Below are 72,089 nucleotides of genomic sequence, written 5' to 3'. Positions count from 1 at the left end.
CAGGAGGTTGTGGACCCGTTATCTGTTTGATTATAGGTTTGTGTGGTGGTATTTGGGGGAACTCACTAAGCTTTGGCTTAAAGTTTAAGTTCACGGTTTCACGTACTACCGAGGATCGTGGGAAGATGAAGGCGTGATCATACACAACTTCCTGTTTTATGTATCTGGGTCTTGGGGAAAACTCTGATTTGAAATAACGCTTTTGAAACAATGACTATTTTGTAAACAATGTTGATGAATGGTTGATTTTTAAATTTTTAAAATTTTAAATTTATTATGATTTTTTAGTGTTACATAAAGTTTGTTAAAAATTCATAACTTTGTCATCGAACGTCTGTTTTTGAATGTCTTTGTATCATTGAGCTCCTATTAACGAGATCTTTAATTCTCGTTTAGATTGTTTCGACTAAAAATCTACTGATCTAAAATTCGATTTCTGAGTTGTTTAGTGTTATGCATAATCTTAAAAAAATCATAACTTCCTGTAATGAAGTCAGATTTAGACGTTATATATATGCACACTCTCCGTTCGACGACTAATAGGACTTTCGTTTAGATCACTATGGCTAAAAAGTATTTTACCAAAAATTTACTTTGTACATTACATAGAGTTATGCCGGTTTAAATCACGAAACTTCAATGGGTCATAACTTATTCGCTATAAGTCGGATTTCAACGTTCTTTATATGTACAGAATCCTTGTGACATTTACTATAACATTGGTTAAGGTTATTTATCCTAATAATCTTATATTAAAAAATCATTTTTAACGCTTAATATATCTAAATTTACTAGTCCGAATCTGTGGGTGTTACAATGTGATCCTTATATGAGTTAAGATTCATTAGATAAAGTTGTTGGGGTTTGTAATGTAAAATTGTATTTAATTTTGGATGCAAAATAGTGTTCAGTTTTGATGTAATAGTTTCAATATTTGTTTCGAACAAAGTGTTTGTGTTCGTACTTTTTGTACTTAGGTTCACATCTTATGTTAGTTTATTTTGATAGTTGTGTTGTGCCTAGGTGTCTTGACTTTATTCGTTAGAAGCATACCCGACTTCCTTATGTGTCATATATAAGGATTGTTAGTTAGTAGTGGTGAGTATCCTCTGAAAAAGGAGTCTTACACGATTCTAATCGCATTCATTTTTACTCTCTAATGAAAATACAAATTCTATTTACATTCTCTGAGTTCCTTTTCAAATATCTACATTCGATTCTTGTTTTTCGTGTGTTCTTTGTGTTTTCTGTTTTGTTCTCAAAATTTCTTAGATCTATTCCACATTTTGCAATAGTTTGTAATTTGATCTAAACTTTTTTCTTCAGATTACGTGTTTTGATTTGAATTTTTTTTGTTCTCAGTGAATTGATTCTTTCTCAATTTTTTCCTGAAATCATTTCTAAATTTGCCTAGTAGTATTGGTTCTAATGCGCGCATTCCGATTCTTTTTCCGGAGGATTACAAAGTCTCGGCTATGCATTTTGAAGACTATATCACTGGAATTCAAGATGTTGGACCTTACTTGTGGGAGTCAATCATTTTAAAACCACATAACTGTACTAAAACAAAAACATATGTTTCAAGTCAGAGTGATTACACACAAATTATTGACAAGAATAAACTCCAAAAGGATGAGAAAGATATGCTTCGCATTGATCTCAGATCAAAAAGAGAATTAATATTTGCTCTTACTCCAAATACTTTCAGTCTGGTCAGTTCTCTTCAAACAACAAATAAAATTTGCAATCGATTGAAAGAGTCATACTTAGGCGATGAAGATCAACTTCATTAATTCAGAAAAATTTGCATTGAATTTGGTTCGTTTAAGCAAAACGATGATGAAACACTAGATCAATTGGTTGATCGATTCAATCATCTTCTAAGAAAAATGCTAAAACATCAATTGGATATGATAGAAATTGAACATAAAGTTACATTTCTAAATGTATTGCATTCTACATGGACATCAATTGCATCTACGGTGAAGGAACACGAGCAATTCAAGAACTATAATATGATTAAAACGATTGGAATTTTAAGAAGTCATGAAGTAGAAGTTATGGAAGATGTAAAGTTAATACCAAAAGTTGGTCCTCTTGCTTTGGTTGCGAAAGGTGAAAATTTCAAACTAAAAAAGTCAAAAGTTGTTATTGAGTCAGGTTTGATGATACTTATGATGGGTTTACGAGTGAAGAAAACGCATTAATGGTGAGTAATCCAAAAAAGTATTTTTAAAAAGAACTTTGTAAAATTCAAGGGAAACAATTCATCAAGATCAAAAAATGGAGGAAGTGGATATAAAGGAAACAGTTCTTATTCGGAATTAAACAAAGGAGATGTTGCAAAGGATATAAAACGAATATTAAGAAGAAAAAGAAAAGTCTGATTGATGATTTTGGATTTAATTGCAATTATTAAAATGGTAAAAATCATTTTGCCAAAGATTGTATGCTTTGAAAATAGAATGAGAAGAAGGAAAAACAAAAGGATGAAGCGTATTATGTAGAAAAGATCAAAGAGTCGAGGTTGTCAAAAGTGCAAGGAAAAGCTTTGATATTTGAGGAAGAGAATAGTGATGATGGAAATATAGAAGTATGGCCTACTGATTATAAGGATGAAGAAGTATGAAGGCCTACTCATGGGAAGTGTTTTGTTACTAACAATTGTGATGAAGGTGTGATGGATGCGAAATCCTTGATGGTCAAAGCATAGATTCAATGGATCGTGGAAACTTTTCAAAAAATGGTGATAATTGGGATGATTCGAATTCCATCTTAATGGTGTACCCATGCCGGTAAGCCAGGAAAGTCTAGTATCGACCCGTTTCCACCAGGTCGATCCACAAAACAGGTGAACTACAATTACAATTCATCATAAAAGAATCTCGCCCTAGCTAGCCGTACACAAATTCCCAAACCAACAAAGGACACTTAAATAACAACTAAACCCACAAGACATTACTAATAGCTTAAGGATAAAAGAAGACATGTGAAACATATCCCAAGGTTCACGCAAAAGATGGATCTGCAGCAATAAATTAATAAAGAAAGGAGAAAAGCTGCAAGTCCCCATCAACCGGAAAATAAGGAAAGACCGGACACAACCTTACATCAAGATATCTGAGGAGGCCTATAAATACTCCCGAAAAGAACAGTAGCAAGGTAAAAAAATAAATGAGCTAGCATCATAAGAAGTTTGGTAATTTATCTATGTTACATTTGACTTAGGCATCAGAGAGCAATACCGGGCTCCAACCCCCCGTATGGCTTTCTAACCTAGTAATTGTCTAGTTCATGTAGCGTGATTTCTCGGATTCTCATTATACGGTGTCCCCAGACAAGAGCTATGTAACACCTGGTATACCACGTAACAAAATTGTCGCCATCTGTATATTTTAGGGTGTTTCAATTTTGTGCAACGCAGACACAAAAAAACCACTCTCTATATAAGGCAATACAATCTATGTAATATGACCATGTCCCAGTCAAGGAAAAATCAAATTTCACCATGCGAAAAAAAGGATAGCACCATGTGCCTAAACAATATGTTTAACACGCAACAAATACATGTCACCCACCAGCAAGGAGACTAACCGATACTAATATACGAATATATACGTGACATAGTGTCGGCTCCCATGGAAATGACATAGCAAAATTAAGAACATCAAACAGGAATCAAATGATAAGGAAATGAACATCAAGTGAAAATGTAACACTCATAAAAATCATAATAAATTTAAAATTTTTAAAACCAACGCATTTCACAAATTGTTTACAACCATAGTTTTCAAAACATGTTTAAGATCAGAGACTCCCAAAATCATAATTCAAAACATGAGAATGTGTACGGTCACGCCTTTACCTTCCCACGATTATCTGAAGTACCTGAAACATAACCCAAACTGTAAGCCAAGACTTAGTGTCTTTCGCCAAAGTATTAAAACATAATACACATAACAACAACAAACAAGATGCATACAGAGCCTTCAGCCTGACTGGACCGCCTCGCAGGCCTTTACCTTCCCACGATTATCTGAAGTACCTGAAACATAACCCAAACTGTAAGCCAAGACTTAGTGTCTTTCGCCAAAGTATTAAAACATAATACACATAACAACAACAAACAAGATGCATACAGAGCCTTCAGCCTGACTGGACCGCCTCGCAGGCCTACAGACTATCTGGACCGCTCATAGAACCTTCATCATGACTGGACCGCCTCACCGATCCTTCAACCTATCTGGACCGTTCTCTAGGCCTTCGGCCTGACTGGTCCACCTCACGGGCCTTTAGTCTATTCGGGCCGCCCTGGGTCTTTTAGCCTTTAGTCTCCACTGGTCCGCCTCAACCCAACCACACACAACATGTCGGCATATACATAACATATAAATATACATAACCAGTCAACAAACAATCAAACAGATCTATAGATCCCTAAGAATAGCATCATCCTATATACCAGGATACATATCTAACATATCAGTACATCATACCAACATGAAATAAACCAGGAAAACAATCCAATGGGCCGGACTTGGTGTCTTCGACCCGAAAGTACAGTGAGGAAAACTCACCTCGCAAACTGAACAGAAGTTGACGAGGTCTCGACTCCGAATCTCAACTCTCTAACTGACACCTTGTAACAACCCGTTATTTTCTATCTTATAAAAGTCATCATAATTCAAACATATCAAATTAAAGTCAAACTTATTGATTTGTTAATTTAATAAAAATTAATTAATTTTTCTTTGATACATATATACACTTAGTAAAAATGTTGTAGAAATAAGAAGTTGAAATCCTAGGAAAACCGAGGATTCTCGCATGACCGAAAACCCTCGCAACCTTCTTCTTTTTTCTTCTCTCGGACTGAAAACCGAAGGCAGCAAACCACATTTACGGCTGCAAACTCCTCAGACTGCAAACCATTTACAGCCGAGAACCTCAGACCGCAAACGTGAGAAGTAGTAGAAAACCACCCCAGAGGGTTTCCTCCTCGCATGCTTATCCTCCTCGGGTAGAGTTCCCAGTCGAGAACTCCTTCCTCGGTTTGTGTTTACAGTTAAAAACCCACACAGACACACACACACACACACACACATATATATATATATATATATATATATATATATATATATATATATATATATATATATATATATATATATTTCCTGAAAATCTACCTCATTCTTACAAATTTCAGTAGAAAACTCCCTTTTTCTCTCAAGGATCATCAATCGAAGCCTCCCCTCTCCTCTCAAGAACATGCGAAACTTCTCATTTCTTTGATTTCCATGCTAAAAACCTTTGATTCCTCTTGAAGATCTTGCAAGTATCATTCATCGATCTTGTTATCATTCCAAAAACACCTTTCAATCTTCATATTTGGGCCGAAAACACCAAAAATCACTAGTTATCACGAAGAACGCCAAGAACACGAACACACAATCCTAAAGATTATTGTATGTTTTCTTACAATAATTAAGTGTTGTTTAACACTTAAAACAATACTAAATTATCTAATTTACACTTAATTTGATGTTAATATAAATTAGGAGGCAATTTTTATCACGAGTTCTAACTTGTAGATTTAACACGACTACATCGTTTCTTCAACCGAAAACTCAAAAAAGGTGAGTTCATACCCCTACATTTTTACTCTTTTTCACTGTTTTAGGGGGGGAGGGATACAAGTATAACACAAGAATATTGTGTTTACAATCAAAAGATTTCTAAACATTTCTAAACCGACATTTATGTTACTGAAACTCTTTTAAATAATGTCAAACTCTTTTAAATGTTTTAAAAACTCTTTTAAGCTTATGTTTTGCCAAAAATTATATATATATATATATATATATATATATATATATATATATATATATATATATATATATATATATTTATATAAATAAGTTTTAAGGGCTTAGGACTAATAATTCACTTTATTTCCATTTCCTTGTTTTGGATGTGGGCTGAGGGTAGAGTTATTTGTCCAAATTTAAATTTTAATTGTATATATATATATATATATATATATATATATATATATATATATATATATATATATATATATATAAGTTATTTCAATCAGATTCATATTCCCTTTGTAACATGTCGAGCAAAGGGGATACTTTCATGAATATTAACATATCAAACAGAACACACATATAAATTACAATAGGTATAATTTATGGAACTCTCAAACTATTTTCACTAATCAGTTATACAAAGTTTAACAGATTAGTCTCGTACAAATACTTTACATTCAATTATACTAGAAAAGAATCATACTATCAGTTCATTTATTTCAAAATGACTTTTATTCATTCTTATATACATAATCGTCAATATGGTTTTTGTGATACAATGTTCAGTTGCTTATTCATTTAGGCAATACTTTTAAAGTCCTGATATTATAACCAGAATCTCCCGATAGAGAGCGAGACAAATGTGTGTAGATCTATACAGGATTGACAATCCTGCACTCAGACTGTTCGCTACAGTTAGGCGGGTATGTCTATGAGTGATAAATGTCGTTACAGTTCTGACGCCTACAAAGCGTCATATCAGGCCATCTAGTCATAGCATGGTTATAATAACTCACAAAAATATATGAACAAATACGATTAGTGTATAATTAATTAAACCACAGAGTACGAATACAAAGTATTGATTTTACAATAATACGAGTTACAGTATTACATTACAATTTACAATTACAGCTGGTGGAGCCAGGCATACTCACTTTTACAGGGTTTTCAAATAGTACAATTACAAAACTTGGAAAACATAAACAATACAGAAAACGTTCTCTTTATAGTTTTATTGTGAATTAAAATTATGTTTCACTACTTTATAGTACAACAATACTTATACAGAACGGTTTTATGGTATTAAAACTACTTTTCAATGATATTAGAAAATATTGGATTTTCTAGAACAACAAACATGATTACTATTGCAAGTAACAAACAGCAAACTTCTAAACATAAATACTTATGCACTCACCAACTTAAATGTTGATACTCTCTTTTTCAAAATACTTGTATTCTCAGGGAATCAGTAGATAGGTACATCCCCGGGATTTTGAGAAGACGGAGCAGTATAGAGTTGCGTCTTTGTCTTTTGCTATATATAACTTTTGATGTCATATATACAATGACTTGAACACTATGTAAAAATTATACATTATTAATGCAATGGTTGTTGTACTTTGATTACTATGATGCATTGTTGTGATACTTAACATGAAGTCATCCACCCCCGAACGTTTTCCGCCGCTCCGGTTTGGGGTTGTGACACACCTATTCCCACCAATTGACCAATTCCATCAAAATTCCAAAATACCAAAAATACCATCAAGGTCAAACGTGGTCAAATTCAAAGTCAACTGGTCAAACCCACTAAGTGAAATGAGTCAACCTAGACGAGTCAAACCAACGGAGTCAACTCAACTAGATTGACCCAGTACCAGTATGTGGGGGCGTACTCCGAAGGTACGATGAGCGTACTCCAAACCCTCGCAGTTGACCACTATCGGGGTGGTTTACCTCGTATGCAGGGCGTACTTCGAGTACGCGGGGCCTACCCTCGCAAGGCCAAAACTCCATTAAGAACTTAATGGCTTAAGCTCTTATGACTAAGCATAAGATCCATGGCTAAAATACACTCTAGAGTCATAAAGTTTCAATCTTTATGACTTTACATTTCCATTAAGAGCTTAACTTAAGGTCTTCATACAGTAAGACCTTCTACAAGATGCATGGAGCAAAACTAACTATTAGGACTTCATTTTTTATGACATAGGACCCCTCTTAGGGTCTGAATGGAAAACTCAAATCGTCAAGAACATGCCATGCTCAAGATAAGACATTTGGGACCAAAAAGTATCAGTAAAACACCTAGTTCTAGATCTACATGATTGAAAAACAAAGATGCAAGCTTTATACCTTAGAAGGCTTGCAAATGAAGAATAAATCCTAGATCCAAAGTACTTCACACCTCCATGATGAGCTTGGATTCCTTCCTTCTTCTTCTAATCACACAAACACACACTTTAATGCTTGAAATGGCTTCACAAGGTGAACTAGGCCTTCAAACACGAATGAGAGGGTAGAGGCTAATTAGATGAAGGGAAATGAGGCCGTAAGGATGCTCAAATACTAGCAAAACCATAAAAATTAGGGTTTCCTCATTTAGCAAGTATGCCCAACATACACTGATGTACGTCCAGCGTACTAGGGCGTGCCCTAGTACGCTCACCGTGCACCACATATGCATGGCGTACTCCGAAGGCCCTAAATTACAATAATGCCCTTAAGGCCCATTTGGCATACATTCATGCACTTTGGGACCAAATGCAATATAAATAAATTAACGGGGTTTAATTTAGAAGTACCTCATATTAGGATGTTACAATTCTCCGACAATTCTCCCCCACTTGATATAAACTTCGTCCTCAAAGTCTGTCGTGGTGAATATCTCAGGATAATGCTCTCGCATCTCAGCCTCCGGCTCCCAGGTCCACACTGACCCTCTCTGATGTTGCCATTGTACCTTTACCAAATATATCTCCTTGTTGCGCACGACCTTCATCTTCCTCTCCAAAATAGCTACTGGCTTGTCAACATAGTTCATACACTCATCAACCTAAATATTGTCCAAGGAAACCACCGCATCATCATCCAATACACACTTTCGCAGGTGCGAAACATGGAAAGTGTTGTGAATATGACTGAGCTCCTCCGGTAGATCCAACCTGTATGCAACCTTGAAAACCCTGACAATCACTCAAAAAGTCCCAATATATCGGGCACCCATATTCCCTCTCTTCCTGAAGCGTCTCACACCTTTGCAAGCTGAGACCTTCAGTAATACCATATCGCCGACCTAAAACTCCAACTCGGATCGGCGCCGGTTGGCATAGCGTTTCTGCCAAATCTGAGTTGTCTGCAGTCTCTTCCTGATATGCTAAATAAGCTCCGTGGTCTGAAGGACTACTTCGGTCCTTCCCATAATCCTATGATGAACCTTTCCCCAACAAACCGGGGTACGACATCTCCGACCATACAAGAGCACAAAAGGCGGAGCACTAATGTTGTTGTGATAACTATTGTTGTTGGATAACTACGCAAGAGGTAGGTAGGAATCACAACTCCCATTAAAATCAATAACATAGGCCCGCAACATATACTCAAGAGTATGTATCGTCCGCTCACTCTGGCCGTCGGTCTGCGGATGCGAAGTAGTGCTGAAATGTAACGTCGTGCCCAGTTCCTCATGGAATTTCTACTAGAATCGAGAAGTGAACCGAACATCACGGTCTGAAACAATACAAATCGGATCCCCATGACGAGCAAAAATATCACGAAAAAACACATCGGCCAACTTCTCGGCAAAAGAACTCTCTCGGATAGCCAAAAAGTGAGCACTCTTGGTCAATCGATCCACAATGACTCAGATATCATCAAAATCCTTTGCCTTCTTTGGCAACTTGGTGATAAAATACATCGAAATCTGCTCCCATTTCCACATGGGAACCTTCAGAGGATGCAGCTTTCCATGCGGCCTCTGATGCTCAGCCTTTACCATCCTGCAGGTCAAGCATCTCTCAACATACCAGACTATCTCCCTCTTTATACACGGATACCAGTAGTTCAATCTCAAATCCTGATACATCTTGGTGGTCCCCGGATGAATAGAAAAACAAGACTTATGAGCCTCCTCCAAGACAATCTGCCTGATCCTACTAGAAACTGGAACCCAAACCTGACAACACTGGGTCAACAACCCTCGACTATCCGTGACAAATCTGTCAATCTTTCCTCGGATCCTCTCCTGCTTCCAGTTCTCCTTTCAAACTCCCTCAGCCTGGGCCTCCGTGATCAATCCCAAAAGCGGAGAATCAACAGATATCCTTATACACATCTCCCTGACTGGAGATCCAACCAACTTGAAGCATATGACATCCACAACCACATTCGCTTTATCCTTATGGTAAAGGATCTCGTAGTCATAATCCTTGACCACGTCCAGCTACCTGTACTGCCTCATGTTCAGGTTCGGCTGGTCCATCAGATATCTCAAACTCTTGTGATCCGTGTAGACAGTACAACGTACCCCATATAGATAGTGCCTCCAAATCATGAGGGCGAACACCACTGCCCCCAACTCCAGATCATGCGTCGGATATCGCAACTCGTGCGGCTTCAGCTGCCGCAAAGCATAAGCAATCACTCGTCCTCTCTGCATTTGAGGGCGACCTCCATACCAGTGATGGGTGCATCACAGAATACCACAAAGTCCTCAACAACCTCCGGGAGGGTCAATATCGGGGCCTCCCACAATCTCTGTCGAAGAGTCTCAAATGACGACTGCTGCTCAGGACCCATCGGAAATCCACCCCCTTCCTCATCAGACGAGTGAGGGGTACCGCAATCTTGCAGAAATCCTGAATGAATCTCCGATACCAATTCCAAGAAACTTCTGATCTCTGAGGCAGATTTCCGAACCTCCCACTTCATCACAGCCTCGATCTTGGCCGGATCGACCAAAATGTCATCCTGGTTAACAAGGTGCCCAACGAACTGGACATCTCGTAACCAAAACTCGCACTTCAAGAAATTGGCATAAAGTCATTCTCGCCTCAAAACCCCCAGAAGCTCTCGAAGATGCTCCTCATGCTTCCCTCTAGTCTTGGAATACACTAAGATATCATGAATAAACATAATAACCGATCGGTCGAGTATCGGCCTGCATACCTGATTCATCAAATCCATAAACATAGCAGGCGCATTGGTGAGCCCAAATGGCATCAGCACGAACTCGTAATTCCCATAACGAGTCCGAAACGCGGTCCTCTCCACGTCATCCTCTCTCACTCTCAACTGATGATACCCAGACCTTAGATCTATCTTGGAGAACCAAGATGCACCCTGCAACTGACCAAAGAGGTCATCAATCCACGGAAGGGGATAACAGTTCTTCACCGTTAACTTGTTTAACTCCCAATAATCAATGAACATTTGGTGTGAACCATCCTTCTTCTTGACGAACAGTATCGACGCTCCCAACGGAGAACTGCTGTTAGGTTTTGATACGAAATAAAAGTTTGTTTTTCACAAAAAACGGCAACGGAAGACTTTAAAAATAACGAGTTTATTTCTAGTTCATAACAAAACCACACCATCATGGATCCATTTATAGAGGTTAGAATGAAATAAAAAAACAGGCATAGGATGTTTTAGAGATAACCTTTGAAGCATTTGAACCCACTTGGTTTTGGGGTGTTGATGAAGATAACAAAAGATCAAAGTGTATGATCTTCTCTACAACTATCCACCATCAATAGTAAGGCACTTGGAATGCTAGCTCCTTCTTGTATTCTTGAGTTTCTAAAGGCTTTAAGTGCTTAACTCAATTATGCACTAAAGGTAACAACTCAAGAGAGCTTCTAAACACCAAAGTAAAGCACCAAACTTCAAAGGTTTGGTGCTTTTTCATGCTCACGGTTTTTAGAGAGAAAAGAAATGAAGAAGAAGAAGATGAAAACTTGCACATTTCTCATACATAAGACACTTTTATATAGTCCATGAGAGGTAAGGCCTTACCATTAAAATAATATAAAGTAATGGTAGCCTTTAGAAGCATGAGAGACAAAAGGTGGAAGGTTGAAAAAGCAACCTCCCACACCATCATTATGTTTTTGCCCATGCCTTTTAAAAAGTAAGATTCTTTATTTTTTATAAACTCCAAGTTTATAAATATAAACTTTGTCTTTAGGTAAAAGACAAAAGAATCCAACTAGTCCAAAATGTTGTTCATGACTTATTAATTCATACCATATGAAATAATAACTAGTAATACTCTTTTAGAATTATTATTTTCACTAAACAATAATTATTCCTTAATTAAAATACAAGAATTAATATTATTTATTAATAATCATATTAATAATAAATATACAAAATCTGCCAACTTGATAAAGGTGTGACCCTGTAGGATCATATATTATTAGCAATATCACTCCATAATGACTCTTGGGCATATAGATCCAACAATCTCCCACTTGCACAAGATTCATTAAAGACTGACATAGACAGTAGCTAGCGTCTAGCAACGGGATACTGCCCCTAACAACATATGAAGGGTGCCATTTCATCAACAGCCAATTCTAGGAGCTCTAAGCTACAATTGTTACTAAATGTGTGGTATCTATTATTCCTTTGTCTCAGACATCATGTTGAAACGTAATATATGGATCACAATTTCAACTTTAACTAAGTCCTTAGATGTCATGCTCTCAACGAATAAGAGGGACAAATCCCATATTGACTACATACGCCCATCAATCTAGTTCATGTCATACCCAACGATGGCCTTTATGACTGCCTTTTACGAAACAACGTTGAAACATATCTAAGCACAACAATCCCTACACTTCAAGTCCCAAATATGCATCTGAAGTCTAAGAATACAAAGATCATCTTGGCTACATACGCCTATCAATGCAGTTCATGTCATACCCAACAATGGCCTTTATGAATGCCCCTTTATGAAACAGCGTTGAACCATGTCTAAGCACAACAATCCCTACACCTCAAGTCCTAAATATGTATCTCGGGTCTAAGATTAAAAGATACAACCTTGATCAAAACATCACTCTTGACTACGATCGATAAAGTGGTTTCGATGCGGGTCAAGTCCAATACTTATTCTCCCAATCAAGTACCTATGAAGTTGGCAACATCTCTTTTCCATTCTCATCTCCATGAGAATCCACCAATCCACTCATATTGGTCCTACCTCATAGATGCTCCCACAACTATGAACGACTATGGACATTTAGAATAACCTAGTTATTCAAGGATTTAAACATGCTAATATAGAACACAACAATTATTTAATGAAATACTCATATCCAATATATCATTCATTACAATATTTGTTACTTTATCGTTCCAATATCCAAATACTAAATTTCAATCAAATACATTTATTTGTATCAGCAATGCCCTACATCACCAGCTTGGCTTTCATGCTTTCGCTAATGAATCAGCTTTGTTAAGTAGATTTGACAAATTTGATTTGAATAACTTTGTGAATACAATCATTTTCAGTTTTATATATAACTTATATATAAATAAAAACTATTGATAATGAATTAGATGCTTGAATATGACTTAGATACCAATATTTGTGTAATGGGATTACTCATAGTCATAATGAACTATACATTAAGCATCTTTGTACATGGTTCTCCAAACCACGAGGTACTCTAACTCTAATGTGTAACTGTAATTAGAATCTACATGGAACCACTATCCATGTAACTATCTCTTCATTCATAATGAGGACACGCCCGATTGTGACTGAGAGTCATCTCAATCTATTTGAAAATTTAGCACATGTGTAACAACTTTAAACATAACTTTCTTTCAAATACTCCGTAGACTAGAATATTTCTCTAGTTCTCGCAAGTACTTTGGAATATTCCTATTAGTCACACAATGAATTGTTCTTGGATTATATTGGTATCATTCGACATGCTCTAAGCATACAAGTTATTTGGCCTTTATGTATATCCATGACACATATGATTAATCCAATTGCATCAGCATACGAAATAAAATCTAGTTCAAAAATATTCGCACTAGGATTTTACTCAAAATCATGTCATATGGTATTTGACAAGATGACTCTCTCAGAGTCCTTTAGCTTAAGCTCCTTAAGATCCTTGACAATTAATGCAATTTTACCTAATCCTTTAAGTTTCCATTATCAATCTATATAGATCCTCATTCCATGAATTATATGTCGACTACATATAACATTAGGAATGTTACTGCGCTCCCACTAGCTTTGTAGAAAAACACAAGAGTCATCTTGATTCATAATTAAATCACACTATGTAATTAACTTATAAGAAAGAAGATTCTTACTTTGAGATGTTAGCTTAAATCTTGGAAAGATTTTCATTCATGTATGTTTTCTCCCTTGAAAACTCACTTACTCTTTATAGTCAAACTATATCGAGGAAGATTAATCAAGTTCATACTTGATAATCATACATGAATGCATCTCTATGTGTTTTATTAGTTTCTGGTCAACCATTGAGCAGATTCAACAACAATTGAAATTTGCTAGTTCCAAACTATGATGCATTTAGTTTATGGTTCTTAAGCTCTTAAAGTTCCATATAGCTCCCACTTAGAAAAAGAACTTTCTAATCACTTGTCTTATGGAATGACAATTAGTGGGATTAGTAGAAACTTCATCCTAAACAATCATTTAGGATATTCTATATAAATGCAATTAGTAGATACCAGAGTGGTTGAGTTTATTGTCTAACATGAACTCAATGACTCCATATCTTTTAGATAAGGCTAAACCATTCCATCCTTAGTCTAATATAAGTATCTAATCCACTTGTTTTGTTGGAAATATATTTTTAATATATATTTGTTGCAGTGAGCATAATTCCAAAACTTAGATAAAGTAAATAGTTCTTTTAAAACATCATACAATAGACTGTAAGGTCTATGTTTTATCCTCTTTAAAAACTTATACTATCGACATTCAGCTAGTGGCTAGGTGACCCTATCCCACTAGAGAATACAAAGGCTACCTCAAATATCAAAAGATAGATTCAAGTGACCAGGTGATCCTGTGCCACAAGAAACATACTAATGCCAAGTGAATGTCTTTTTCGGAATGAGTTGTGAATCAATTCCACGACTTGTAAGATGTTCCAAGAGGACTCGGTTTACAAAACTCATTTTCTTTATCACAACGAAAGGTTAATGATGATCTCATTAAGTTGTATTTCAATCTTCGCTATGAAACAATTTGAGAAAATCAAAGGTTTCATGAACGACGAAGAAAAGTCGTCGGTGAAATTGATTAAGTATCTATCACCAAATCTATCCATGGATTGAAAAAATATTATACATCACTTATGTATAACTCTTTTTCAATCTTTTTGTTCTTTAACTACTATAGATAAAGGCACTTGTGAATCATCTTCCCATACAAATAGGATTCACATATATCAAATGAATCAAGCTCATTTGCCTTAAAAAATTCCATCATTTTGAAGTTGGTATATGTATTTCTTATTTATATTGTCATGATGATTATGACATAGATAAGTTCCAATCAAATATCATTTGATTATATAGGTCTTATGATCAAAACTGTTAATTTAATTAAAGATTATAAATTTACTACATAAATAACATTATGAGAAAATATTCTTTAACACATAATACATCGTTTCAGAACATGAATGTGAACATCCATTAAATGATAAGTAAATATAGATTTATTCATAAATTACAACTGTTACATGTCCCTATAAGGTTAGGCACAATACATCTATTGTTTAAATAACATACTATAACAACACTTGTTATATCTTGAACACGAAATGACATTCGTTTGTAATCAGTTGATTATTTCTTCCATTCGTCAACACATAATATCAATTATTAGTGTCACAAGAAGTATTACATATTCAAGTGAATGATGGAAAAATAAATAGCTCTGTGATATAGACATCTGAAGTCTTGTCGAAGTCAGACTACTTCAGCTTGATGAGATGAGAGGAGTAATTCCTTCTTTAGTGTCTAGTTTCTACCATAATAGAAACAACACTAATCATTCGGTCCTTTTTTTTATTTCTGGGTTTATGTTGTATTTCCCTTAACTGAACTATAAGTCTATATGAGCGCACAATCTCTTAGACTTCCTTTTATTCAATGCTTGAACAGACTTGAAACTATTTCTAGTGTCCTGATTGAATATTTGCTTTACTTGATGAGACATCTGATATGTTTCATAATTATCCAAGACTTTCTGCAAGTCATGGTTAATTTCTTCAATATGATGTGAGACACATCAACATCATCACAATAATACTTTCATCAAGGTATCATGATCAGAATAACTGGTTGCAGAGGTTATTCAGGTATAATGTGACATCCCCATTTTTCACGGCCAGAAAAGACCGATTTTGTTTATGCTTTATGAAAATCAGAGTACCTTTTTTAATAAAAATGTTGCGGAATTTGTTCCCAGAAAAACATGATAAATACGTTATCAAAGCATTTCCGAAGAAATGTATTTTTATCCATTTTAAAACATTTAGGATGTCATCGTCAATATAGAAACATAAACATAAACAGAACTTACATTCATTTACACTAGTGATCTACATCTCTTTTAAATCCCTCAATGTAAAATTGTGACAACCGTCAAAATTCGAGTCGGTTCTAGATTTGAATAAACTTAGTTGCACATATACGCACGACACATACTGGACTTAGTGACTAGAAGCTTAGTTATAACCTACTAGAAACTTGGAAGCAACTAGAAACAATGGATAATGTACTTAGATTTCACATTGATATGTGAATTCTACAACTACTTAACTGTAGAGGCTATCCATATTCGGGTCACTCTTTGACTCGAACACCTTTTCATGAATCATATACACACATCATGCACTTAACCTAGAAGTAGAAATTAGGTCAAAGTCTCATAGAAACTTAAGTCAAAGTTGAAGACTAGGACTAGTATACTTGATTCCTCAATTTCGCTTGAATCTCGGAATCACTACATAGAATGCCAATAAACCGATAAAAATAAATTACAAACATTATTTATAACTATAAAAGAGTTATAATACCATAAGATAATTTAAAGTCTCAAATATTCTATTTATTTTGATATCCAAATTTTTACAAACTCTCAAAAACCCTAAAAACCCTAAAACTTAAATTTTATAAAGTTTAACATCAAGAATTCTATAAAAATAGTTATGAAACTTATAATATTATCTTAAAACAATTAAATTCAGGGAAATATAATCAAGGAAAAATAAAAATTTAAGTCATTAACATTCATCCTTAATTTATAAGTCAAAAATCAAGGTTTCATGAATAAAAACTTGATTTTAGTGCACATTTTATATAAAATTTAGATATTTTATAAAATAACTTAAATTTTATAAAACAAAATGAATGAGAAAGGGTTATTATACTCAAAATTTCGGACCCCTCTCTTCCCATATCTCTCTCTCACTTTTATTCTCCAACACACACACATCTCTCTTCTTTCTCTCTCTAGAAAACTCTCTCTACCTTCTCTCTAATTGTTTTTCTCCAAACACCACAACCACAGCCTATTAACCACGAAATTATGGAGATTCATAAGGGTTTTTCAAGCCACAAATAAATTTAAGTTAAAGAACATACATCTCTTGAAGATCCACAACAATGATTTAAGCCATGCATGTGCATTTTACTTCAAAAATCGACTTCTGCTTCTTCATCTTCTTCAAACTTGTTTTCTTTTTGTTAAAATGGTTTTTAGAACATCGTGGATGTGTTTTAACACCATGCATGTTTGATAAACAAGGTTGCATGTTCATGATCTTAGTGCAAAAATCGATTTTAAGGATTAAAACATCAAACTCAAGTTAAGAGTTTTTGAGAAACAAAATTTTGTTCATAAATGAATGTATACATTTTGATAAGTTTTAATCTTTTGATATCTGGAAACATGACTAGAATATAAGTTTATAATGATATCTTTTAAAATATTTCAAAAGATTTACTCAAAGAAATGATGAAAACTCATTTTTCTAACCAATCACCATGCATGCAATCTGCCAGATTTCTTTACCTGACTTTAAACTCTCATATCTCACTCATTTCTTAACCAAAATTCGGGATTCTTTTTCTGAAATATAATATTTTGAGCTAGCTTTCAAACCCATCTGACCTCACTGGAAAATTCAAATATTTCGATTTTTAGCAATTTTTACAAAACTGTTGCTCAATCAGCACCTTTTTGTGAATACTAGTTTGGTATTGCATGTTCAAAGATCTTATTTATCACTAAAAATCAAGGAAAAATTAACTTAAGCACTTAACATCATGTATTAAGAGGTATAAAAATATCTTGATTCAAAAGCCTTTGGAACATGTTGCAAAAAGTCTCAAGGTAACATCAATAATTTTTACCAAAATCACAAGAATCAAGTTTTCTCTATAATTGTTTGAGCCTTTAGGCATGTTTTTCGACATCAAAAATAAGAAAACAATTTTTCATTGTTATTAAATTGTTTGAAGTTGCATTCTGGAATTTTCAGCTCAATATATATTTTCTTTATTTTTACATGAAAATAATAATAAAATAGAGTGTTAAAGCATATAAAATACTTAAACTTGTAAATAAATTCTGGAAATATTTGTGGATGACCCTTTAAGTTAATAAACATCTCTCATGAAGTTTCATCGATTTTTGTTACTGTTTAGTATGGTTTTTAATTTTCTTTTTATTTAGCTCTAATAAATCATAAAACCACTTTAGGGAATGTGAAAATATTATTTCTTATTTTTCGCAGCTTGTACCTTATATTTAAGACTCCGAAAAATATTTTGGGAATTTTTGAAAATGGATATCTATTTTTCTTGAGTTTTTGTGTTTATAATGGACTAAAAACAGGAAAAATAGTTTTACTCATCCAAAATTCATGAAAATTTACCAGAAACTCTTATAATATGTTAGGATGATACATAAAAATTTTGATGATTTTTATCATCTGTATGCTATTTTTCTTCTATTTTCCCAAGATTTAATACACTTAAATGTACAAAAATCAGAAAAATTGTGTTAAACTTTTTGAAAACACATATTAATATTTTTCCTAGATTATGTACACTGTAAAATAGTTACACAAAAATTACAAGAATTTTTCATGATAATTTACTAATTTTCCATGATTTTATGATTATTCATGGAATTAAATGGTGAAAAATAGTTAGACAAATCAAAAATTCAAGAAAATTTATCTTAAGGTGTTTGACTTCAATTAAAAATGAAATACAAAGTTTGGGAAAGTTTAGAACTAAATTGATTTAGTTTTGAATATTTAATCATTGGAACACCTCTAAAATGTTAAATATTAACATTTCAATAATGTAAATTTTCCACTTAAATTGTTATATAACAATTGATTCTTTGAAACTTAATTTCCACAGAAAAATGTTTGTAACTTATCAATATAAAATTTGGACACATTATTGGCATAATTCTATTGTAGTGGTAAGTATACTAGTGTTAGATTTCGATTAGAGACTCACTAGCGAATACCATTATTGTAGGAATCGGTAGTGGTACACGTGGAACGTAGTTCAAGGCACCATTTCCATCATCTAAATGTATTGTGAGTATTCACGCACTCCCTTATTTTCAGTTTTTATGTTTTGGGGTGGAAAAGCATGTCCTAAACTATTTATCTTCGTTATAATTAGTTGACTCGTATAAACTTGATTACTATATTTTGCATATTGTGAGTATTCACGCACTCCCCTATTTTCAGTTTTTATGTTTTGGGGTGGAAAAGCATGTCCTAAACTATTTATGTTCGTTATATTTAGTTGACTCGTATAAACTTGATTACTATATTTTGCATATTGTGAGTATTCACCACTCCCCTATTTTCAGTTTTTATGTTTTGGGGTGGAAAAGCATGTCCCGAAAAACTATTATTTGAATGTTGTATTTAAATTGATTTGTATCAAACATGATTGCTATTTTATTGCTATGTCTCTCTATGTATGTCTATGCAACACGGAACATGAGAACTTATCGTACTAAGGCCCTTCCCTTATCTCTAACCATTAACTCTTTGAGCCAATGGTCATTATGGATAGCGCTATCAGGAATTGACAACTCCTCACTCGCCCTATTGCTGGAGTGCATGATACCATATTCATCTATGGAACGATAAGCATAGATCTTGATAGGGGTTCAGTCATAGGTTTGGTTGAGACTCATTGTTTGCTCATACACATACAAACTCGTTTCTCGTTATAGCAATAAACTTGTTATTAATTATAGCAATGAACTTTGTTTCTCATTACAACAACGAACGTTTATTATTGAAAACTTATATACATGTTTTAGCAATGAAATTGTTTGCTCCTTGTAGCAACGAAATTGATTGCTCATTTTAACAATGAAACTTGTTTACTCGTTTGAGTAACGAACTTTATCTTCCATGAGAATATGAATGTTGCATCTTATTTGGGCAACATACTTTATCTCTCATGATGACAAAGAAATTTGTTTTTACAAACTTATTTACTCATTTTAACAATATACTTTTATTATTGGAAACTTTTATCAAAACTTTGATTTCAATTCATGGAACCAATATTATTTTGTTTATCTGTGAGTACTCACCAACTATCTTTATAGTTGACGCTCGTTTTACATGCTTTTTCAGGAATCATCGAGTAAGTGGCACTTAGGGACACATCACTTTTAGGAGCATTTGCATGTGTTGTATTTTAATTTACATTTTAATTTCCTTTAAAAATTGTTCAAACCCATTGTAAATTTGTAATGATTTTTAATACTATGGTTGGTGTTGTCTTTAAACTTTTGCTATGAAACCCTTTGTACTGCCACGCCTCGTGTTTCCGCTTTAGCGGGGTGTGACAGGAAATGGTATCAGAGCCGAAGGTTATAGAGGATACCGGTTTTCCTTTGGAAAACCACAACTATAGCCAAAAATTTTCTAAACGTTTTTAAAATACTAAACATACTACTGGTATAACTAATTCGAGTACGCATTATCAGACTTTAATTAAGTATAGCCTGGCCAACTATGCTTAATTAAGGAAACTTAATGTGAGGCTTGAAACGATTATAGTAGAATTATGTTCAAAACGAATTTCAACTTAAACTTTTGAAAAACAAAATTTTTCGGTGTGCGTACGGGCATTGCATATTATAGGCATTCATCTAGATACACTTAGAAACTAAGTGCACTTTTATAACAATGCCTTTATTTAGAAATATTCTTGTCCCTTATCAAGTGTTAGGTTAACCACTTAGGTTATATCACTAGCCACTCTAGGAGCAATGCACTTAGTACTAAGAATGGGTATTCCTCGGTAGCTATTGAATTTAGATGTAAGATTAGTAGCTAGATATACACTAGTAATTATCTTAAGTCGAAACATATACCAATTATTCCTCAATACCTCTTCATCGTCTTCAAGAGTTACAACTAGGAAAAAGCGTTTCGATACCGACACGAATGATAATTGGAGCATCTCGTAAGGAGGTAGATGAGTCACCACGAAGTAATCACTTGGATACCATTGGTGGGCATTCCGGATTCGACTCACAAGGAGACACGGAGGTTTAACGCATACGTGAGACCTTATTACTACGCTACGATTTAGCTCTACGTTGTTTCCACCTTGAGCTTAAAACTTAACATAAGATGTCCCTTTGACCTCTATAAAAGGTCGTAAACTGCATTGACACCATTAAACGTTTTTCAAACAATTTTCTTGTGCTTTATCTTAGGGAAAAAGACATCGGTACTCGTCTTATACTCGCCTTAGTATTTAGGTACGATAAGCTACACTAATATACTTATTCCTTACTTCTTAATCTTCCATCGAAAAATTATTTCGCTTCATCGGTTTTATTTATCATCAATAAAATATTTTATAACCACTTCAATCAACTTAGTAGACATTTCTTAACAATGTAAGCAATATTCTCGCTAAAAATCTTTTGACAACTTGCTTTAACTTAACACTTTTCTTCAAAACTCAATTTAACCATTATTGGTTTTAACCTTGCTATTTCAATTTTATTTCAAATCCATTTCAAATCCATTTCAATGGATAGATGTGTTTTTAAGGGCATATAAACCATTTTAAACCTTGCTTACCATTTTGACACGTTTTCGAAAAACTTAGAAACATTTTCTTTTATAAAAGTGTTTAAACTCTATTCTATAAAACTTAAACATATAACATTGAAGTCCTATTATATGTAAAAGCGTCCTCGGATTTTCCAAACCACTTTTGCTTTGACACATTTAACCGCTTTCTCATTTAGGAATTGTAATTTACTTTAATGTGTTTTCTCGAAAACACAACATGATATTTATGCAAATGTCTACTTCAAACATGTTTATAAGACATATCTAACGCTTGTAATTCAAAACATACCTTATTTGTGTACTTTGCTTCAATATAGTTTTATAATCTATAAAGATTCTAAAATATAAAGCATTGCAAAACTTAGTGTTCACTTTTAAATTTCCAGTGGCGCACTTTCGACAATGCACAATTATTCATCTAAATATGCTAAGTCTTTACCTTATCCGTTTTAACCATTGTTGGACCCCAGTCAAAAAGGTCAAAACTGTCAGATTTTCAATTACAAGTTTTAGTGTTTCTTCTTTTTCACAAATGGAGTTTAACTTAATAGATAACTCGTGGATTTTTAGCAAAACTTAGAAAACACTTTAGAACTTCTACATTTCTATTTAGTCATCAATATACATCAAATATTGAAGTTTGAAATATATCTCAATGTGGTTTTAAATCTACCTATAGGTATTGTCCTTATAATTTTAACAATAACAATCATTGCCGCCGCTACCTTCCTTTTTCTTTCCCCCGCACTTGATTTCTTGCTCTCCTTATGACTTTAGATCTCGCACACCCATAATAGTAACATAATACATTGTCTAACTTTGTTTCTGTCTATTTTGCTTCTCCTGGTATCATGTTTGTACACATACATACTAGAAGTCTATCCTTTCGTTTTGAGCGATTAATACATGTATAGCCGTAAGGAATAATTTTTATTTAGTCAACTTTGATATATTCAATTACGCCTTTTTATCATATACATCTTGTTTTTATTTTGAAATCTCTATAAACAAGTGATCCTTATTTACATTTGCTCTTTCGTTCTAAATTCAGAAACTTGATATAAAATGCAATTTTCATTGTATTTTTCCTTATAATTAATACACAAGATGAATACTCTTATGCTTATAATTTTTCTATATCCGAAAAATATATGTGAAGGATATGTATCCGTATGTTTCTTCTTTTCTTTAAATACATCAAGAATTTTGAATTTTACGATTATCTATTCTCTAAATGATTGTTTTTGTAGAAACACTAAACTATGAATGCCCTATTTTGAAGATTGACATTTTTACACCTTTCTTAAAATAGTGATTTACTTTGCAATTTTCAGTGAGTTCCTAAACTCTCAAGCTTGTTTTCATAAGTATTTTGACTCCTCGTAAACTTAGATTTGTCCTGACTTAGACAATTAGTCAATTTTTCAAATAGCGTAATATCAATAATTTCAATAAAAAAAAAATTCCCTTAATGACGACTTAAACCTTTAACTTGAATTAATCTTTATATTATTTTACTACTTTGTTGGATCGCCACACATGTATCTTCATTATCTTGGAATTATTACACATTTTGATAATAGTGAGATTAATTATCATTTCTAAACAGACATTTTGATAACAATGAGATTTTTAATCACTTCTAAACACTTAAAATGCTATATACACAATGTGATTTAATTTATCATAAATTTTCATCGCCTCCATTTGCACCAATGACTCTCTAAATATATTTATTCTTCGAATAAGGTTTTATTATTGTAAGAGTAACCGTAGTAGTAATTATAGCCTCGGAGATGCTCAATCATTCGTAATTTATTTTGTCGACGACACTTAATTAGCCTTTACATTTGAGATGTACCAAAACTTCGTTGCCTACCCTTAGTACGTATTTTTAGGAACTTACCCTCAATCGCTTCTCTTTCATTCGTGCTACCCCTTCTTATTTCAAAATATATCCTTTCCAGAAGTAGTAGCCAACCCGGAAGTGAACAAATTGTTCCTAATCTCTTCTTTATTAGGCGGCGAATTTACACTTAGTGCTAATTTAGAACGCGACTTAAGGATCAATGCGGATTTAACGCTTAGTGCAGTTAGTGCTTCAGCAAAACTTATAGCTCTCTTAATTCAGATAATATCTAACTAGATGATCTTTTTCGACTAGGTCGCCATGTTTGGATCATGATTTCCATGATCCTAATTTCTCTCAATCTAAATTGTAGAACTCGAATTAAGGAAACATTAATTTGACTATAGCTAAAGAATTGGGCTTTTCCCTTGAGAAAATAAACTCGAAATAATCAAAGAACATTGCAAGTCACCACCTCTCCAACTATATAATTGTATTCGACTGAGTTCTAATAGAATACATCACGAATTGAATTTCGGGGCGAAATTCTTTCAACCGGGGGAGAATGTGACAACCGTCAAAATTCGAGTCGGTTCTAGATTTGAATAAACTTAGTTGCACATATACGCACGACACATACTGGACTTAGTGACTAGAAGCTCAGTTATAACCTACTAGAAACTTGGAAGCAACTAGAAACAATGGATAATGTACTTAGATTTCACATTGATATGTGAATTCTACAACTACTTAACTGTAGAGGCTATCCATATTCGGGTCACTCTTTGACTCGAACACCTTTTCATGAATCATATACACACATCATGCACTTGACCTAGAAGTAGAAATTAGGTCAAAGTCTCATAGAAACTTAAGTCAAAGTTGAAGACTAGGACTAGTATACTTGATTCCTCAATTTCGCTTGAATCTCGGAATCACTACATAGAATGCCAATAAACCGATAAAAATAAATTACAAACATTATTTATAACTATAAAAGAGTTATAATACCATAAGATAATTTAAAGTCTCAAATATTCTATTTATTTTGATATCCAAATTTTTACAAACTCTCAAAAACCCTAAGAACCCTAAAACTTAAATTTTATAAAGTTTAACATCAAGAATTCTATAAAAATAGTTATGAAACTTATAATATTATCTTAAAACAATTAAATTCAGGGAAATATAATCAAGGAAAAATAAAAATTTAAGTCATTAACATTCATCCTTAATTTATAAGTCAAAAATCAAGGTTTCATGAATAAAAACTTGATTTTAGTGCACATTTTATATAAAATTTAGATATTTTATAAAATAACTTAAATTTTATAAAACAAAATGAATGAGAAAGGGTTATTATACTCAAAATTTCGGACCCCTCTCTTCCCATATCTCTCTCTCACTCTTATTCTCCAACACACACACATCTCTCTTCTTTCTCTCTCTAGAAAACTCTCTCTACCTTCTCTCTAATTGTTTTTCTCCAAACACCACAACCACATCCTATTAACCACGAAATTATGGAGATTCATAAGGGTTTTTCAAGCCACAAATAAATTTAAGTTAAAGAACATACATCTCTTGAAGATCCACAACAATGATTTAAGCCATGCATGTGCATTTTACTTCAAAAATCGACTTCTGCTTCTTCATCTTCTTCAAACTTGTTTTCTTTTTGTTAAAATGGTTTTTAGAACATCGTGGATGTGTTTTAACACCATGCATGTTTGATAAACAAGGTTGCATGTTCATGATCTTAGTGCAAAAATCGATTTTAAGGATTAAAACATCAAACTCAAGTTAAGAGTTTTTGAGAAACAAAATTTTGTTCATAAATGAATGTATACATTTTGATAAGTTTTAATATTTTGATCTCTGGAAACATGACTAGAATATAAGTTTATAATGATATCTTTTAAAATATTTCAAAAGATTAACTCAAAGAAATGATGAAAACTCATTTTTCTAACCAATCACCATGCATGCAATTTGCCAGATTTCTTTACCTGACTTTAAACTGTCATATCTCACTCATTTCTTACCCAAAATTCGGGATTCGTTTTCTGAAATATAATATTTTGAGTTAGCTTTCAAACCCATCTGACCTCACTGGCAAATTCAAATATTTCGATTTTTAGCAATTTTTACAAAACTGTTGCTCAATCAGCACCTTTTTGTGAATACTAGTTTTGTATTGCATGTTCAAAGATCTTATTCATCACTAAAAATCAAGGAAAAATTAACTTGAGCACTCAACATCATGTATTAAGAGGTATAAAAATATCTTGATTCAAAAGCCTTTGGAACATGTTGCAAAAATTCTCAAGGTAACATCAATAATTTTTACCAAAATCACAAGAATCAAGTTTTCTCTATAATTGTTTGAGCCTTTAGGCATGTTTTTCGACATCAAAAATAAGAAAACAATTTTTCATTGTTATTAAATTGTTTGAAATTGCATTCTGGAAAATTTCAGCTCAATATATATTTTCTTTATTTTTACATGAAAATAATAATAAAATAGAGTGTTAAAGCATATAAAATACTTAAACTTGTAAATAAATTCTGGAAATATTTGTGGATGACCCTTTAAGTTAATAAACATTTGTGAAAATATTATTTCTTATTTTTCGCAGCTTGTACCTTATATTTAAGACTCCGAAAAATATTTTGGGAATTTTTGAAAATGTATATCTATTTTTCTTGAATTTTTGTGTTTATAATGGACTAAAAACAGGAAAAATAGTTTTACTCATCCAAAATTCATGAAAATTTACCAGAAACTCTTATAATATGTTAGGATGATACATAAAAAATTTGATGATTTTTATCATCTGTATGCTATTTTTCTTCTATTTTCCCAAGATTTAATACACTTAAATGTACAAAAATCAGAAAAATTGTGTTAAACTTTTTGAAAACACATATTAATATTTTTCCTAGATTATGTACACTTTAAAATAGTTACACAAAAATTACAAGAATTTTTCATGATAATTTACTATTTTTCCATGATTTTATGATTATTCATGGAATTAAATGGTGAAAAATAGTTAGACAAATCAAAAATTCAAGAAAATTTATCTTAAGGTGTTTGACTTCAATTAAAAATGAAATACAAAGTTTGGGAAAGTTTAGAACTAAATTGATTTAGTTTTGAATATTTAATCATTGGAACACCTCTAAAATGTTAAATATTAACATTTCAATAATGGAAATTTTCCACTTAAATTGTTATATAACAATTGATTCTTTGAAACTTAATTTCCACAGAAAAATGTTTGTAACTTATCAATATAAAATTTTGACACATTATTGGCATAATTCTATTGTAGTAGTAAGTATAGTAGTGTTAGATTTCGATTGGAGACTCACTAGCGAATACCATTATTGTTGGAATCGGTAGTGGTACACGTGGAACGTAGTTCAAGGCACCATTTGCATCATCTAAATGTATTGTGAGTATTCACGCACTCCCCTATTTTCAGTTTTTATGTTTTGGGGTGGAAAAGCATGTCCTAAACTATTTATGTTCGTAATATTTAGTTGACTCGTATAAACTTGATTACTATATTTTGCATATTGTGAGTATTCACGCACTCCCCTATTTTCAGTTTTTATGTTTTGGGTTGGAAAAGCATGTCCTAAACTATTTATGTTCGTTATATTTAGTTGACTCGTATAAACTTGATTACTATATTTTGCATATTGTGAGTATTCACCACTCCCCTATTTTCAGTTTTTATGTTTTGGGGTGGAAAAGCATGTCCCGAAAAACTATTATTTGAATGTTGTATTTAAATTGATTTGTATCAAACATGATTGCTATTTTATTGCTATGTCTCTCTATGTATGTCTATGCAACACGGAACATGAGAACTTATCGTACTAAGGCCCTTCCCTTATCTCTAACCATTAACTCTTTGAGCCAATGGTCATTATGGATAGCGCTATCAGGAATTGACAACTCCTCACTCGCCCTATTGCTGGAGTGCATGATACCATATTCATCTATGGAACGATAAGCATAGATCTTGATAGGGGTTCAGTCATAGGTTTGGTTGAGACTCATTGTTTGCTCATACACATACAAACTCGTTTCTCGTTATAGCAATAAACTTGTTATTAATTATAGCAATGAACTTTGTTTCTCATTACAACAACGAACTTTTATTACTGAAAACTTATATACATGTTTTAGCAATGAAATTGTTTGCTCCTTGTAGCAACGAAATTGATTGCTCATTTTAGCAATGAAACTTGTTTACTCGTTTGAGTAACGAACTTTATTTGGGCAACATACTTTATCTCTCATGATGACAAAGAACTTTGTTTTTACAAACTTATTTACTCATTTTAACAATATACTTTTATTATTGGAAACTTTTATCAAAACTTTGATTTCAATTCATGGAACCAATATTATTTTGTTTATCTGTGAGTACTCACCAACTATCTTTATAGTTGACGCTCGTTTTACATGCTTTTTCAGGAATCATCGAGTAAGTGGCACTTAGGGACACATCACTTTTAGGAGCATTTGCATGTGTTGTATTTCAATTTACATTGTAATTTCCTTTAGAAATTGTTCAAACCCATTGTAAATTTGTAATGATTTTTAATACTATGGTTGGTGCTGTCTTTAAACTTTTGCTATGAAACCCTTTGTACTGCCACGCCTCGTGTTTCCGCTTTAGCGGGGTGTGACAAAAATAGCTTCATATCGACACCTGTGATACAAATAAGCTTGAGTGGGTCAGATTGGGAAACCTGGTGAGTACATTGGGTTTTCAACCCACAATAATTTAATTATTATGTTTAAACATCAAACAATCAACCAAATTACCCATCCCCATTATCTTCCTTACTCTTAAGGTCTACCCTAAGAGTCATCTATCCTGCATTGGTTCATTCCGAAGTCCATTGCTTCCAGGGTTTATATGACAGGCACTAAGTCCATAGGTGCCAATGCTCGTTCGTAAAACACTAATTCCATAGCTGCTAAAGTTCATTCATCGGGTACTAAATCCATAGCTACCAGTGTTTATCTAATAGTTCTAAGTCCATAGCTACCAACACTTATCTAACAAGTACTAAGTCCATAGCTACCAACGTTTATTTAACAGGTACTAAGTCCATAGCTACCAATGTTTATTCGATAGGCACTAAGTGCATAGCTGCCGATGTTATTTGTTAGGCACTAAGTCTATAGCTGCCAATGTTCACTCATATCATCTTTCATCTCTCATCATTCATCTACCCATGTTTTACCCAACATATTCGTAGATATAAAATACATATACAGTTTAAATTATTTAAAACATGTATAAAATCGTTCATCCAGCATAGAAAGCACGTATTCAAATAATATGCACACATAGAACGTAATTTATATAAAATACTTCATATCTATGTGTAAGATGAAAGTAACTATGCACTCACTTGAAAAGGTGGTGACTCGGCACTCGGACAGCACTTCGTTACTCTTAACACAATTTTCCTTTGACAAAACCTAGTATCATTACCACTAGAGTTTAGTCTAATATTCACCGAGACTAGTTAATAGTCTTGCTAGTATTACTATTATATAAGCATGAAACAATATTTCTCAACCACTATATACAGACTGGGGCCAGACATAAAACACCGGAGGGCAGGACCATTTTGGCATATAGCACTTCTGAAATCCAACAACCCTATGTGGCCCTTTAAACCAGATTCCCCGTATCACGAGTGGTTAAAATATATTATAACGAAACTTATGTAACTCATAATAATAGCCCAAATACTTAGTATAAGGTCCTAATAACATTAGTATATTAAAACATAAGATGTACTAACGATAGGGTAGGCGTAGCTCACTTACAGCGGATTTTTTGCAAAACCGGGCTTCACTGGAGCAGCGTTTCCGAGCCGAAAGGCTCTTTTCTCAGGGCTTCAGGAACCTCGGGGCTTCCTTCGGGTGCTAGGGGGTTTACCTAGGCTTAGGGGGCTTTTGGTGGCTTAGAGAGAGAAAGTAGAGAGAGAAAGTGAAGTTGGGAAGGTCTGAAGAATGAGGGAACTCGGCAGCTCTATTTATAGGCTGGAATCCTGCTCTACATGTCGAGTAGGAGGTCCTACTCATCGATTCCATGACCAGGTGTCACCATCTGGTGGCTTGCCTTGGGGAGAAAGCCTTGGCCCATATTCAGCCACGTCACCCTATTTCGGACAGCACCCTGCCGACTTCTAAACCCCGTAACTTTCGCATACGAGCTCTGTTTTCGACGTTATTTATATCCACGCGTAGGTAAAAGAAAGATCTATAACTTTGGTTTAGACTCCGTCGGCTAATTCTCTACTGATCTTAAATTTAACAGTAGGAGGAGATTAGACTGTTAAATGACCGCGAAGAATTCGTAACACCTTTATACGGACTCTGTTTTCGTCTGTCTTTTTATAGTTGAGTTCCTATTAATGATATCTTCAATTCTCATTTAGTTTGCGGAGGCCAAAAATCGCTCGAACTAAAATTCGAGTTTCGGGCCGTGCACTACTATGCCAAATCTTAGAAAATTCATAACTTCCTCATACGAAGTCAGATTTGGGCGTTTTTTTTGTATGTTCTCAGTTTAACGTATACTACAACTTGTGTTTAGATCACTAAGGCTAAAAATTACTCTATCGTAAATTCACTATTTACGTCTCCCGGTGCCGTGCCGGTTTTGCCGAAAAACTTCGACGAGCCATAACTTCTTCGTTATAACTCGGATTTTGGTGTTCTTTATATGTATGGAACCCTTGAGACATATTATACAACTTGGTTAAGATTATTTATTCTAAATAATCTTTTGTAGAAAATTCGTTTTCGACCCCTATTATCTCTAAATTAACTAGCCCGGATCTACGTGCGTTACAATTATCTCCCCCTTAGGATTATTACGTCCCAGAATCATCAACGAAATAGGGCTCACATGATGACTCCATACATTATCTTTTCATCCTAAGTAATAACCGTATATTCTATGTTGCTTCAAACGAGTATCTAACTCTTGGACTCCATAACTGCAGGCGGTGCTCGATCTTGCACCTGCTCCCTATCTCACGTTGGACTCCAAGTTATGACCTTCAAGTCATAATCTCGATCCGTACTGGAGACTGCTTCTTCTTCTTAACAATCTTAAGATTACTACCATGGACCGACGTGTCATATTGTAATGACTTATCATCGTATGTTGCAATGCTTAGACTCAGGTCTTTTAGAGTCAAATTTCCAGAACAGACTATACCTCCCTTCATGTTCTAATGTGATATAATCACATATTAAAAGGTAGCATTCCTAGCTACAAGAAACTATCGCGATTCCTCTACTGATCGCTTTGATTGTCTTTCACTTCAATCTTCTATCTTAAGTCAGATGCTACATCAGACTTGGTTCTCTGAACCATGTAACATACTCGTCTTAGTCGGACTCAATTTGATATGACCACTAGGGTCGGAATAACAACAATCTTCTTAGTCATTACCGCAACAATGGTAACGACATACTTGAATAAAATGGTATCAATTACTAGCTTCTTGGTAACCTTGTGACTTTCCCTGATCCAAGTGCGAGTCCTGTGCTTCCGGTAGTATAGGCCTCTACTACCATTCACACCTACTCATACTCGTCCCAAGTATTGTCTTGCAGTTTTCCAAGTTATTATCACAAAAACAATTTTAACACCTAAAAATGTGTCCAAACAATCATAAATTTTCCCTAGACTCTACTAGGACTTCCTCCATGTGTATCTTCAATAATCAATTCTGTTTTAACTCGGTTGGTGGTGGAAACTCCATACGATGGGACAACTTCAGAAATTACACCAATCGTTCCATCATACCGCCAATCGAAGGTGTACTTCGGACGTACCGTACTCCTCTAAACTTTCTGCCTAACATATTCTAATGGCAAGATACAACTCTTACGATATCTTCTGATAGGTGTCATTCACTATCATAAGCCTTTTTATTTTCTCTATTTACTCAATTCTCTATGCGTCTTCACCATGAAGTTATTTTCACGGAAGCATGCATTCAGTGCATCGAGACAAGAATATAGATAGAGAAGATTTAGACGTGTAGTCCTCCTTATTACTCCGAAAAGTTACATGCCAGTTCTAATACCGTAATTAAACGTTTAGAAATCTGAACACATAAAATTTCCAGATCCGGTCGGCAACAGACCATAGATCTGATCAGACGTTAGCATTATAAAGCATCATAAATCATTTAGCACATAAAAGCATGTTAGGCGTTTTCCCTAAATTAGCTAGTGCTTGTGTCTATTCATGTGTATTACCTAAATTTTAGTAGACACACTCCTCCCGATCATCGCCTAGCATTCTAAGTTTAAGTCTAGAAATAAGTCCATATTCCTAGTTCGCTTAAACTAATGATCTGATACCAACTGTGACATCCCCATTTTTCACGGCCAGAAAAGGCCGATTTTGTATATGCTTTATAAAAATCAGAGTACCTCTTTTAATAAAAATGGTGCAGAATTTGTTCCCAGAAAAACATGATAAATACGTTATCAAAGCATTTCCGAAGAAATGTATTTTTATCCATTTTAAAACATTTGGGATGTCATTGTCAATATAGAAACATAAGCATAAACAAAACTTACATTCATTTACACTAGTGATCTACATCTCTTTTAAACCCCTCAGTGTAAAGTAGCTTCATATCGACACCTGTGATACAAATAAGCTTGAGTGGGTCAGGTTGGGAAACCTGGTGAGTACATAGGGTTTTCAACCCACAATAATTTTATTATTATGTTTAAACATCAAACAATCAACCCAATTACCCATCCCCATTATCTTCCTTACTCTTAAGGTCTACCCTAAGAGTCATCTATCCTGCATTCATTCATTATGAAGTCCATTGCTTCCAGGGTTTATATGATAGGCACTAAGTCCATAGCTGCCAATGCTCGTTCATAAAGTACTAATTCCATAGCTGCTAAAGTTCATTCATCGGGTACTAAATCCATAGCTACCAGTGTTTATCTGTCACACCCCAAAACCGGAACGGCGGAAACGTTCTGGGGCGGAGGACATCATGTACAGTATCACAACACAGAAATATAGTAAACAAGCAAACAACATCATCCATTGCATTAATAGTGTATTTTAATACAAGTGTGTTCTGTACAGTTTATAAGACACCAAAAATATGAATCAAAATAAAAGATGAGTCTTGAAAAGTGCTCCATCTTCTCAAAAGCTGGCCTCGGTACCTGTCTACTGATGACCTGAGAATACAAGTTATTTTGAAAGAGTTTATCAACATTAAAGCTGGTGAGTTCATAAGTATTTTAGTGTCATCGGTTGCATGAAAAGTTTGTAAGTGTTTGAGTGTGTAAGTTTGGAAAAATGTTTGTAGTAATTGTTTGAAACTCCTTGAAAATCCTATATTTTCTATTTAAAAGTAGTCTTCTACCAAGACATCAGGTACTGCATGTTTGTTTATTGTAAAAGTGAGTATTTCTCCCAAATGGGACTATCATTTAATAACATATAGTTTTTGTATTACTGTTTATGTGATAAGGTCACAAAGTAGATGTAATGGGAAAATAACGAAGTACTGTAGTATTATACTATAATGACTACTGTTGTACTAACTACCTTAAACCAATTATTAATTAAGGTATAATGTGATATAATTATAACCATACTTGATCGACCTTAGTAAAACACGACGCTCGAAGACGTCGAGATGGTATGACATTCATCATCCGAAGACCTGCAGGTCCCACTGTAGCTAGTAGCAAGGTGTAGGACAGTCAGTCCAGTATAGATCTATACACGAATTCACGCTCTTCTTTCAGAAGACTCTGGTTACAAGTCGAGCCATGACAGAGATGCCATGCCCCGAAGTAGTGTCTCACATTTAAGTTATAATGTGTATGTATTATTTGTACTAGTGTAGTGTATGCTCTCTCCTAATTCTCATCATAGTATGTTCCTTAGTATAGTGTTTAGTGTGTATGAATAGTATGTATTAGTGTATGTTCTCTCTTTCTAGTGTGTAGTACGTTCAGTTATATAGTGTAGTGTCTGTATTGTTTACAGTATGTATTGACTCATGTATGAACTGACTCTTTGTATGTTTCACAGTTTTAGAAATAGTGAGTAGTATACTCCTAAACTATACCTATTATAGTTTACTAGTAATGTTATATAAGTAACTTAGCATATACACCTTTGTTACCCAAAGGGTTGGAACTGAAGTAAAAGCTTTATATCTACACACACACACACACACACACACATATATATATATATATATATATATATATATATATATATATATATGATATATAACTAAGGATCAAACGATAGTCGGACAAACAACAGGGTACTCTAAGTTCACAACCAAACAAGGAACATGAAATAAAGTGAGTTATCAGTCCTAAGCCCTTCAAACCTTACTTATATAACTATATATGCATTAGACATGATTTGGCAATATATAAGTTTAAAGAGTTGAAAGTAAAGATTTGATAATCAAGAATAAGTTTTATAACCAGTTTAACATGTAAAAGAGTTTGATAACCATTTTGAAGTAGTTTTGTTGAGAAGCAGTTAAAAGTATAGAAAATCTATTTGTTTGCAAGTCATAATTCACATGTGATTGATATTATAACTAGTTTGATTCAACTTGTATTCCCCCCCCATAAAAGCATTTAAAAACATTTAAAAGGTCGATTAAGCGGTATGAACTCACCTGAAATGAGTGATGCCAATGTAAGATCGGAAAAAGGATACTAAGTGTCAAGTGCAGACTTGAGCACACACGGATCCTATTTAGCATATAAAGACACATATATGCATGTCATTAGTGCTTATACAACTAATTAAGAAGGGTAACACTCTCATAGACTAGAAAACACTCTAATAGAAGTGTTACTATCATAAATGATTACATAAAATGAGTGTATGATTACCAAATGGAGCTTTTGGCCTAAGTCGTATGTTCCTAGGAGCTTTCGGTCCTAATGGTATTTTCGGTCCAAATGGTTCTCGGTCCAAATGGTTCTCGGTTTTTAGGGTTTTCGGTCCATGAGGTTAAGACCGAAAACTCATGATATTTGGTGCATAAGGTGATTTTCAAGGGCTTTCAAGTATGTATAGGGGTTCTAAGTTTCATCCAAAGCCTTATGTGAGTTTAAGGTCTTAAAGGCACCTTTCTTTAGGGTTTTCGGTCAAGGGAGATGCACTTGACCGAAAACACCTATTGTTCTTGAGAAATGGATGTTTTCAAGGCCCTAAATCAAGTATCCTTACTAGATAACAAGTATAGGAGATAGATACTTACAATATGGAAGCAAAGAAGGGTGTTTTCGGCCCAAGACACTAGTGTGTGTTCTTGGTGTTCTTGGTGAAATGAAGAACACTTGAAGATCTATGAAAAAGAGAAGATTTCATGGATGAAATCATGTATAACTACTGGATGAAGTGTTGTATCAACAAATCAAGGGAATAAACACTTACATTTTTGGAAGATTTGGAAGAAGCTCTTATGATACTTGAGAGAGAATGTGGGTGTTCTTGAGTTTGGAAGTAAGAAATGAGGAAGGAAGGAGTAAACTCATGCCTTAAGAATGAGTTCTCGGTCAAAGTCGAGTTCTCGGCCCAAAGTCCTCATGTTTGGCCGTGAACACCTCATTAAGGTGTTAATTGTTTTATTTGTTCCCCAATAATCCTAGAAAATACTTCCTTTCATTTGTTTTCTCGAAAAAAATAAATATTAAAAATACCCAACCAGACTTTAAACCGAGCTAAAAATTAGCAGAAATGAATTTGACTTTTAATTGAAGTGCTAGACGGTAGAGTTTGATCAAATGGAAATTTCGGGTTGTCACATCATCCCCCGTTAGAGGGAATTTCGTCCCGAAATTAGAGTTCAAGCAACTAAGTTATTACAAATAACTAAGTAAAAAGATGAGGATATTTCAGCTTAAACTGATCCTCGCGCTCCCAAGTGAATTTCGGTCCTCGCTTGGCGTTCCAGCGAATCTTCACTATCGGGATACGGATTTGCTTGGTTCGTTTGACCTCTCGGTCCATGATCTCTACTGGTTCTTCCACAAAGTTGAGGCTCTCGTTGATCTCGATCTCGTCGAGTGGGATTACAAGAGTCTCGTCGGATAGGCACTTTTTCAAGTTAGAGACATGGAAGGTAGGATGTACGTTACTTAGCTCGTGGGGAAGTTTGAGTTTGTAAACTACGGGGCCGATTCAAGCGAGATCTCGAAAGGCCCTATGTATCTTGGATTTAGCTTTCCACGCCTTCCGAAGCGTATCAAGCTCTTACAGGGTGAGACTTTCAAAAGGACTCGGTCTCCCACCTGGAATTCCAAAGGTTTCCTCTGTTTGTCTGCGTAGCTTTTCTGTCGGTCTCTAGAGGCTTTCAGTCATTCACGAATCTGAATGATCTTCTCTGTTGTTTCCCGAATGATCTCCGGACCCGTGAGAGTGCTGTCAGGAACTCGTCCTTTAGCTAACTGAGTGTCACCTACCTCAGCCCAGCACAGAGGGGATCTGCACTTCCGGCCATAAAGGGCTTCAAATGGAGCAGTCTTTATGCTCGTGTGATAACTATTGTTATTGGAGAACTAGACAAGGGGCAAATGGGTATCCCATGCTTTCCCAAAGTCGATCACACAGGCTCGCAACATATCCTCTAGTGTTTGATAGTCTCTCACTTTGTCCGTCGGTCTGGGGGTGGTAGGCTGTACTCATGTCCAGCCTTGTCCTCAGGGAACTTTGTAGCGACTGCCAGAATCTCGAAGTGAATCTACTATCTCTATCAGAGATAATGGATATAGGGACACCATGCTGTCGTGCGATTTCCCTAATGTATGTTCTTGTAAGTTTCTCCATCTTGTCAGTCTCTTTGATCGGTGAGAAATGCGCGGATTTGGTCAATCTATCGACGATGACCCAAATGGTATCAAGTCCACCCGTTGTCTTGGGCAACTTGGTTATGAAGTCCATAGTAATCCGCTCCCATTTCCACTCTGTTATCTCCGGTTGTTGAAGTAAACCTGATGGTTTCTGGTATTCGACCTTAACCTTTGCGCAAGTAAGGCATTTACTCATGAAGGTAGCAATCTCTGCTTTCATGTTAGGCCACCAGTACAACTTTTTATGATCCAGATACATCTTATCTGAACCCGGGTGGACAGAATACCTAGTGTTGTGCGCCTCGGTCATGACCAAGTCTCTGAAACCACCATGTTTTGGTGTCCAGATTCGGTCCATGAGAAATAAGGCTCCGCCACCCTTGACTTCCAAATTCTTCTCCATCCCTCGCAGGGATTCACCCACCACATTTTCAGGTTTCAAAGCTTCGAGCTGAGCCTCCTTAATTTGTGTGGACAGGTGCAAATGGATAGTCATAGTCAGTGATTTGACCCTCCGACCAGAATATTCTTTCCGACTTAGGGCGTCTGCTACTACATTGGCTTTACCCGAATGATAACGAATTTCACACTCGTAGTCATTGAGTAGCTCGACCCACCGTCGTTGGCTCATTTTAAGTTCCTTCTGGTTGAATATGTGTTGTAGGCTTTTGTGGTCTGTAAAGATCGTGCTTTTTGTACCATACAGGTAGTGTCTCCAGATCATTAGAGCAAAAACAACTGCTCCTAGCTCAATATCGTGTGTGGTGTAGTTTACTTCATGTGTCTTTAGCTGTCTTGAGGCATAGGCGATGACCTTACCTCGTTGCATCAGAACACACCCGAGCCCTTGATTTGACGCATCGCAGTAGACTACGAAGTCTTCTATTCCTTCGGGGAGGGATAGTATCGGCACGGTGCACAAGGCTCGTTTTAGCGTTTGGAATGCCTTATCTTGTTTCTCTTCCCAGTCAAAGGCCACGCCCTTCTGGGTCAATGTTGTTAGAGGTTTCGCAATTCGGGAGAAGTTCTGTATGAATCTACGGTAGTAGCCAGCGAGGCCTAGAAATTGACGAATTTCGGTAGGCGTCTTCGGTGCTGCCCAATTCTCAATGGCTTTAATTTTGGAAGGGTCCACGTGGATTCCTTCTTCACTAACCACGTGTCCTAAGAATTCGACCCTTCGGATCCAAAATTCGCACTTAGAGAACTTCGCGTAGAGCTTCTCTGTTCGCAGGGTTCCTAGGACTTGCCGCAGATGGTCACTATGTTCCTCCTTACTTCGAGAGTAGATAAGTATGTCATCGATGAAGACGAGGAGGAACTGATCCAATTAAGGACGGCATACCCGATTCATTAAGTCCATAAACACTGCGGGCGCATTTGTCAATCCGAATGGCATCACTACGAACTCGTAGTGTCCGTAACGAGTTCGGAAGGCTGTCTTCGGAACATCCTCCTCTAAGACTCGCAACTGGTGATACCCGGACCTTAGATCAATCTTTGAAAAGTACGACGCCCCTTGCAGTTGGTCAAACAAATCGTCTATGCGAGGCAGAGGGTAACAATTTTTAACTGTTAGCTTGTTGAGCTCCCTGTAGTCGATGCACATACGAAACGATCCATCTTTCTTTTTGACGAACAAGACCGGTGCTCCACAGGGTGAGAAGCTTGGTCTGATAAAGCCCTTGCTGAGCAGTTCGTTAAGTTGACCGGATAGTTCCTGCATCTCAGCTGGTGCTAGTCGATAGGGCGATTTGGCTACGTGGGTAGCTCCTGGAACTAAATCGATTCTGAACTCGACCTGTCGCTGCGGAGGTAACCCAGGTAGTTCTTCTGGAAAGATGTCGGGAAAGTCGCATACTACGGGGATGTTTTTCAGGTCTTTGGTTTCTTGGCTCGTATCAACAACGTGTGCAAGGAATGCACGATATTCCTTACGTAGGTACTTCTGAGCTTGAATACTTGAGATAATGCTAAGGCTAGTGTCAGGTTTATCGCCGTAGATAATTAGAGTTTCGTTAGACGGAAGATTAAGGCGAATAGCCTTTTCATAGCACATGATGTCTGCACGGTGCAGACTCAACCAATCCATGCCGATAATGACGTCGAAACTTTTAATTGAGATCGGCATGAGGTCGATTGGAAATGAATGGCTATCTAGAGTTAGAGTACATCCTATGTATATGCTACTAGTGCTCTCAGTCTTCCCATTAGCCATTTCTACAGTGAATGGCTCTTTAAGTGTGCGTGGTTGTTGTTTAAGTAAGCGTGCAAATTTCTGGTTCACGAAACTTCTCTCCGCTCCACTATCAAATAGTATGCATGCATAAGAGTTTTCAAGGAGAAACGTACCAGTCACCACCGCAGGGTCAGCAACTGCTTCCTTGTGGCCTATAGCCAAAACTCTTCCTGCTCCACCAACATTTCCTGTCTTGGGGCAGTCCCTTTTGTAGTGGCCCACTTCGCCACATCCATAACAAGACTGGGTCACACCAGACCCTGGAACCTGGTTGATTAGTCTTGTCGGGGCTCTGTAGAAGCGGACAGTGTGTCCCTTTTTGTTGCAGTTTGAACACTGCAACTCCCGGCAGGGTCCATTGTGGTGGAAGCTGCATTTGTTGCACTTTGCCAAGTTCCCCGCGTACTGCTTTATCGGAGCAGCAGCGACCGGTGCTATCGCGGCATGAACCGCCACAATCTGCTGCTTTTTGGCAGCTTTTTGTTTCTTCTTGTCATCCCAGAACTTCCGCTTGTTGTCAGTGGGTTTGGAAGATTCGGAGATGGCTAGGGTTGTTGTTGATGACGAGGTACGGACCCCATAGTCAATGAGGCATTGTGCCAATCGCTTGGCACTATCGAAGGTAGTGGGGTTTGAAGCTAAAACATTCCCCTGAACTGGAGGCAACAGCCCCCAGATATACCTCTCTATCTTCTTTCCCTTCGTGGGAACCATGTTGGGACAGAGGGCCACTAGCTCGCTGAATCTGGCAGTATAAGAAATTATGTCGGAGCCCTTCATGGTTAGGCTCCACAGCTCCTGTTCCAACTTCTGGATTTCACCCCGCGGGCAGTATTCCTCGATCATGAGGTCTTTCAAAGTTTCCCAGCCCATGTCGTTTGCCACTACAAGAGTTAGTGACTTGACATGGCTATTCCACCATGTCAGGGCTTTTTCTTCGAAGGTACAAGCAGCAAACTTGACTTTACTCGCTGTAGGGCAGGAGCAAATATCGAAGATCGACTCCATCTTTTCGAACCATTGCGAGAGGGCAATGACTCCGCCAGTCCCTTTGAAGGGCTTTGGCTTACAGTTAGTGAAGTCCTTGTAAGAGCACTCTATCGAGCGCACAAGGAGTTCACCTTGAGTAGAGTTAACAGGGGTTCCACCTCCGCTGGCACCAGTAGAGTGATATTGAGCCATGGATGTTGCCACAGCCACAGCTACAATAGCATTCAGAGCCGCCGTATCGATTACTGGAGGAGGTCGTGGTATTGGAGTTGGAGAAATCGGAGAATTACGCCTTGTCGACTTTCGAGGAGGCATCCTTCAACTGTAAGTAAAAAAAATGAACATGATAGTGAGAATCAATTGTAAGCATAGTGAGAGTGATCCATGGGCTAAATCGCCATAGTCCAACAGTTGAATGAGTGCATGTTTTGAAATCGAAGTACAGTAGAAGAGTAGAGAAACACAAGAGTACAGATTTCTCCAACAGATTAGATAACTGTCAATATTACTGATATTATTGATGTAATAAGTTCGGGGAAAAATGACCTAACAGTAGGTCTTACATCATACCATAAGGGAAAAAGGTTGACAGTTTTTAGAATTCTAGTTAAAGTACTGGGAAGGTAGGAATATTTTACAATCAAATGTTTCATAGTGCATAGTTAAGAAAGGCAATTCCTTAAGCCAAAAGAAAAGATGTACTAAACATCTTCTACCGACGATGGGAATTCCTCGGGCGAACCCTCAGATCAGCCAGTTGACGAACCACTTCTTGAAGGTGTCGCTCATGAGCCCTCTGGCGAACTCGAAGTTCTATGACTTTAGCTCGGGATGCAGCTAGTTGTTGCTGCAGAGTCTCATTGGTTCTCCTGGTCCTTTCCATAGCCTCTTCGAGATGGCGAATGCGGGCCGTGTTGACACCTAATTTGGCATCAATTTCCATGATTCGGTCGATGGCTGTTCGACCTTGCTCGACATTCCGAGCAATCCTACGGACCATGACGGGCAGGACTCGGTCAGCTGAGCCACCCTCGCTTATGTTGTAAAAGTTTTGGTCCCCGTTGTAGGGTAAAGGTTCACCCTGTTCATCACTCCAGCGATTCAGGTTTGTTGCCCACAAGGGCGTGGGACCTTGAAACGCGGGTCGGGGGTTGAGATTTGGGGCTTGACCCTCTTGGGGTAGGTTGTTGACTTCAAGATCAGAGTCGGAACCATCAGAAAAGCCCTCTGCGAGGTGATCATCCAAGGGGATTGGATGGTCATCTTCCGACTCATAGTCAAGCCACCTAGCATTGCCTTGATTTGGGAAGTACGGGTTGCCATGAAGATGGAATCCAGCCATGATATCTACGCCAAAAAAGGGGTATAAGAATCTTATGTATATAGACGTACTACTTAAGTTAATAGTAATATGATCTTTATCAGTTACTTCAATACATGCATAGTGCATACTAGCTATATGTATTCAAAACAGGATAGACCTTCGAATAAGTGACCCTAACTCTAAACCCACAACCAAACAAGGAACAAGGAGTAAAGCAAAGGTCACAGATTCTATGTCTATGACATCCTAGATACATATAGCCTTAGCGTATCCACTTAGCAACTATTGACTTACCGATAAAGACCTTTTTAGTTTGCACATAAGTAAATTATAGTAACACGAAATACTCCTATAGTATTTTAAGTTTATGTTCTGTTCTAATGTTTTCATTGTAGTATTGTTGGTAAGTTTTTAGACTTGTTGCAACCTCACAACCATCCTTCGACACATGCTAGTCACTCCTCGGATAATATAGTTGATCAGGCTATATCTTCCCAGGGTTGACCAGATGTCTCTAAGTCTAATTGTGTTGCCCAACAATCGTAATACTTTTGCTCTGTCCTAATGACACTGATTTTAGTATGAATGTAGGTACGGATACTTAGTTAAATATTTTATTATTTAAAAGTATAAACTCTTGGTCAGAGTATCTTAATCCCGTTGTGTTTATAGTTTGTATATCTTTTATGGGTTGATATACTCGATTCACTATAAACAATGCTCTGATACCAATCTGTCACACCCCAAAATCGGAACGGCGGAAACGTTCTGGGGCGGAGGACGTCATGTACAGTATCACAACACAGAAATATAGTAAACAAGAAAACAACATCATCCATTGCATTAATAGTGTATTTTAATACAAGTGTGTTATGTACAGTTTATAAGACACAAAAAATATGAATCAAAATAAAAGATGAGTCTTGAAAAGTGCTCCATCTTCTCAAAAGCTGGCCTCGGTACCTGTCTACTGATGACCTGAGAATACAAGTTATTTTGAAAGAGTTTATCAGCATTAAAGCTGGTGAGTTCATAAGTATTTTAGTGTCATCGGTTGCATGAAAAGTTTGTAAGTGTTTGAGTGTGTAAGTTTGTAAAAATGTTTGTAGTAATTGTTTGAAACTCCTTGAAACTCCTATATTTTTTATTTAAAAGTAGTCTTCTACCAAGACATCAGGTACTACATGTTTGTTTATTATAAAAGTGAGTATTTCTCCCAAATGGGACTATCATTTAATAACATATAGTTCTTGTATTACAGTTTATGTGAGAAGGTCACAAAGTAGATGTAATGGGAAAATAACAAAGTACTGTAGTATTATACTATAGTGACTACTGCTGTACTAACTACCTTAAACCAATTGTTAATTAAGGTATAATGTGATATAATTATAACCACACTTGATCGACCTTAGTAAAACACGACGCTCGAAGACGTGGAGATGGTATGACATTCATCACCCGAAGACCTGCAGGTCCCACTGTAGCTAGCAGCAAGGTGTAGGACGGTCAGTCCAGTATAGATCTATACACGAATTCACTCTCTTCTTTCAGAAGACTCTGGTTACAAGTCGAGCCATGACAGAGATTCCATGCCCCGAAGTAGTGCCTCACATTTAAGTTATAGTGTGTATGTATTATTTGTACTAGTGTAGTGTATGCTCTCTCCTGATTCTCATCATAGTATGTTCCTTAGTATAGTGTTTAGTGTGTATGAATAGTATGTATTAGTGTATGTTCTCTCTTTCTAGTGTGTAGTACGTTCAGTTATATAGTGTAGTGTATGTATGGTTTACAATATGTATTGACTCATGTATGAACTGACTCTTTGTATGTTTCATAGTATTAGAAATAGTGAGTAGTATACTCCTAAACTATACCTATTATAGTTTACTAGTAATGTTATATAAGTAACTTAGCATATACACCTTTGCTACCCAAAGGGTTGGAACTGAAGTAAAAGCTTTATATCTACACATATATATATATATATGATATATAACTAAGGATCAAACGATAGTCGGACAAACAACAGGGTACTCTAAGTCCACAACTAAACAAGGAACAAGAAATTAAGTGAGTTATCAGTCCTAAGTCCTTCAAACCTTACTTATATAACTATATATGCATTAGACATGATTTGATAACCATTTTGAAGTAGTTTTGTTGACAAGCAGTTAAAAGTATAGAAAATCCATTTGTTTGCAAGTCATAATTCACATGTGATTGATATTATAACTAGTTTGATTCAACTTGTATTCCCCCCCATAAAAGCATTTAAAAACATTTAAAAGGTTGATTAAGGGGTATGAACTCACCTGAAATGAGTGATGCGAATGTAAAATCGGAAAAAGGATGCTAAGTGTCAAGTGAAGACTTGAGCACACACGGATCCTATTTAGCATATAAAGACACATATATGCATGCAATTAGTGCTTATACAACTAATTAAGAAGGGTAACACTCTCATAGACTAGAAAACACTCTTATAGAAGTGTTACTACCATAAATGATTACATAAAATGAGTGTATGGTTACCAAATGGAGCTTTTGGCCTAAGTCGTATGTTCCTAGGAGCTTTCGGTCCTAATGGTATTTTCGGTCCAAATGGTTCTTGGTCCAAATGGTTCTCGGTCCAAATGGTTCTCGGTCCAAATGGTTCTCGGTTTTTAGGGTTTTCGGTCCATGAGGTTAAGACCGAAAACTCATGATATTTGGTGTATAAGGTGATTTTCAAGGGCTTTCAAGTATGTATAGGGGTTCTAAGTTTCATCCAAAGCCTTATGTGAGTTTAAGGTCTTAAAGGCACCTTTCTTTAGGGTTTTCGGTCAAGGGAGATGCACTTGACCGAAAACACCTATTGTTCTTGAGAAATGGATGTTTTCAAGGCCCTAAATCAAGTATCCTTACTAGATAACAAGTATAGGAGATAGATACTTACAATATGGAAGCAAAGAAGGGTGTTTTCGGCCCAAAACACTAGTGTGTGTTCTTGGTGTTCTTGGTGAAATGAAGAACACTTGAAGATCTATGAAAAAGAGAAGATTTCATGGATGAAATCATGTATAACTACTAGATGAAGTGTTGTATCAACAAATCAAGGGAAGAAACACTTACATTTTTGGAAGATTTAGAAGAAGCGCTTATGATACTTGAGAGAGAATGTGGGTGTTCTTGAGTTTGGAAGTAAGAAATGAGGAAGGAAGGAGTAAACTCATGCCTTAAGCATGAGTTCTCGGTCAAAGGGGAGTTCTCGGCCCAAAGTCCTCATGTTTGGCCGTGAACACCTCATTAAGGTGTTAATTGTTTTATTTGTTCCCCAATAATCCTAGAAAATACTTTCTTTCATTTGTTCTCTCGAAAAAAATAAATATTAAAAATACCCAACCGGACTTTAAACCGAGCTAAAAATTAGCAGAAATGAATTTGACTTTTAATTGAAGTGCTAGACGGTAGAGTTTGATCAAATGGAAATTTCGGGTTGTCACATTATCTAATAGGTACTAAGTCCATAGCTACCAACGTTTATCTAACAGGTACTAAGTCCATAGCTACCAACGTTTATCTAACAGGTACTAAGTCCATACTACCAATGTTTATCCGATAGGCACTAAGTCCATAGCTGCCGATGTTATTTGTTAGACACTAAGTCTATAGCTGCCAATGTTCACTCATATCATCTTTCATCTCTCACCATTCATCTACCCATGTTTTACCCAACATATTCGTAGATACAAAATACATATATACAGTTTAAATTATTTAAAACATGTATAAAATCGTTCATCCAGCATAGAAAGCAAGTATTCAAATAATATGCACACATAGAACGTAATTTATATAAAATACTTCATATTTATGTGTAAGATGAAAGTAACTATGCACTCACTTTAAAAGGTGGTGACTTGGCACTCGGACAGCACTTCGTTACTCTTAACACAATTTTCCTTTGACAAAACCTAGTATCATTACCACTAGAGTTTAGTCTAATATTCACGGAGACTAATTAATAGTCTTGCTATTATTACTATTATATAAGCATGAAACAATATTTCTCAACCACTATATACAGACAGGGGCAAGACATAAAACATCGGAGGACAGGACCATTTTGGCATATAGGACTTCTGAAATCCAACAACCCTATGTGGCCCTTTAAACCAGATTCCCCGTACCGCGAGTGGTTAAAAGATATTATGAAGACACTTATATAACTCATAATAATAGACCAAATAATTATTATAAGGTCCTAATAACATTACTATATTAAAACATAAGATATACTAACGATAGGGTAGGCGTAGCTCACTTACAACGGGTTTTTCGTAAAACTGGGCTTCGCTGGAGCAGCGTTCCCGAACCGAAAGGCTCTTTTCTTGGGGCTTCCTTCGGGTGCTAGGGGGTTTACCTAGGCTTAGGGGGGGGGGTTTGGGGGCTTAGAGAGAGAAAGTAGAGAGAGAAAGTGAAGTTGGGAAGGTGTGAAGAATGAGGGAACCCGACACCTCTATTTATAGGCTGGAATCTTGCTCTACTCGTCGAGTCCATGACCAGGGTCACCATATTGTGGTTTGCCTTGGGGAGAAAGCCTTGGCCCATATTCAGCCACGTCACCCGATTTCGCATAGCACCCTGCCGACTTCTAAACCCAGTAACTTTCGCATACGAGCTCCGTTTTCAACGTTATTTATATCCATGCATAGGTAAAATCAAGATCTACAACTTTCATTTAGACTCCGTCGGCTAATTCTTGACCAATCTTAAATTTAACACTAGGAGGGGATTAGACTGTTAAATGACCACGAAGAATTCGTAACTCTTTCATACGGACTGCGTTTTCGTCTGTCTTTTTATCATTGAGTTCCTATTAATGAGATATTCAACTCTCATTTAGGTTGCGTAGGCCAAAAACCGCTTGAACTAAAATTCGAGTTTCGGGTCGTGTAGTGCTGTGCCAAATCTTAGAAAATTCATAACTTCCGCATACGAAGTCAGATTTGGGCGTTCTTTTTTTGTATGTTCTCGGTTTAACGTATACTACAACTTTTGTTTAGATCACTAAGGATAAAAAGTCATCTATCGTAAATTCACTATTTACGTCTCCCGGTGCCGTGCCAGTTTTGCCGAAAAACTTCGACGAGCCATAACTTCTTCGTTATAACTCGGATTTCGGCGTTCTTTATATGTATGGAACCCTTGAGACATATTCTACAACTTGGTTAAGATTATTTATTCTAAATAATCTTTTGTCGAAAAGTCGTTTTCGACCCCTATTATCTCTAAATTGACTATCCCGGATCTACGGGCGTTACATATAAGATCTTTCAGTATATATATAATTTCTATTTATCTTAAAGTTAGAACCTCAAGATATTATACCAGTTATAGAAATTATAACCATCAAATGTTACTGTCTCTTGAAACTCAACAAGAGAGAGAGAGATTTTACAGTTATCAACAAAATTTAACAAAGTTTCATTTAGTATTTTCAATATTTAGTCTTTAAAAATTTATTTCTTATATTGGTTCTTAAAACATTAATTTATTAAAGTCTATGATCCAAGTAACAAAACAAGTAAATGGTTAGCTGACCTTTTTCCCATAAACTTATTCAAACTCGGTACGTAGCGATTACCAATTGCATACGATATGTAACTCCTAGATTATAGGATCCTAAACAAGTATTGTTTAGCTTGGCATGTTTATCCCATCAATGCATCCGACCTCTTATGCTTAGGCGACCTTTATCACATAAGATTCCGATCAAATCATCCATTTAAAAAGCATGTGAGTTCTATTCCACAAATGGTTAGGTGAGCTTTTTCCCATAAGCAAATACAAAAACACCTTGACTATTCTTGACAACTCATATGAATATGGTGACCCAAAAATCCATAGGAACTGCACAAAAATCCCAAGTGAATTTTAAATGGGAGTAAATTACACGAATCTTCCCTGGTGCAGGTGCCAAAATACACGTTTGGTCCCTATTTTCAAAAATTAACTCGGACCATCCCTCATTAGTTTAAAACCTACACACTTCATCCCTAAAAGACGAATTTGTTAGAGGTTTAGTCTGTTCTAGATTTATAATGACCATAATACCCTTGTTTATTTATTTTTCAATTAATCCAATAATTTTTTTTTAATTTAAAAAAAAATGGGTCCCACTTCCAACACCCCTCATCCTCTACTTTCACCTCACCCACCCAAGTTGTATCCCGTATTCTCTTTAAACCTGAAGAAAATCACACACCGCCATCACCTCCAAAACTCCGACAACCGCCACCTCCCCTATGAATTCAAAATCCAACCATTGGAGGTTCATCTAAAGTCGGAAAGAAGAAGCTTATGAGATCATTCAACGTTTCCCTCATTCATGAGGTTGAAACCTACTTTTCCGATAATGAAAACCTAGTTCGCACATGTGTGCTCCCCGCAATCGATGGCTCTATTGCAGTCACAGAGTCCTTGAAGTCGTCACCACTAAGGTACATCCAGCTTCCAATCCGCCATTGTTTCCACAGTCGGAATCGAAGCTCCATAGCTGAATCAGCACCTTTGCCGCCTCCTTCTTCACCTGTGCACCGCCATCGATTCTTCTCTGGTCTCCTTAAATCTCTAGTAAGTGGTAACCCTTACCCCAACGGGGAAATAAGGTTTGGGTTTCGAACCGTTAGATGGTCACGACGATTTAGGATTTGTTTTTGAACCTTCACTGCACCTTCTGCTCCTATGGTGGTGTTAGTGTTGACCGATGGTGGTGTTGTTTATCCATCTATGGGGGTTGTCTGAACTATGGAGAGGAAGACGAACCTGGGGTATGGATTGATGAGTTTTTAGATCTAGGATATGGATTTGATTTTAGGGTTTATATTCAGGTTTCTTTTTTATTTTCGAGATGAATGGTGGTGATGGTCAGAGGTATTTGGTGGCCGGAGGTCACATGTGGCCGTAGGTTGATGGTTGCCGGAAGTCGATGGTGGCCGGAAGTGATGGTGGTGGGAGGTGGTTGAGAAGTTATCGAATGTATTGGCAATTTCTTTTTAAATGTAGTAATAATAATTTTTTATAATAAACAAATCAATAAATAACAAATAAATAGAAAATAAAAAGAAAATAAATCAAAAATAAATAAATAAGGACAAAATGGTCTTTTTATGCGCGGAGGGACTAAACGTCCAAGAAAAAACTAACCCAGGGATCGTCCGAGTTAATTTTTGAAAATAGTGACCAAACGTGTATTTTGGCACCTTCACCAGGGACGATTCGTGTAATTTACTCTTTAAATGGATTGCATAGACTTAAAGTTTTGTAAATAAGGGTTTATGTATGTTTACAATTATAGTTTATAAAAACATGGTCTCATGAATATTGCATGCATTCAACAATTCATGTACCCTTTTGTAAAATTCAAATCACTTGTTATGAGGTTCTTAAGGTGCCAAATAAAACTTTATTTTATTTGTCATTAACCGCGATCAAATATAAACTAAAATCCGGTATTTTAAAGTTTAGTCGTAGATCGGTTTTAAGAATGAGTAACAGTCTTAATAAAACTTTATTTTATGCTTAAGACTTGGAGTTTTGGATGAGTTATAAAATCACTATTTTAAATCTCATTTTAACAATCAAAAACTTATGACTCCATGAATTTATAGAATAAACTCATTTTATTTTATAAACTCAATTTTATGCATCTTATGATAAAAAGTCATATTTTGATAAACCAAAACTTGGGTGATGATACTTATGTTTTAAATCTCATTTAGCATGCATAAAACATAATATCAACACGTTGCGTTATGTTTAAAAGACTAATATCATATATTAAGTTTCGACGCAAAAAATAATCACTACTTTTATTATTTGTCGTTATAATGTTATAAACTGATTTTAGTCTTTTTAATAAAAACTCCTTATTTATTATAAAGACATGGAGTTTATATAAAGTTTAAACATATTTTAAACAATTTCAAATATTTTAAAGTTGGGTATTTACAAGTTTTACAATAAAACTATTTTCAACAAAATTGTGTTTTAACCGGTAACTGGTAAAACGTTTTTATAAATATCCATTTATAAACATCTTATGTTATCTTTTAAATATTTTTTACTCAAACTCCAAGTGATATTATCTTATGAAAAATGTTATTTGACATGTAAAAACCATTTTCATACATTAAACATAACATACATATAACATAAAATAAACATCACAATCATGTATTATAATGTGTATAAACCAAGTCATGTCTGGTAATAATTTTTGTGAGCCATCACAAGAATTATTAAGTCTTTCCTAAAGGACTTAAGGGACACTTCAAAACATCTTGAAGGTGGTAATTTCTTCATCTTGTTACATTTAAAGTAAATATAACTACTCTAACTAATTTATTATATCAAATCAACAAATGAAAAATATCTATTTATCTATTGCATCTTATGAATAAATAAATATCAACCAAACACAACACAAATGTCCAAATGGCTTTTGTTTGTACGCAAGAACATATCAAATATTATAACAAACAACTCTTTGTTTTTCTAAGGCAACTTTTATATAACCAAAATGCATGAAAAATGGTTATATATAAAAATAAACAATTTCAACCAAGAAGTTGCCAAAGAAGACAAATGTGTATTTTTCTTAACCAGAAGAAATACATGTTTGTTTTCCAAAAACCAAAGATTATATAACAAAAAAAATCATTCTAACATATAAAAGATGGCTCTGATACCACTGTTGGGTTTTGATACGAAATAAAAGTTTGTTTTTTCACAAAAAACGACAACGGAAGACTTTAAAATTTACGAGTTTATTTTTAGTTCATAACAAAGCCACACCATCATGGATCCATTTATAGAGGTTAGAAGGAAATAAAAAAACAACCATAGGATGTTTTAGAGATAACCTTTGAAGCCTTTGAACCCACTTGGTTTTGGGGTTTTGATGAAGATAACAAAAGATCAAAGTGTATGATCTTCTCTACAAGTATCCACCATCAAGAGTAAGGCACTTGGAATGCTAGTTCCTTCTTGTATTCTTGAGTTTCTAAAGACTTTAAGTGCTTAATTCAATTAAGCACTAAAGGGAACAACTCAAGCGAGCTTCTAAACACCAAAGTAAAGCACCAAACTTCAACGGTTTGGTTCTTTTTCATGCTCACGGTTTTTAGAGACAAAAGAAGGGAAGAAGAAGATGAAAACTTGCATATTTCTCATACATAAGACACTCTTATATAGTCCATGAGAGGTAAGGGCTTACCACTAAAATAATATAAAGTAATGGTAGCCTTTAGAAGCATGGGAGACAAAAGGTGGAACGTTGAAAAAGCAACCTCCCACACCATCATTATGTTTTGGCCCATTCCTTTTAAAAAGTAAGATTCTTTATTTTTTATAAACTCCAAGTTTATAAAATATAAACCTTGTCTTTAGGTAAAAGACAAAAGAATCCAACAACTCCAAAATGTTGTGCATGACTTATTAATTCATACCATATGAAATAATAACTAGTAATACTCTCTTATAATTATTATTTTCACAAAACAATAATTATTCCATTATTAAAATACAAGAATTGATATTTTTTATTAATAATCATATTAATAATAAATATACAAAATGTACCAACTTGATAAAGGTGTGACCCTATAGGATCATATATTATTAGCAATATCACTCCATAATGATTCTTGGGCATATAGATCCAATAACTGCTCGGTCTGATTAACTGCTTGCCTAGCAGCTCCTACAGATGAGATGACAACTCCTGCTTCTCAAGCGGTACGACGCCTTGGAAATCAGGGATTCACCTGGCACAAGGTCAATCCTGAACTCGACCTGCCTCTCGGGAGGCACACCAGGTAACTCCACCGAAAAAACATCAACAAACTCCCTGACTACTGGAACCTCTGAAACTGAAATATGATCCCCAACTCGAGTGTCAACCACATATGCCAAATAACATGCACACCCGTGCTGAATATATCGACGATCCCTGGTTGCCCAACACAACCCTGAACCTAACCTGATGCCCTCTCTATAAATAACCAGTTCTCCATAATTGGGGTTCGAACTACCACTCGTTGGCCGTCACAATCAATCATGGCACCAAACCTGCTCAGCTACTCCATACCCACTATCACGCACACATACTCCATGGGAAAGGAATCAGATTAATCGGGTAAGGCACCCCAAAGATCTCTAACATAGAACCCTGATATACCGCAAATGCAGAACCCTCGTGTTCATTGGCCATAGAAACCCGCAACGACACTCTAACTCCCCCATAGGCATAACAAACTTCCTACTGAATGATCGATACAAAAAAGACCGACTCGCACTCGAGTCAGACAACACAAGAGCAGGCAAAGAGTTCACTAGGAACGTACCGATTAGGATGTCACACCCCAAAACCGGAACGGCAGAAACGTTCAGTGGTGGAGGACGTCATGTACAGTATCACAACAATGCATAGTAGTAAACAAGCAACAACATCATCCATTGCATTAATAATATAATTTAATACAAGTGTGTTCTGTTAAGTTATAAGACACCAAAAATGTAAATCAAAATATGAGATGAGTCTTGAAGGTGCTCCATCTTCTCAAAAGCTTGGCATCGGTACCTGTCTACTGATGACCTGAGAATACAAGTTATTTTGAAAGAGTTGGTCAGCTTTAAAGCTGGTGAATTCATAAGTATTTTAGTGTCGTTGTTTGTATGAAAGTGTTTGTATGTACTTGATGTATAAGTTTGTAAATGTTTGTATCTCCTAGAAAATCCTATATTTTCTACTAAACGTAGCCTTCTACCAAGGCCTCAAATGAAATATGTGTTTGTTTCTTGTAAAAGTGTGCATTTTCCCAAGTATGACTATCATTAACCAAAAATATAGTTGTATATTATCTTGGTGTGTGAAAAGATCACAATATGAATGCAATAGGAAAAATAATAAAGTACTGGAGTGTTGTATTAAAGTAACTACTGATGTACTAATTACCTTAAATCAATTGTTATTTAAAGTAACATGTGATATGGCTGTACCATACTACCGACTAAAACACGACGATGAAAGACGTCGGAAGAAATGACATTTGGCACCTTGTAGGAGACTCTGGATACAAAACGAGCCATGGCAGGTGATGCCATGCCCCGTTATGTGGCTCACATTTCTGTTGTAATGTACTTGTATATGTATTGTATGTACTCTCTCTGTCTAGTATGTATGTATGTTCTCTCTGTATGTCATCGTTGGTTTCTCGTTATAGTATTCTCTATCTGTATGTTATTGCTTGTTTCTCATCATAGTATTCTCTAGCTGTATGTTATTGGCTCATGTACGAACTGACTCATTGTATGTTTCATTTTTCTAGTAATAGTATTAGTAACTTCCTAAACTATACCTATTATAGTTTACTAGTAATGTTGTTTGTATGTATGAACATGATTGTATACCTTTGCCACCCAAAGGTATTGAACTGGATGAAGGAACTTTTATATCTATACATATATACATAATATATAACTAAGATTCAAACGACCTTCGGACAAATAACCGATACCCTAAGTCCACAACCAAACAAGGAACAGGAAGCAAGGCGAGTTATCAGTCCTAAGTCCTTTCAATCCTACTTATATAACTATATCTATACAGATATGCATTTGACAAAGTATAAGTTTAAAAGAGTTTAAATAGAAAGTATTTAACATGTAAAAGCATTTGATAACCATTTGAAGTAGTTTTGTTTGAATAAACAGCTAATTGAATAGCAAATCCTTTGTTTGACAGCTATTAATCACATGTGATTGATATAATAACTATAATGTTTCAACTTGTATTCCCCCCCCCCATAAAAGCGTTTAAAATCATTTAAAAGGTTGATTAAGGGGTATGAACTCACCTGTAGTGAGTGGTTTGGATGAACAGATGGTATAGGATGCTAAGTGTCAAGTGAAGACTTGAGCACACACACGGATCCTATTTAACATATATTGACACATATATGTATCCAATTAGTCAATTAACAACTAATTAATCAAGTAAAGACACCCTAGGACATGGAAAACACTTTGATCCAAGTGCTAGAAGTACCAAGGGTTGTATCTAAGGGTTGTAAGGCTTTGCTTTTAAGTTTACGGTCCACGAGTAAACTCTCCATGAGTTTACGGCCTAGGGTTTGCGGCCCTAATGGGTTTACGGCCGTAAACCCATGGTAACTTCTACCATTTTGTGTTTTAAGGTCTTACAAGTCAAGGTTAAGTACCCTATGATCAAATCCAAGCCTTAGGAAGTATTAGTGGCACAATTTCACCACCTTTTAGAGTTTACGGCCATGGTCAATTCCTCATGAGTTTACGGCCGTAAACTCGTGTGTGCTTGGTTCTTTTGTTTGTTTAAGGTCCTATACTCCTCAAGGAAGTGATCTAGACTTGTATCCAAGGCTTAGGAAGGGACTAGGGCTCATAATGCCCCTTTCATTAGTGTTTACAGCCCAAGGAGATTGCCTTCGCCGTAAACACTTATGATCTTGTGTTTCTTGTTGTTTTCTAGTTGTTTAACAAGTATATCAAGCCTATAACAAGTTGAGGTAAGAGTACTTACAATATAGAAGCTTGTAAGGGGGTTCACGGCTCAAGAAAACTAGTGTGTGTTCTTGGTGTTCTTGGTGAAATGAAGAACACTTGAAGATCTAAGAAAATGGAGAGATTTCATGGATGAAATCATGTAAGATCACTAGATGATGAAGGATATCAACTAATCAAGGCAAGAAGCACTTACTTTCTTGAAGATCTTGAAGAAAAATCGGATGATACTTGAGAGAGAATGAGTTTCTAGGCTTGAAAATGGTAAAAAAGTGAATAAAATGACAAAGTGTCATATTTATACTCCTTAGAGTTTACGGCCGTAAACTCCATGTTTGGGCCGTAAACTCCAAACTCTTGGAGTTTTGAGACTTTATTGATGTACAATAAACTCTATAGTATACGTCCTATAATTTCCTTTTTGAAGGTCTAGACTGTAGAACACTCAAATGGACTTTAAACAGCTCAAAAGTTAGCAGAAACAAATATGACTTCTATTGAAGTGAATGGTTGTACAGGATAAAACTTTCGAGTTGTCACATCATCCCCCCGTTAGAAGGAATTTTGTCCCGAAATTAGAGTTAAAGCAAATAAGTAGTTACAATTAACTAAGTAAAAAGATGAGGATATTTCTGTTTCATTTGATCCTCTCGCTCCCAAGTGAATTCAGGTCCTCGCTTGGCGTTCCAGCGAACCTTCACTATCGGGATACGGCATTGCTTTGTTTGCTTGACCTCTCGGTCCATGATCTCTAAAGGTTCTTCCATGAAGTTGATGATCTCGTTGATCTCGATCTCGTCGAGTGGGATTACAAGAGTCTCGTCGGACAGACACTTTTTCAAGTTCGAGACGTGGAAAGTAGAATGTACGTTACTGAGTTCGCGAGGTAAGTTAAGTTTGTAAGCTACAGGGCCGATTCTAGCGAGAATCTCGAAAGGCCCTATGTATCTTGGATTTAGCTTTCCACGCTTTCTGAAGCGTATCAAGCCTTTCCAGGGTGAGACCTTCAATAGAACACGGTCGCCCACTTGGAATTCCAACGGTTTCCTTCGTTTGTCTGCGTAGCTTTTCTGTCGGTCTCTAGAGGCTTTTAATCGTTCATGAATCTGAACGATCTTCTCTGTCGTTTCCCGAATGATTTCCGGACAGGTGAGAGTGCTGTCAGGAACTCGTCCTTTAGCTAACTGGGTGTCATCCACCTCAGCCCAGCACAGAGGGGATCTGCACTTTCGGCCATAGAAGGCTTCAAATGGAGCAGCTTTTATGCTCGTGTGATAACTATTGTTGTAGGAAAACTTGACAAGGGGCAAATGAGTATCCCATGCCTTTCCAAAGTCGATCACACAGACTCGCAACATATCCTCCAAGGTTTGGATAGTCCTCTCACTTTGTCCGTCGGTCTGTGGATGGTAGGCTATACACATGTCCAGCCTAGTTCCTAATGAACTTTGTAACGACTGCCAGAACCTCGAAGTGAATCTACTATCTCTATCGGAGATAATAGATATATGAACACCATGCAGTCGTACGATCTCCCTAATGTAGGTTCTTGTTAGTTTTTCCATCTTGTCAGTCTCTTTGATAGGCAGGAAGTGTGCGGACTTTGTTAGCCTGTCTACGATCACCCAAATGGTATCGAGACCACTCGTTGTCTTGGGCAACTTGGTTATGAAGTCCATTGTGATCCGCTCCCATTTCCATTCCAGTATCTCAGGCTGTTGTAGTAGTCCTGAGGGTTTCTGGTATTTGACCTTGACCTTGGCGCAAGTAAGGCATTTACTCACGAAGGTAGCAAACTCTGCTTTCATGTTAGGCCACTAGTATAGCTTTTTAAGATCCAAATACATCTTATCTGAACCTAGGTGGACGGAATATCATGTGTTGTGCGCTTCGGTCATGACCAAGTCTCTGAGGCCACCGTGTTTCGGTGTCCAGATCCGATCCACGAAATATAAGGCTCCGCCACCCTTGACTTCCAAGTTCTTATCCATCCCTCTCAGGGATTCACTCGCCACATTTTCCGGTTTCAAAGCATCGAGCTGAGCCTCCTTGATTTGTGTGGACAAGTGTGAATGGATAGTCATAGTCAATTATTTTCCAACTTAAGGCGTCAGCTACTACGTTGGCTTTACCCGGATGATATCGAATTTCACATTCGTAATCACTGAGTAGCTCGACCCACCGTCGTTGTCTCTTCGTACCATATATGTAGTGTCTCCAGATCTTCAGAGCAAACACAACTGCTCCTAGCTCAAGATCGTGTGTAGTGTAGTTGATCTCGTGTGTCTTCAGCTGTCTCGAGGCATAGGCGATGAACTTACCTCGCTGCATCAGAACACAACCGAGCCCTTTATTTGATGCATCGCAATAGACAACGAAGTCTTCTATCCTTTCGGGGAGGGATAGTATTGGTGCGTTGCATTAGGGTCGCTTCAGCATTTGGAACGCTTTCTCCTGCTTCTCTTCCCAGTCAAAGGCCACGCCCTTCTGGGTCAAAGTGGTAAGGGGTTTTGCAATTCAGGAGAAGTTCTGTATGAACCTGAGATAGTAGCCAGCGAGGCCTAGAAATTGACGAATTTTGGTAGGAGTCTTCGGTGCTGACCAGCTCTCAATGGCTTTGATTTTGGAAGGGTCCACGTGTATTCCCTCTTCGCTAACCACGTGCCCTAAGAATTCGAATCTTCGGATCCAAAATTCGCATTTCGAGAACCTCGCATAGAGCTTCTCCGATCGTAATGTTTCTAATACCTGTCGCAGATGTTGACTATGCTCCTCCTTACTACGAGAGTAGATAAGTATGTCATCGATGAAGACGATGTCGAACTGATCTAAGTAAGGACGACAAACCCTATTCATTAAATCTATGAATATCGCGGGCATGTTGGTTAATCCGAACGGCATCACTACGAATTCGTAGTGTCCATAACGAGTTCGGAAGGCTGTCTTCGGAACATCCTCCACTAGCACTCGTAGTTGGTGATACCCGAATCTTAAGTTGATTTTTGAAAAGAAGTTCGCCCCTTGAAGTTGATCAAATAAATCTTCTATGCGAGGCAGAGGGTAACGATTTTTGACGGTTAGTTTGTTGAGCTCCCTATAGTCGATGCACATACGAAATGATCCGTCTTTCTTCTTGACGAACAAGACTGGAGCTCCCCATGGTGAGAAGCTTGGTCTTATAAAGCCTTTGTTGAGCAGTTCGTTAAGTTGACCAGACAGTTCTTGCATCTATGCAGGTGCTAGACGATAGGGCGATTTGACTACTGGGGTAGCCCCTGGAACTACGTCGATTCTGAACTCGACTTGACGTTGTGGAGGTAATCCTAGGAGTTCTTCTGGAAAGATGTCGGGAAAATCACGTACTACTGGAATGTCCTTAATGTATTTCGTTTCTTGGCACACATCGACAACATGAGCAAGGAATGCGCGACATTCCTTTCGCAAGAATTTACGGGCTTGAATGCTCGAGATGAGGCGAAGGTTAGTGCCGAGTTTGTCGCCGTAGATTACTAGATTTTCGCTAGACGGCAGATTAAGGCGAACAGCCTTTTCATAACATATGATGTCGGCACGATGAAGACTCAACCAATCCATGCCGATAATGATGTCGAAACTTTTAATTGAGACCGGCATGAGGTCGATCAAAAATGAATGGCTATCTAGTGTTAGAGTGCAACCTATGTATATGCAGCTAGTACTCTCTGTCTTTCCATTAGCCATTTCTACAGTGAACGGTTCTTTAAGTGCATGCAATTTATTCTTAAGTAAGTGAGCAAATTTCCAGTTCACGAAACTCCTCTCCACTCCACTATCAAACAGAATGCATGCATAAGAGTTATCGAGGAGAAACGTACCAGTGACCACTGTGGGGTCGGCAACCGCTTCCTCGTGGCCTATAGCCAGAACTCTTCCCACTCCACCAGCGATCCCTGCGCTCGGGCAGTTACTTTGTAATGTCCCGTTTCGCCACAATTGTAGCAAGCTTGGCCCACTGCAGCGCCGGGGACTTGCTTGAATGGCCTCGCCGGAGCTTTGCAGAAACGGGCAGTGTGCCCCTTCCTGTTGCAGTTTGAACACTGCATTTCCCGGCAGGCTCCGATGTGGTGGATGTTGCATTTGTTGCACTTGGGCAAACTTCCAGCATACTGCTTGACCGGAGCAGCAGCGGCAGGTGCTATCGCAGCATGTACTGTCACGACCTGCTGCTTCTCGGCAACTTTCTTCTTCTTCTTGTCATCCCATAACTTCCGCTTGTTGTCAGCGGCTTTGGAGGGTTCTGAGATGGCTAGGGTTGTTGTTGCTGCTGGGGTACGGACCCCATGGTCAATGAGCCTCTATGCCAACCTCTTGGCACTATCGAATGTAGTGGGGTTGGAGGCTAAAACATTCCCCTGAAATGGAGGCACCAGCCCCCAGATGTATCTCTCTATTTTCTTTCCCTCTGTGTGAACCATGTTGGGACAGAGGGCCACCAGCTCGCTGAATCTGGCGGTATAGGAGACTATGTCGGAGCCCTTCATGGTTAGGCTCCATAGTTCTTGCTCCAGTTTCTGGATTTCGCCCCTCGGGCAGTATTCTTCATTCATCAGCTCCCTCAGAGCTTCCCAACCCATAGCATTTGCCACTATTAGAGATAGTGACTTGACATGGCTATTACACCATGTCAGGGCTTTTACCTCGAAGGTGCATGCAACAAATTTGACTTTGCTTCCTTCCCGGCATGAGCAGATCTCGAAGATCGACTCTGTCTTTTCGAACCATTGCGAGAGGGCAATGACTCCGCCAGTCCCTTTAAAGGACAGTGGCTTGCAGTTGGTGAAGTCCTTGTAGGAGCACTCTCTCATGCGCATAGGGGCTTTACTGTGAGTAGAATGAACGGGAGTTCCACCTCCGGTGGTACTGGAAGAATGATATTGAGCCATGGCTGTTGCCACAGCCGCAGCTACTGCAGCATTTAGAGCTGTCGTATCAATGTGAGGAGTAGGTGGTGGTGTTGGAGTTACCGAGGGATTGCGTCTCGTTGATCGGCGTGGATGCATCTTTCAACTAAAACTTTACAAAGATGATGATATTGGTAAGAATAGAGAAATTGATGAGAGTGACACATGGACTAACTCTCCATAGCCCAACAACACAATTGAATAGTATGATTGAATGTAGATCTAGTACTAAAAGATGATAACATTTGGATATTAAATTCCATGAGACTAGATATCTGTCAATTATACTGGTGTTACAGATGTAACAAGTTCGGGAAAAACGACCTAGAAGTAGGTCTTACATCAAACCAAGATGGGAAAATTTTGACAGAATTAAGACCAAATCATGACTTAACAGATCTAAGGTCTTCACAAAGATAGGAAATTAAACTAGAGTTTTTACAAAAACTAAGTTATATCCAAAAGAGAAAGTTAAGTAGGCTCTATCTACGACGAGAGCCACTAGAGTGAGTCCTTGATTCTGACAGACGGCGCTCCATGTCTCTCATGCGCCTTTCTGTCATTGCTTGACGAGCTCGAAGTTCCCTGACTTCAGCTCGAGTTTCAGTAAGTTCTCTCTGCAGAGCTGCATTATGGATCTGAGTCCTTTCATGAGCAGACTCTAGCTGACCAATGCGTACTGTGTTAACGCCAGAGTTGGCGTCTATTTCCACGACTCGTTCGATGGCTGCTCGACCTTGCTCGGTGTTCCGAGAAATCCTATGGACCATGATGGGCAGGACTTGGTCAGCTGAACCTCCCTCGCTTAGGTTGTAAAGCTTCTGTCCCCATTATAGGGAATGGGTTGACCCTGTTCCTGACTCCATCTGTTCAAGTTTGTGGCCCATAGAGGTGTGAGTCCTCGAAATGCTGGACGAGGGTTCGGGTTTGGAGCTACTGGGGGTAGGTTGTTGACTTCTGGCTCTGAGTCAGAACCATCAGAAAAGCTTTCAGCGAGGTGATCATCCAAAGGGATTGGATAATCATCTTCTAGCTCTTCTTCAAGTCATCCTGCATTGCCTTCGTTTGGGAAGTATGGATCTCCGGGGATATGGAATCCAACCATGATATCTATGCGATAAAAGGGGTATAAGAAATAACTAAATAGTACGTCTATTTAGATAATTATAAGATTATCTTTATCAGTTACTTCAATACTTGTTTAGTGCATACCAATTATATGTACTCAAAACAGGATAGACCTTCGAATAAGTGACCCTAACTCTAAGCCCACAAACAAACAAGGAAAAGGAAGTAAAGCAAAGATCACAGATTCTAAGTCTATGATATCCTAGTTACATATAACCTTAGCGTATCCGCTCAGCAACTATTGACATACTAATAAAGACCTTTAGTTCTCAGAAAAGTAATTATAGTAACACAAAATACTCCTATAGTATTTTAGGTTTATGTTCTGTTCTTCACAACCACTCTTAGGCACATGCTAGTCACTCCTCGGAAAATATAGTTGATCAGGCTATATCATTCCCAGGGTTGACCATATGTCTCTAAGTCTAATTGTGTTGCCCAACAATCGTAATACTTTTGTTCTGTCCTAGTGACACTGATTTTAGTATGAATGCAAGTATGTATACTTACTTAAATATTTTATTATTTAAAAGTATAAACTCTTGGTCAGAGTATTTTAATCCCGTTGTGTTATAGTTTGTATATCTTTTATGGGTTGATATACTCGATTCACTATAAACAATGCTCTGATACCAATCTGTCACACCCCAAAACTGGAACGGCGGAAACGTTCAGGGGTGGAGGATGTCATGTACAGTATCACAACAATGCATAGTAGTAAACAAGCAACAACATCATCCATTGTATTAATAATATAATTTAATACAAGTATGTTCTGTTAAGTTATAAGACACCAAAAATGTAAATCAAAATATGAGATGAGTCTTGAAGGTGCTCCATCTTCTCAAAAGCCTGACATCGGTACCTGGCTACTGATGACCTGAGAATACAAGTTATTTTGAAAGAGTTGGTCAGCTTTAAAGCTGGTGAATTCATAAGTATTTTAGTGTCGTTGTTTGTATGAAAGTGTTTGTATGTACTTGATGTATAAGTTTGTAAATGTTTGTATCTCCTAGAAAATCCTATATTTTCTACTAAACGTAGCCTTCTACCAAGGCCTCAAATGAAATGTGTGTTTGTTTCTTGTAAAAGTGTGCATTTTCCCAAGTATGACTATCATTAACCAAAACTATAGTTGTACATTATCTTGGTGTGTAAAAAAGATCACAATATGAATGCAATGGGAAAAATAATAAAGTACTGGAGTGTTGTATTAAAGTAATTACTGCTGTACTAATTAGCTTAAATCAATTGTTATTTAAAGTAACATGTGATATGCCTGTACCATACTACCGACTAAAACACGACGATGAAAGACGTCGGAAGAAATGACATTTGGCACTCGTAGACTTGCAAGTCCCACTGTAGCGAGCAGCAAGGTGTAGGATCGTCAATCCAGTATAGATCTATACACAAATTCAACACTCTCCTTCTAGGAGACTCTGGATACAAAACGAGCCATGGCAGATGATGCCATGCCCCGTTACGTCGCTCACATTTCTGTTGTAATGTACTTGTATATGTATTGTATGTACTCTCTCTGTCTAGTATGTATGTATGTTCTCTCTATATGTTATCGTTGGTTTCTCGTTATAGTATTCTCTATCTGTACGTTATTGCTTGTTTCTCATCATAGTATTCTCTAGCTGTATGTTATTGACTCATGTACGAACTGACTCATTGTATGTTTTATTTTTCTAGTAATAGTATTAGTAACTTCCTAAACTATACCTATTATAGTTTACTAGTAATGTTGTTTGTATGTATGAACTGTTGGATATAGTGTCTAAGTCCATAACTATATTTGGTATGTACTTGACCCGACCCGGCATGGTCCATTTGGGTTGCACTTCACCCGAACAATTTATGGATAATAGTTTGAGAATAGTATAAGTTATGATTTATTAATATATTATAAGTCCTAATATATTAATATAAAATCATATTATTTAATTAGTATTGATCTATAATTAATCTAGAATTAATTTAGAGATCAAAAGTATGACTAATTAAATATGAGCTCTTGTATTTATATAGTGTGGGCTAATGCTTATTTGGAATGGGCTAGGCTTGCATGGAAAGTCCATGGATACTCCATGGAGCTTTAACCCATGGATCTCATGGAAATGAAAAGACATGGGTATTAGGGTTTACATAGGTGTAACCCTAATCCACCACACTATATAAAGGAGGCTTTGGTTCTTGAAATCACACTAGTTGTGGTGAGTAAAGTAAGAGGGTCGATTTCAAGAAAGGTGATTACTATTCTCTCAAAATTCCAAGTTTGTGGTGATTTGTGATTTCCATTTGAGGCATCCACACTATATGTGCTAGGCTCTAAAACTCCAAGCAATCAACTACAACTACAAGGTAAGTAATTCTACTAGCTTTATTTGATTCAAGTTCCCTATGCCATGCTAGATAGGATAAGAACCTTGGAAAAATAATTATTTGCAAGTATCTTAGTCAAACATAGATCCAAGGTTTCTAGGGTTGCATGTACACCATAGGAGTGTTAGAATGCTCAAAACCCATCAGTGGTATTAGAGCCTTGTTTGTTTATTTGATACTTGATGCAAAAAAAAAAACTTGAAAATCGAAGTTTTGTTCAAAAGCTCGTATCAAAATTTCAAGTTTTGTATATGTACTTACGATTCTTGAAATTTTTTGATATGAACATTCATAAACATATGAGTTTAGAAGATCATAGAAATTATGTGCTAATAATTGATTAGATTAATTCTTGATCTTTATGTGTTTTAATGGAGTCCATAACTAGTTCTTAAGTTATGGATAACCAAAAGTCACATTTATAAATAACCATTAAAAGAACACATAGGTTACAAAAAATGAAGAGTCTTCATTTTTAATAACCATTAACTCATAAGTTATGAGAAATGAAAAGTCTTGAAAGTTTACAAAACTTGCCCTCAAGTTTTTGAACATGTAAAGTCATATTAAAAACTTTAGTTCCAACCCCTAGAATTTTAAAAGTTAAAATTCAACCCTTATACTTTATAATATTATAAGTTTAATAATATTTATATATGTATAAGATCAAGTCGTCTTACCGCTAGTACACCTCATTCACGAAGCCGGTCTATAAGGGGGGTATAAGGTTGTTGCCTATAAAATGGCAACTTAATGGGTGTCCACTCTCACCCACCGCTTCCTTGATCGGTGGAGGGTCGTTAGCCGAAGGGGTAGGACAAGGACTTATAAGTTCTCATTAAAAGTATAATGATAATAATAAAGTAACTAAACTTTATTGAATTCCCAATCTTAGTTATTTTAGGAAAATGTGAATAAGGTGCTAATCCACGAAATTACACTTTACACTTTGTTTAAGTCGTTAGTGGAGCGTGTGTGGTTAACCGACACACTAACTTGAACATAACAAGGTAGGTAAAGGGTGACTTAATGTTTATCATAGTATCGATGGAGCGTGTGTGGTTAACCGGCACATCGATTGAGGGGTAATACATTAAGGGTACCAAGTAATTTGCATGGTTACTTCACACCTTGTTTTGTGATCCTCGGCATCCCAGTCACAAAACTTGAAGGGCACACTCGAGATTGAAACATGCCATTGAAGAAAGTTCAATGAATCTCAAAGAATCTAGGAGTTTCTAAACCAATTAAAACCTAATTAAATATTTCGTTTTTCATGGTGGAAATTGGTGAATTGTCATTCACCTACCTTCAAATATCTTATAGCTTAGATTACGGCATCCCTCTTCCAAGTTATAAAATATTGTGTTGGGTCCTAGCCTTAATATTACATTTGGGTGTTTTGTTAAGGACTATCTCTATATCTAATCTAATCTATTCCCTATTCTTTTCAGATGTCTTCCAATAACAATGCTTCTGGCTCAAACCCTACTAGCTCCTTCTCTCTCATGAATCTTTGTGGGAGAGTCATCTTTGATGGGTCCAACTTTACAGATTGGATCAGGAACATCAGGATGGTCACTCGGTATGAGAACAAAGAATATGTTCTCGACAAGGAGCTGAAGGTACCCGAGCCAACTGCTACTCCTGAAGAGCTTGCTGAATATGAGGTACATGAAAGAGATGCTACAAAAGTGGCATGCATCATGATGGCCACCATGACAGCCGAGCTCCAAAAGTCCTATGAGGACTATTATCCTTTTGAGATGCACCAGGACTTGATGGACCGCTACCATCAAAGTGCTCGTCAAGAGCGATATGAAATAATCTCCTCCATGATAACAACCCGAATGAAGGATGGTGAACCCATCACGGGCCACATACAGAAAATGCAAAGGTATGTGGACCGTTTACTGAAGCTGAATGTGAACTTCCATGAGGAGTTAGCAATAAACATCATTTTGCACTCCTTGCCATCGTGTTATGATCAATTCCGCATGACATATCACATGAACAAGGAAGAAGTCATCCTCAGCAAACTTCAAGGACTCTTGAAGACCGCCGAAAGTGGTCTAAAGGGTAAGTCGGTTGTTACTACACCTACTCCTACTCCAACTACGGCCAATGTCTTGGCAATCGGGCATGGCAAAGGGAAGAAGAGATAGAACCATTCTAAGGGTACCGAGGGTAAGACCCTTGAAGGCTCCTCTTCAAGCAAAACCAAGAAAGGTTTTGTCACTCCTTCTGCTAACCCTAATGAGGCTGAATGCTTCTATTGCCATGAAAAGTCGCACTGGAAGCGAAACTGCCCAAAGTACCAACAAGATTTGAAGGATGGGAAAGTAAAACCCAACCATGCAGGTATATACACTATATTGTCTAATAACTCACCTCATTCTAAGTCTTGGGTCCTTGATACACGTTGTGGTATTCACATATGTTGTGATTTGCAGGGACTAAAAAGAAGTGATAATGTGGAGCAGGGAAAGATAAACTTGATCATGGGAAACAGGAAAGCTTCACCTGTCACCAAGATAGGAGTTTATTCCTTAGTGCTAAATAGTGGGTTTACATTAGATTTGAATAAATGTTATTATTCGCCAGAAATGGAAAGAAATGTTATTTCCTTTCATGCATTGTATAAACAAGGTTTTACCTTTTATTTTGATAATAATAATGGTAGTATTGATGCTTTCTTTAATAATGTTATTTATTTTAAAGCATTACCTTGTGATGGTGTGTATGAAACTGTATCTGTTGTAGATAGTCTAGGAAATAATGTATTGTGTATTAACTCTTCCACTAGCTTAGATAAAGTATCCTTATGGCATTGTCGTCTTGGACATGTAAGCAAGAAACGCATAGGCCAACTCCAAAAGGATGGAGTCTTGGAGTCATTTGACCTAAAGTCAGATGATAGTTGTGAATCTTCTTTGCTTGGTAAAATGACAAAGTCACCTTTTACTAGCTCTTGTGCTAGGGGTGAAGGTTTGTTGGACCTCATACACACGGATGTGTGTGGACCCTTCAGAACCGCCACAAGAGATGCTAATCGGTTCTATGTGACTTTTACTGATGATTTTAGTAGATATGGATATGTCTACCTAATCAAGCATAAGTCAGAAACCTTTGAGAAATTCAAAGAGTTTAAGCAAGAAGTGGAAAATCAGTTGGGCAGGAACATTAAGATGCTTCGATCCGATCGTGGTGGTGAGTATATTAGTACTGAGTTCCTTGACTATCTTAAGGAATGTGGGATTGTCTCACAATTGACACCTCCTAGGACACCACAGTTAAATGGTGTAGCTGAGAGGCGCAATCGGACCTTGTTGGACATGGTTCGTTCCATGATGAGTCGAGCTTCGCTACCAATCTCATTTTGGGGGTATGCCTTAGAGATTGCCGCCCATATCCTTAATCTAGTCCCTACAAAGAAGGTTGCCTAAACACCTCACGAGGTGTGGACTGGAAAAGTTCCCAATCTAGACCACATCAAGATTTGGGGTTGCGAGGCTTTCGTGAGACGCGAGACTCACGATAAGCTTGAACCCCGAAGCGAAAGGTGTATTTTCATCAGCTACCCATAGAAATCCTTTGGTTACATCTTCTACAGACCCAGTGATAATGTGGTCTTTGTAGCAAGAAGAGGATTCTTTCGAGAGAGAGAATTCATGAGCCAAGGAGACAGTGGGAGGCAAATTGACCTTGAGGAAATTCAAGAGTCAAGTGGTGAAGGAACCTCAAACCCTAGCCCTCAACCTGAGGAGGAAACTCCTGTTGAGCCGACTGAAGAATCTATACCTCTGAGGCGTTCCACCAGAGTTAGGAATGCACCTGAGCATTATTATGGTTTTCTTATTACTGCAGAAGGTGAGACACTTATCAATGATAACACACTAGTAAATCTGGATGAGCCTAACAGCTACACGGAAGCCATGGCAGGCCCTGAGGCTGCTAAATGGAAAGAGGCTATGGATAGCGATATACAGTCCATGTATGACAATCAAGTTTGGAATTTGGTTGACAATGTACCTGATCATAAGATAGTTGGGTGCAAATGGATCTTCAAGAAGAAGACCGACATGGATGGTAATGTACACACTTATAAGGCACGACTGGTTGCAAAGGGTTATTCTCAAACTCCGGGAGTTGATTATGATGAGACCTTTTCACCAGTGGCCAAGATTAAGTCTATTAGGGTTCTGTTAGCCATTGCTGCATTTCATGATTATGAAATATGGCAAATGGATGTCAAAACCGCTTTCCTTAATGGAAAGTTGGCTGAAGATGTTTACATGGTTCAGCCAGAGGGTTTTGTCAGTACAGAGTATCCCAGTAGAGTGTGTAAGCTCGATAAATCCATTTATGGATTAAAACTGGCACCTCGCAGATGGAATCTTTGCTTTGATGAGAAAATCAAAGAATTTGGCTTTTCAAGGAGTGAAGATGAATCTTGTGTCTATATCAAGGCTAGTGGGAGTATAGTCAGCTTTTTGGTACAGTATGTGGATGACATACTATTCATAGGAAATGACATCCCAACCCTGCAGGAAGTAAAGTCCTGGCTTGGGAAGTGTTTCGCTATGAAGGACCTTGGAGAAGCTGCCTATATCCTAGGGATAAGGATTTTGAGAAACAGGAGTAAAAGACTAATTGGACTTAGTCAAAGCACCTATGTGGACAAAGTGTTGAAAAGGTTCAACATGCATAACTCCAAGAAAGGAGAGTTACCCATCCAGAGTAACGCCAGATTGAGTAAGACACAAAGCCCTAGTACTGAGGCTGAGATAGCAGAAATGAGTCGAATACCTTATGCTTCAGCAGTAGGATCGATCATGTATGCTATGACGTGTACTCGACCTGATGTAGCCTTTGCTTTGAGCATGGTTAGCAGGTATCAAGGGAACCCTGGCAAGGCACACTGGACTGCGGTAAAGAATATCCTCAAGTACCTACGGAGGACTAAGGACTGGGTCCTTACCCTCGGTGGCAGTGAGGACTTGAGAGTTGTAGGGTACAGTGATGCTAGCTTTCAGACTGACAGGGATAATTTCCGCTCTCAGTCGGGCTGGGTCTTTACTCTAAACGGAGGGGAAATTACTTGGAAAAGTTCCAAGCAGGAGACAGTGGCTGATTCCACTTGTGAATCAGAGTATATAGCAGCAAGCGAGGCAGCAAAGGAGGCTATATGGCTAAAGAACTTCGTCGGAGACCTTGGAGTTGTACCAGCTATAAAAGAGCCAATGGAGATTTTCTGTGACAGCAATAGTGCTCATAAGTGGTCTAAGATGTTAGACAAAGCGGGGCTACAACACTCATGAGTGCTCATAAGTTCTGAGTATTGGATTCAACCCACGCTCACTTGTATCACTTCATGGAATTTATCTCGAGTGATCGTGAGACGGTAATATCATATAAGTCTTCAAACCTAGAGATATGATTTGTTGGCTATGAGTTGCTTATGCATTGATTGCATGAAAACGCATTGGTAACTCGATGTTATAAACCGTGCTTTTGTGTGTAATTCAACAAGTAGTAGAGCAAACATATGAGTCGAAGTTTATCTGTTCCTTCTAGGATTAGAAGCGATATCTGGGCCCCTCGATGATTTTGTTTTGACCTATGTACCGGGCCCGGTCAGAACTAAATTGATGTGTTCAGTTAAGTTCTATGTCAAACAAATCGGAAATCGGGAAACAAATGCTGGACAATAAGCAAGACCATGTTCCATGTATTTGTCCGGCTGATATCTAGAACAGAGGATTATATGATCACTTATCTAAAATGGCGCTTCATAGTTCAACAGAGTTTAAAGAGCTACGATTGCTGATCGGTTCCTGAAGTCATACTTGCAACTATAGTTATTAGACTTATCCAAGTGGGAGACTGTTGCATATAGTGTCTAAGTCCATAACTATATTTGGTATGTACTTGACCCGACCCGGCATGGTCCATTTGGGTTGCACTTCACCCGAACAATTTATGGATAATTGTTTGAGAATAGTATAAGTTATGATTTATTAATATATTATAAGTCCTAATATATTAATATAAAATCATATTATTTAATTAGTATTGATCTATAATTAATCTAGAATTAATTTAGAGATCAAAAGTATGACTAATTAAATATGGGCTCTTGTATTTATATAGTGTGGGCTAATGCTTATTTGGAATGGGCTAGGCTTGCATGGAAAGTCCATGGATACTCCATGGAGCTTTAACCCATGGATCTCATGGAAATGAAAAGACATGGGTATTAGGGTTTACATAGGTGTAACCCTAATCCACCACACTATATAAAGGAGGCTTTGGTTCTTGAAATCACACTAGTTGTGGTGAGTAAGTAAGAGGGCCGATCAAGAAAGGTGATTACTATTCTCTCAAAATTCCAAGTTTGTGGTGATTTGTGATTTCCATTTGAGGCATCCACACTATTGGTGCTGGGCTCTAAAACTCCAAGCAATCAACTACAACTACAAGGTAAGTAATTCTACTAGCTTTATTTGATTCAAGTTCCCCATGCCATGCTAGATAGGATAAGAACCTTGGAAAAATAATTATTTGCATGTATCTTAGTTAAACATAGATCCAAGGTTTCTAGGGTTGCATGTACACCATAGGAGTGTTAGAATGCTCAAAACCCATCATGACCATGATTGTATACCTTTTCTACCCAAAGGTATTGAACTGGATGAAGGAACTTTTATATTTATACACATATATATAATATATAACTAAGATTCAAAAGAACTTCGGACAAATAACCGATACCCTAAGTCCACAACCAAACAAGGAACAGGAAGCAAGGCGAGCTATCGGTCCTAAGTCCTTTCAATCCTACTTATATAACTATATCTATATAGATATGCATTTGACAAAGTATAAGTTTAAAAGAGTTTAAATAGAAAGTATTTAACATGTAAAAGCATTTGATAACCATTTGAAGTAGTTTTGTTTGAATAAACAGCTAATTGAATAGCAAATCCTTTGTTTGACAGTTATTAATCACATGTGATTGATATAATAACTATAATGCTTCAACTTGTATTCCCCCCATAAAAGCGTTTAAAATCATTTAAAATGTTGATTAAGGGGTATGAACTCACCTGTAGTGAGTGGTTTGGATGAACGGATGGTATAGGATGCTAAGTGTCAAGTGAAGACTTGAGCACATACACGGATCCTATTTAACATATATTGACACATATATGTATCCAATTAGTTAATTAAGAACTAATTAATCAAGTAAAGACACCCTAGGACATGAAAAACACTTTGATCCAAGTGCTAGAAGTACCAAGGGTTGTATCTAAGGGTTGTAGGGCTTTGGTTTTGAGTTTATGGTCCAAGAATAAACTCTCCATGAGTTTACGGCCTAGGGTTTGCGGCCCTAATGATTTTACGGCCGTAAACCCATGGTAACTTCTACCATTTTGTGTTTTAAGGTCTTACAAGTCAAGGCTAAGTATCCTATGATCAAGTCCAAGCCTTAGGAAGTATTAGTGGCACAATTTCACCACCTTTTAGAGTTTACGGCCCATGGTCAATTCCTCATCAGTTTACGGCCGTAAACTCATGTGTGCTTGGTTCTTTTGTTTGTTTAAGGTCCTATACTCCTCAAGGAAGTGATCTAGACTTGTATCCAAGGCTTAGGAAGGGACTAGGGCTCATAATGCCCCTTTCATTAGTGTTTACGGCCCAAGGAGATTGCCTTGGCCGTACACACTTATGATCTTGTGTTTATTGTTGTTTTCTAGTTGTTTAACAAGTGTATAAAGCCTATAACAAGCTGAGGTAAGAGTACTTACAATATAGAAGCTTGTAAGGGGGTTCACGACTCAAGAACACTAGTGTGTGTTCTTGGTGAAATGAAGAACACTTGAAGATCTAAGAAAATGGAGAGATTTCATGGATGAAATCATGTAAGATCACTAGATGATGAAGGATATCAACTAATCAAGGCAAGAAGCACTTACTTTCTTGAAGATCTTGAAGAAAAATCGGATGATACTTGAGAGAGAATGAGTTTCTAGGCTTGAAAATGGTAAAAAAGTGAATAAAATGACAAAGTGTCATATTTATACTCCTTAGAGTTTACAGCCGTAAACTCCATGTTTGGGCCGTAAACTCTAAACTCTTGGAGTTTTGAGACTTTATTGACGACCAATAAACTCTAGAGTATACGTCCTATAATTTCCTTTTTGAAGGTCTAGACTGTAGAACACTCAAACGGACTCTAAACAGCTCAAAAGTTAGCAGAAACAAATCTGACTTCTATTGAAGTGAATGGTTGTACAAGATAGAACTTTCGAGTTGTCACATAGGAGCATATATATATATATATATATATATATATATATATATAAGCATAACATAAAACATAATCAACAGATTAATGAATAGAAATATACCAGTCACAACATCTGGATCTGCTCTGGCCTCCTCGGCAGTGAGCTGAAAAGCGCGACCTCGAGCCCTCGGGGGCTCCGCCCTCCCCTGGCGCCCATCGGTGATCCTGAAAGTTGCTGGCGTCGGGGCCTGCACCGGCTTAGCGGCGAGCAATGGACAGTTGACCTTCACATGGCCAACATGATCACAGTGCCAGCAAATCCTGAAACTCAGAATTAGGTCCGTCTGACTACAATCCTTTTCATAATGCCCCTCCTTGCCACATTTGTGGCATCCACTACCTAATCAACAGGCCCCCTAGTGAACCTTGCCGCACTTCCTACAAGTGTAGCCCCTATGACTCCCAGATCTAGTATCAACGGCCTTGAACCTCTTCGGTGCAGGATGCGACTGCGCCGGGGCCGGTCTCTGCTCCATAGTCTGGAGCTTCATCTCAATCTCACGCCGCCTGGCAGCCTCCTGCAACTCCAACAAAGAACCATAACGCTGAGTGGATACAAACTTCTCGATATCCATTTTGTGCATGCTCAAGTAACAGGTCATATGAGCCTGCTCAAAAGCAGCAAACTCAGGACAAAACATGGCCCTCCCCGTAAACATCTTAGTGATCTCCATCACCGACTCTGTCCCCTGTCTCAAATCCAAGTACTCCTGGGCCAACCTCTTAGGCTCCACCAGCGGCACATATATAGAACGTAACATCTCCAAGAACTACTCCAAAAATAAAGCAGCTCTTTGCTCAGAAGAATACGAGCCAGTAACAAGTCTCCACCAATCCTTTGCTCTGGACCTCATAAGGTTCAGAGCACACCTGACCTTCTGGTCAGGTGAACAAGAGCAAGTGAAGAAACACCCCTCAATGTCAGACAGCCACCATATGGCTATGATCGGTTCCTGAATTCCATCAAAAATTTGGGGCTTCATATTGTCGAATTCCCGATACTGGAAGACTCTCACAGCACCAACCCCAGTAGCGGTAACGGTTGTGGTGGCTGCAACAGCATAAGCCTCAGACAAAGCAGCATGACACTCATCAAAATACTCCACCATGGTGGTCTTAATAGACTCGAACATCTCTGGAAATTGTGCTCGAAAGTGAGAAACAACCTCCTCCTAAAGAATCTCCTTAATTCTGTCCTCGGACACAGCTGACCCATCCTGACTGCCAGCTCTCGATCCCGATTCGGATCTAGCCTCAAATTGTCCCGTCATCACCATACTGAAAATAAACCAAGGACATATCAGATAACACGCATATCATATCAGGGTAACCAATTCCCAACAAAGGCCTGGGGGTTGGGACTTCCTTGTTACGCGTACGGGTCCTATGGTTTCAGTAGTACGTGCCCATACTACCTTCCACACCTACCAATATTTGTCTCAGAGGATCATCAAAATAACCCTAACAATACACACTAAGATACACATACACTCAATCCTCACTCCCTAGAGGAAGGCTAAGCATCACGATACTGGCCGGCTGACCCCACACAACTTATCCATGAAAATTCCACCAACACTGCAGTAC

The sequence above is a fragment of the Lactuca virosa genome, chromosome 4 (assembly GCF_052849685.1).
Source record: "Lactuca virosa cultivar CGN04683 chromosome 4, Lactuca_virosa_CGN04683_v6, whole genome shotgun sequence".
NCBI lineage: Eukaryota > Viridiplantae > Streptophyta > Magnoliopsida > Asterales > Asteraceae > Lactuca > Lactuca virosa.
Note: the sequence above shows the minus strand (reverse complement) of the source record.